The sequence below is a fragment of the Myripristis murdjan genome, chromosome 4 (genome assembly GCF_902150065.1).
Source record: "Myripristis murdjan chromosome 4, fMyrMur1.1, whole genome shotgun sequence".
NCBI lineage: Eukaryota > Metazoa > Chordata > Actinopteri > Holocentriformes > Holocentridae > Myripristis > Myripristis murdjan.
In genome coordinates, this window is record NC_043983.1 from 21,175,703 (window position 1) to 21,247,791 (window position 72,089).

Here is a 72,089-nt window from a genome sequence, read left to right on the forward strand (position 1 = left end):
ACTGAACCAGGGATTCGTCCCATCAAATTTACATCCACATTTTGAGAGTAACAGATCAAAGGTCCTATTAGTATAAAACAAAATGTTTGCCCAAATTGATCTCTTCATAGTGCAGTATAGGCTTGCCTTTGACATTACACATGTTCAGTAAGAGGAGAATACCATAGACGATTTGCATGCTGTAACATACAAACATTGTATTAAGACATTTTGAATAATCAAGCAACAAAAGCATTTTTTTAAAAAGAGAGAAGGTAAAATAACACAGTAACTGTTCTCTACACATATGTACAGGTGGAAATAAATAAAGTCTAAAATCTGGCTCAGTTAATCTCTTTTTGTCGTTTTTCTTTTCTTTAAAACAATAGAAAAAATTGATTGAAAATAGCATAAGACGCATCCATTTTTGTAACAGCAGATTGTTTTGCGTTTGTCTGCAGTCCTTGCACCTCTCGGGAATATGGGAGAAAAATTGTGGTTTTTGCATACCCAGGCCTTACTGATGGCAGAGGAGAAAAGGAGGGAAGGAGAAGCGTTTAAGGAGGAGAGAACCATGGGCCATGCTTTCCATACATGTGTCAGGATTTCAGGAGATGACTGGAGGTTGGGGTCACCATACATGTCCTGCATGCAGGGTTGCAAAATAGGGTTGGGGAAACTAGACTTGCAATATTCAAAGATCTCTTCTCTGCATCACAGACCGTCTCTCTGTCAAAACAGTCCATTCAAGATGCTTTCTGGAGCGAAGAGAGAGGGAGTATTGCTTTTTCTGATTCTGTTTCAGTCCAATCTAATTAAAAAAAGAAAAAAAAAAAGAAAAAATCATTCATCTCCCAGGTTTAAGACAAAAACACCCCTCTCTCTGAATTAAGACAATCATTCTAATTGTCAAATTGGTTCAGTAAGACTTCAGTTGCTGATCAGGTTTCCTTGTTTTGATGCATCAGAGAAAAGTCTTTCGATTTGACCAAGTACGCTTAGTGATCCCATGTGTCCAGATCAGAGGTCTTTGTGTAGGCTTACAGAAGTTTAGCCAAAATATCTTTAAGACTTATCATGCGCACAAGGATTACTTATGTGCGCAACGAATGCTTATTTGTTTACACATGAAGCACTGTTAAGTATGTGTTTTTTATTATACAATGTATAGTCTTTTCTTGAGGGAATAACTGTAAACAAAATACAAACTGAGAGAGAAATATAAATAATAGTTAAAAGGAAGTTTGGGGTGGGTGACTAGGTGGGGATGTAATTAAGAGTCTATGCAACAAATCATTAGTCTCTCACATGAAGAACTCATTGTTGGCCTGTTTCCCGTGGTTGCCAGTGGACGGATCTCTTGTGTTTGCGGGTCCACCAGCATTGTAGGTCCGGCTGGCCAGCTTCTCGTACTTTTCCTTGTAAAGATCCCTCTCCTTGGCGAGCCGAGCCACGTCCTGCTTCAACTGCTCCACTTGACTTTGCAGGGTGCACTTCTCGGTCTCAAGCATGTGCCTCTGCTGCACACGCTTATAGCGGCAGGACTGCGCATAACCCCTGTTCTTCAAGGTGCGCCTCTTCTGCTTCAAACGGATGACCTCCTCTTTGCTGAAGCCCCGCAGCTGCCGGTTCAGCTCCCGCACTGTCATACTGACCAGCTGCTCGTCCGAGAAGCGGTCCTCCAGGCGGGCGTGGTGGCCGTGGTGGTGGTGGTGGTGGTGGTGATGGGCCTGGTGGTGGTGAGCCGCTGAAGCCGTGGACAGATCCTCCCCCACGTACTGCTGCCCGCGGAAGCTCTCATAGGCCTGGTGATGATGGTGATGGTGGTGCGCGTTACCGATGAGGGCCTCCACGGCGTCCTCCGGGGTCAGATTGAGCGCCTCTGGGTTGATGTGGTGCTGGTAGCTGGGGATCCAATACAGGTCCTCCAGCTGGGGCTTGCCCGTGGTGTTCTGATTGTTGTTGCCGCTGCTGTTGTTGCTGCTGCCGTTGACCCCGCTGGGGAGGCTCTGGTTCGGCTGGGCGCCCGGGCTCGGGGCGCAGAAGCTCGGCGACGAAGGCACGGAGGAGCAGGGTGTGCTGATCGGAGTGGAGGACAGGGAACCCGGCGGGAGGCGGTGGCAGTATCGGTCAGCCTCGGGGGGCTCCTTCTTCACCTCAAACTTCATCAGGTCGAAGTCGTTGACGTACTCGATGGCCAGGGGGCTGTTGGGCAGCTCTGCGCTCATGGCGAGGTCGGTGGCCATGTCAGTCCATGCGACGACTCCTGCCCTCACAGCCAAACCGACAGCGGGCAGCCCTCTCGGATACAGATTGCGAAGGGAAATAATCGTCTGTATGGTGTGTATATATAGACACACGCACACGCCTGGTGCGTGGAGCTGCTGCAAGGCCGGTCGTGTGGGTGGAGAAACTTATTAGGGCTGCTAGTCCCTAAAACAACTTCTATATATAGTGGCGTGAATATACGTATGCATGTAAATGAACTTGTACACCTGCCAGTTTGCCTCCGTTTGCTCCTCTTGTTGACAACTTATCCCAGGTCAAATGCACGCTTTAATACCAGGAGCCCCCGGGGCCGGCTGAAACTCGAGCCTGGTGAATTTGGAGACACCAACCTGTCTTGTCCTCGCGTCACCTCTGATGTTCAGTTGCCTCCGCGTGATTTACTGTCCTTGGGCTGCTTGATCAAGCAAGATGAAAGATTTGCTCGCTGCGTGTCCTCCAGTCGTGTGTTATAAATATTTTCCAAGCACCCTTCTTCGCTTCCACTGTTTACAACTTGATCATGAAGTCCCAGGGAACAAGCTGAAGTTACTGCAGCGTCTCCCGCACAGCACCGGATTAAAACTTTCCCACACAGTGAGATCAAGATAGTGTCTGACAGTCACAGGACACTAGACAGGCGTGCGTAAAGGTGTGCCAAAAGTCCCAGATTTTGAACAAGGAATCCAAAATGGAATGGCACGCAGTGGTCAAAAAAAAAAGAAAAGAAAAAAAAAGTTTTCAAAGTTGAAATAAATAAACAGTTCGGAAGTCAAGCAGACACTTCCCTTTGCTGGAGGGACTGGAGAGTATGGTCCCTTGTTGGAGTGGCCGGTCCAGATAATTCTTTATTCAAGTAGCAGTTTACTTACTGATTCGGTCCTGACGGTCCTCTCCCCCCTCAACAGGGGCGCGCTGTTAACTTGACGTGTTGTGTATATATATTTGTACAAGAGGTGATAAATTCCAGTTGGATTTCTCTCTATGATGGACCAGGACGGTTGCAGTTTTCTGAAAACTATGCGATGCAACCACGCAGTGTCACTGAGGCACTCTGTAAGGCAATCTGCACTTATAAAGACAGCGTGGCCCTCGACCCTCCCACTCAGAGGTGTGACGGGCCAATGGGAGGAGATGACAGCGGCGAATTTGCATTCGCCTATAGCAGCCTCTCGCTGGGACAGCCGGCAGTTGTCGGGGCCGAGCAGAGCCGAACAGAGCCGAGCGCAGCCGAAGGGGGGAAGGGAGAACAGGTGCAGCAGATCCCCCCTCTAGTGACGGAGCAGAGGCAACTGCACGGACTAAACGAGAGTGTAAGGTGATCGCCCCGCTAGTTTTTCCACAGAAAAATATTTACTCGGAATTGGGTAAACTTCTCTTCACCGTTTGAAAACCACGTTACGTAAGTTATGTGGTGGAGCTGCTCTCATTTGTACTCTATTTAGATTTTACATATATAGGCTATGGCAGCTCTCAAGGAACATTGTTACTTAATGAGTTTACACCACACTTTATGGTATGGTCACTCAAAAATGAATTTACAGTGCCTTATACTGTTTTTTCTCCCAATGGTATCATTATTATACACACAGAGGGAGTTAGTTTTTCTGTGATATCATCATAAAATCATACGTTTACATTTGGCTTATGTGGTGCAGGAACACCACCATCACCACAACCAACAACAACAACAACAACAACAACAACAATAATAATAATAATAATAATAATAATAATAAATGCTCTCACGTGACCCGAGGCAACTTAACAAAGACTTACTATGATGAAAAAGAGGATAGGCCTACGTGAACACCAATTTTTATAATAAATGATTAATACAGTGTACTATGCATCAAGTTTTTATCGTAATTGTCCTATTTTCAAAATACCCAAACAATATCAAAAAGTACTTTGCAGTTATTCTGCAGAGTAGGCCAAGATGGTCTTTTTGGGAGATTTTCAGGATGTCTCTTAGACCACTGGCCACCCCAGCCACTACTCTGTCAATCAGTGACTGATTTAAGGCCACGCGCCCCTCCACCCAAAAAAATCAATCCGCATTTCCGTGGGGCTGTAGGCCACACGATGGGTGCGCGTGGGTTAATTATGATGGTCTATTCCTTGTGGTGGTCTGCGGGGTTTTCATTCGCAATTAACCACAAATTGCATCCCAACTCATCTCCGCGGATCGACGTATAATTAAGCCCCGTGCGCCACGTGTACCTCCATTCTGGACCCATATGTCTTTTTCCAGAGAGATATGCCGGGCAAAGCAAATCAAAGCGGAAGGCTGAGCAGGATGTCGATACCAGTGATAAGCATCTTGGGAGCGGGACTTCAGGCAGATGGATACCAGGACTCTGTTGCGCCTGACCCATTTAGCCTTTTTACGCAGAGGCTGCACTTGGGGCCCCTAGTGTCCCATCAAACGAACAAATGATAGGTGTGAGATATATCCGAGAAATAGTGCCTATCTTTATGAAAAACAGGTGGCAGTAAGTTTAACTTGGTCATATGTGAACAGCAAAATCTTGCACAGCGCTGAGCTTAACTTCCAGTCCGAGCTGCCCATGAAATACGCGCCCTCCTTGGCTCAAATCTGCTGGCGAGGATGAAAAGAAGAGTGTGAGACGAGGGGACGGAAATCATATCAAGGTATTTTAAGTTTAGGTGCGCTAAGTCATTAGGAGGGGTTTTTTATCAAATAAGCAGGAGCAGGCCCGCAAACGCCAAGCTAAGCAGTATGCATTGAAATGCCACATTTAAGAAGATCTGCTGTGGTCCATTCATTGTCAGGGAAAGGGGAGTGTCTGTGGCCGAGGGCTTGAGACATAAATTTTTGAAGTCAGGGTTTTCATTGTGCTTTTGCATATTGGGAGTTCGCTGCTGGTGCAGTTCTACCGATTTAAGCAAAGTGGACATCAGCAAGGTGGAGATCGACAGCGGGCTTTGAGCTGGGCACAAGGCGAGCTTTGAGCCAAGGGAGCGCCCATCCAAACCAAAGCCCTCCTCTGGCTCTAGGAGGTGGCTGAAGGTTATCTGAGACCCGGAGGTTTTGTCACCGCTTTTAAGTCACTAATGCTGCTCTGGAGGAATCAGCTTTAATTGTTCAGGGATATGACACACACGCATGTGCACACACAGTGAAGTTAACAGCTCGGCTTACCTGAAAAATCAGGAATTTCACCGCATGTAGTAGGCCTCGCTTACATAGAAGTCATGTTTACCTACATCTGTATCAGAGTTCTTTGTTCATAAATCAGGAAAGAACATGCTGTGTGTGTGTGTGTGTGTGTGTGTGTGTGTGTGTGTGTGTGTGTGTGTGTGTGTGTGTGTGTGTGTGTGTGCAAAACTAATGAATTACAATTCAGAGAAAAATGTGCTCTTTATTGATGGAGGCCATGGGAATAGTTTGTGTTTATGCCTCTTCTTTAAGAAAAGAACACATGGACACATGCACATGCCCAAGGATATGCTTACACAAAACACTTCTTATCAAGTCTCTCTCTCTCTCTCACACACACACACACACACACTCTCACTCACACACACACACAGAGTGAAGAATCACAGTTGACCTTTCTTTTCGTCTTCCCAAGTCTCCATAGACAGATGATTTCTCTCTGTCTTCTGTCTTGTGCGCTTTTACTAAAAATTGAAATATTGATCTTAATTAGAGTTTGCCGAGCTCAGCAGCTCGCGTTGAGGGTTTTAGACAAGAGGCAGCAGACATCTGTCTAAGGCACTTACGTCTTCAGCGCACGAGAGAAGGAATGTGGGTGAGGAGGAGGGAAAAAAAGTGGTGAGAAGAGAAGAGTGATAGCTCCCTGTCTCCTACCTTTCTGAGAAACATGTCTAGCTCTCCATCTCTCTCGCTGCTGTCAATAGATCACGGAGAACCAAGTTGAATAGTTACACACACCCGCACATTTACACTCAACCTACCACCCACCCGCACATACATACACACACACACACATCCCATACCACACCATATTCAACATGATGTAAGGCAGAGTGCACCCTATATGCACCAAAGTTAAGTTTCCAAATTGCGCAAGGATGATGCAAAATCTTCAACCAAATGAACACTCCTCTGTTTCAGATGAGCTGCTTTAGGATGCACACACAAACTGCCCCTTTCAGGTGTGAAGAACGCACACACACACACTGTTTCTCCATCCTCTGCTGTGGATTCTTATCTTGTTAACACGGTGACAGGTCTCTGAGTGTGTGTGTGTGTGTGTGTCTGTGTGTGTGTGTGTGTGTGTGAGAGAGAGAGAGCTCCTCGCTGTGTATCAGTTTGTCGTGTTCCTGTGAGCACCGCTGAGTGAACATGCTCCCCAGGGTGTCGAGCAGCTTGTTTGTCACCGTGACGATGCCTCGGTTAAATAGCATATTAATGGTCTAAATATCAGAGGCCACACTCTCTCACACACACCCACCCACACAAACTCAAATGTACACACATGGTGTATTAATAGTTTTAATATCGGGGGGCTATGCTTGGCAAAGTAATGGATGGATTGCATGTCCCAACATCCTATCTGTGCCACTCTCCGCTGCCACACATTAATTACGTTACCCAGCCGGTGAGAAATCAAGGCAAGGGGAGGACTGGGGCAGACTGGAGGTAAAGCCTAAACGGTGTGATAGTTTTAACACCTCTGCTTCAAAGCATAAGAAAAGCAAATTGCTGTGTGCTTGCATTCAGTCACGCACGCACATGCTCTTACACACACAGCTTAGTGAGGCTGATGTCACCGCGTGGTCATGTGCGCCGCCTCCACGACTAAAACCAAGGGGCACTGCTGGCCCTGTCATCACCCTCCAGATGAAAGTGTCTGTCCCTTGGGACTCAGTAGTACTCGCATGCACACAATGATACCACCACACCAAAACAGAAACACACTAATAGCCTATAAACACACCACCGAACCCTTCCCTTACTTGTCTGAGGGGCCAAAAAGAGTCTGTTAAAAGGGACTTACGCAGCAACAGTTAAGATTTTATTTGTTTTAATCAAATTTTTACAAAACATTGACTGATAAAAGCTGTATTGTAAACATCCAAGCAGATATGTAAAATGAACTTCTACACGTAGAAGAGATATCTTCAGGCCCTGAGTTAAATAATTCAGAGAAAAGGGGCAGAGATAACTGCTGGGATGAACATAGCACTCAGAAATCACTCAGGAAAGAGACCGATCTTCCTAGTTCTTCAGAAGTGTCCAGGTGCCTCTAGCTTTTTAGCCCCCGGTGTGGGACTTTGTGGTTCTAAAGCCGTGGCTTGATCTGCAGCTTTTTCTCTGTAAAGGACAGACAGAAAAAGTAGTATATTAAAATGAAAGAGAGGCACAGTGACAGAAATAAAATGACAAAGAGATGGTGAGGCAGCTACGGGGGTGTTTTAACATGACAAGGTGTGCCTGAGTGTGTGTGTGTGTGTGTATGTGTGTGTACGTGTGAAGGCATTCGCTCATGTGTAACTGACTCTGATCTATGTTGAAACATTTGAATCTGGATCCCTGTCTTGTTGAAATGCTGAGTGATGGCATCTCAGCTGATGAGTAAATGAGGAAGTGAATGGGACAACAGGGATGGATGGAAATGTGTGTGTGTGCGTGCATGTGTTTATGTATGTGTTGTGTGTGTAAGGTTGCACTCTGGCAGTGATACATTGCGTCTGGGCTAATTTATGCAAAGCGAAGAGGAGCTTGTTTGGCGGTGTTCCACCCTTAATGAGGCATGGGTGTGTGGGGTGTGTTAGGGAGAAACAAGGTGCCATTAGTAATACTTAAGTGCACAAAGCAAAAGGACAACGTGGGTGAAGGGACGAGGAAACCACTGTGTATGTATGGGCATACATGTGTGTTACATGTGCTGTAACTAGACCAAAATAATAAAAGCGATTCCTCTATGCCCAGGTGCCCTATGCCGACCTGCTGCTGGGCATCAAAGCTTAGATTTTATTTCTGGAAATGAGCCACACAACTATCCACATAGCCATGCACAGTTGTATAAATGCACACACACACGCACACATGCACACACATACACATGCACACGCACACAAGCATGCACATTTGTGTCCATGAACACACACAGAAAAAAAAAAAAAAAAAAAAAAAAAAAAAAAAACATACAAAGACACAGACAAAACCAAAAGATACAAACACACTTAATGCCTTAATAGATGCATTAGGAATTCCGGCTGTGTGTGTGTGTGTGTGTGTGTGTGTGTGTCGGGTGGGGGTCAGGTCAGGTCAGAGGTCCTGCTTGTTTCCAAGCAGGGGAGACTAAATATAAAAACTAAGGAGGGAGGGGTTTCAAAAGAATGAGAATTAAAATGAACGAGGAAAATCCAAATTACAATGAATGATGTGTTTCTGTGCATAGTACAAGCTATCTTTATGCACAGATGTACTTACTTAGTAAATACTTACTAGGTACTAATCTGTTTACAGTTACAGCAACTGAGCAGCAATCAACATAGCATTAAATGTCTTATGTAAAACAAGGTAACTTTAGATGAAGCATGGCTGTAAATATATAATAAAATTAGGACAAACAAATGATACAAATGGAGGATGAAAAAAAATCAGATCACTGTTCAGCAACACACTATATGATAAGGTAGGCTGAAAGTGTGCGTTGTATTTATAAAGGATTAAATGTGTCACAGTATGAGTATGTGTGTGTGTGTATGTGTGCGTGCGTGTGTGTGTCCAGCAGGCAGGGGCAGGTGGGCAGTAGGGCCTGGTGAGAGGGGGAGGAGGAAGCAGCCGCCCTCCTAATCCTATCTGTCAAGTCTGTCAACAGAAAGCTCAGCTGTGCCTCCCTCCAGCCCAAAACCTAAATATTATTACCTCTGTCCCCTAAGCATTATTACACCTCCTCTAAGCATTATCACAAATGCTCTACAGCCCTGCTCCAATCATCATTATCTGTCTCCAGCTCAGACACCTATATAGAAACCCTCAATCCCCCTCTCTTTCACTGAGGAATTATCCTATGGCATTCACTAGCCTTCATAAAGCATGGCTCCCTCCCTCAAATCTGTCGTCAATATACATTGGATAGTCAGCAATTTTTCACCAAGTAAAGCATGATTAGTCCTCTTAAGTGGGAAAGTGTACTTCAAAGGCCAATCTAGATAACTTTCTCCACTTTTTCATCTTCACTACGGTGGTCTCAGAGTGGTTTTCTGCTTTCTTTGTCTGTTAGCTGGAGGTCATCTCAGGTGTTTTCCTAAGGTGCTCTACTTTGTTGGGCTATTTATTATCTAAGCTATACCCTTCATTGGTGTTCTTACCTTTAACTTGCAGGGTCTTGGCTGGCAGTGTGTCTGGTGCATCTGCCTCCTCTGGGGAGCTGGACAGGGAGATGAAGGAGGGCAGTTTCAGGGGATCCGAGGTAGGTGTCCCTGGGACTGCTTCAGAGCCAGGGGCCTGCTCAGGTGGTATGATGACAGACAGGCGGGGCCTGGGAAAAGGATATAAACAGGAGTAGCCATTAATTAACAAGACTGATATTTTATCTGTCAAACAGACTTAGATGTGTGGCACTCTTCACATGCCAGCTACAACTGTGCACATTCACATTACTTGTGACATTTAGAAAAATCCAACGAGGGTTGTCTTCAAAATGATCTCTGCATTAAGCACGTTTCATAATCACATACGATGGAAAGCATGAATGTTAAGAACGCTGCGAAGCTTACACTGACGTTTTGATATTTCTGTGTTATGTGTCTTCCTGAATTCAAATACAACAGATATCCCCCTATAATCAAACAATCAGAATACACAACCTTAAGGAGACCTTATGTGAGGTTGTGACTCTGGAGCAGGTAGGCAATGCCGACACGGAAATCCTTTTCAACCCCAAATATATGTCAGTGTGCATGCAGAGATACCATTTTCAGTAAAGTATAAAATCTGCTGTACATGATCTTCTGCTCTGACCTCTTGTTGGACTCCTTGGTACGGCCTTTCTTAGCTGGGGTGGGGGTTGCGGGGGTGCTTCGTTTGGAGTTCTGGCGGTGCTGCAGCTTACACCGGGGGCCCCGGGGACAGGAGCCGGTCTTGGAGAACTCTGGACACACCAGCGTGTGTTTCTTCTTACACTGGTGGTTGGATGGAGGAAAATAATAGAACACAACCACACGTCTGAATTTGAACAGCATGCTTGAAGAATTTAAGATGTTGTACTACATCAAAAATGTAATCTGGGTGGATAAGATTCTGGTCTCCATTAAAAAAATCTGACACCAAGAAAGTGATTTTACTTATGTCTATGTTAATGCCATATATGAGAGGCCAAACAGGTAAGGCGTATTAAGTTGAAAACCATTTTTGGAATATGTTGTGTTTAAAAGGTCAGGCAATCACCAGTTTTGTATGCGATCAACATGAGGCAACACAAAGCATTTTAAAGAGGCTAGTCAGTGGCTTAACTGCATGTGCACTGGTCAAAAAAAAAAAAAAAAAAAAAAAAAAAGGTTTTCACTGTTATTGCTATGTTTTTGTTCTGTTATGAAGATTAAGTCAGGAAGTGTTGTCCTGTTTGTTGTAGACTTGTGGGCATTGTAAGCCCTTTGAGACAGTAAACAGGTATACATACAAAGACACAGACACAACCAAAAGATACAAACACACTTAGTGTGTTTGTATCTTAATTAAACTTGAACTTGCGCACAGGCAGGGAGAGATGGAGACTTAGTAGAATCATCTGTAAATCCAAAACTACAGCATTTAACCGAACTGAATCAAATCAAAACCTCTGTGACTTTCAGCAAACAAATGTAAATTATGCAGTTCACACAAGTGGCATTTATTGCAGAACTGTAATTTATAAACTACTTATAGTCAGTGATGCAGCGAGAGAGATGCATGCAATGCACCTGGTATAAGGAACACAAAAACTGGACCATGGAGCGGCAGGAAAAAAAAATGATATGGTTTGATTGAGTCGTCCTTTCATCCTTTTTGGTACATCCTGACAGAGAGAAAATGTGCCTTCAATCCACTGCTTAATATGGTGGTGGACTTGTAATTGTGCGAGAAGCATCTTGTGGGAGTCATAAGGTCCACTGATCGCTCTGCATGGTTGTATAAGGGTTGAGGAATATGAGGCAATTATACAGTGCCAGGTGTATCCTATAGAGCAAGCATTGCTTGGTCATGATATTCCCATATTCCAAGCTGACAATATGCACACACATACAGCTTAAAATATATTGTTAGAGACACCAGGACAAAGTCAAACACCTTTTACAGCCTTCCCAAACATTAGATCTCTAAGCATCATGGAATCTTCATGGGCCACTCGAGTGCAGAGCAAAGTAGATTTTGATCGCCTTTACACCATAAAAATATGGAGACTTTCTGTCTTGGTATAATCTCACCCTTCTATCTGTCCTTTCATTTTCCCATTGAATGGCCTGATATCTCACTAAGAACTTTTATGAAAGCATCACATGGACTGAAGCCATTGTGAAGGGTGGCTCTACTCCTCATTAGATACTTTACATAACATCAGGATTTTCTGTTATTTTGTCCGCTCCTTATATATCACAGCTTCTGATATTTTCAAAGTTTCATACTTTCCTTTAATCTCTCATACGCAAGCTGTGTAAACGGGTTATTGTAATGAGTAATTTTGGGATCATTGTGCATGAGAGAATGAGCGTTCAATGTGTGTGTATGCAATTGAGAGTGTGTATGACAGTGTAATATGGGCGTAAATTGGTAGCTTCATTCTCCACGAGATCCGATCCCTCCCACCTGTCAGAAAAGCTAATTATATTCACTCTGGGGTGCGGGGTGTGAGGAGTGTGTGTGTAGGGGAGAGAGAGGGAGAGAGAGAGAGAGAGAGAGAGAGAGAGGGAGGGAGAGGGTGTGCATGTGTGTGGAGGGGTGAGGAGCGCGGGACTGGGAAGCAGATTGGTCCAGAAATAGAGTGTGGATTGGAAGACGTGTGTGTGCGTGTGTGTGCGTGTGTGTGTGTGTTGGGTGGGGAGAGGGGGATCTTGAGATCAAATTTCCAGGAACAGCATGGACTCTTGGTCAACTTGCACTAGGGCCAGCCAGCCTTAACTCTAGCAGGGCGACTGAGCTCTGATGAAGCACATAACCCTTACACACCTTGTCTGTGTCCACCACTGTCATTAGAGCCCTTTTCACTACCCTCACACCCATGTTCTTGCACCCCAGAGGCTAAGACAACCCAGGATCATCTCACCACCAAATGTCTCTGTGTATCACCTCATAGGATTGCCATTTCAAGTCACAACAAAACAGCGGCAACAGGTTGCCACCGGTGGCGACGACTTACATTGTTTTGCATTTGGTGTATAACATCATTAGTGACCACACCGCCATCAGCTCCGACCTAAACACTTTCCTCTCATGGGTACATCAGCAGAAACTGTCATTGGTTATTGAAAACAGAATTTTTTATTCACCCACAGGTGGCTTAGAGCGCTGGCACTGAGACAAATGTTATGGGAAATGAGGAGTTAACACCACAAAAGCACTTTACCCGTGTGAAATACAGAAAGTAAAGGAAAAACTGACTGTAAAAGCAAAGTCCTCTGCCACCCACACATCCTCATTTTCATAAAAAGTCTCAAGACACAGAGTGAAAGTGAGAGAGAGACAGAGAGAGAGAGCGCACTGGGAAATGGGAGGAAAAAGCAAAAGTGGACAGAACATCTTTATCCCACACCAAGTTAACAATTTTCCACTTGATTTAAGGAATGCTAGGATGTCTCTGGGGCCTATTAGAGAGCTCTCTGCTGGGCCAAAACCAGGAGGAGTCAGCACATTTACAGAGAGAGAGACAGAGAGAGGAAGCAAAAGAGAGAGGAAGCCATAAAAAGAGAGAGACAAAGAGAGAGAAAGATAGATAGAGAGAGAGAGAGAGAGAGCGAGAGAGAGAGAGAGAGAGAAATAGGAGATGTAAGACAGTATTAGACAGTATTATTATTATTAGATAGTATTAAAAAGAGAGACATCCATAGGCATTTACATTTCTGGTATTTAGCTGACACTCTTATCTAGAGCAACTTTCACTGAGTAGAATGGGGCAATAAAATAAGCCTAAATTGTAAGGATATTAACATTAGGAAAAAGCAATATTCAGAAGCATAAAAAGATTCACAGTGACAGTGCTCTGACATCAGATGTAACAAATAATGTACCAAGAGTAAACATATATGATAAAACAAAAGGTGAAAAGCAATGAAATAAAAAGGAGAAAACATTGCTTTTCTTTATTTTTTTCTTTATTTTTTTTTTTTTTAAAGAAAACTATAGATTTTATACTGGACAAAGCCAGCGGCTATATGTGAAGCACTGAGAGAAAAACACCAGAGTGAAAGAGGGAAATTAAGACAATAAAAATAGAATAAATAAAATAAATTAAAATAAAATAAAATTAAATTAAATTAAATAAATGAGGAAAGGGAAGGGATGATTAGAAAGGCACAGAGAGAGCTTGTAAGGTGGAGAGTGACTGTGAGACAAAGCCAGGATGGTAGCAAATCTGAGAGGAGGAGGAGGATGGAGGCGAGGAGCGGACTTAACCCCTGAGCTGCTGGAGTGTCTGCCTGCCTGGCCCATAGTGCCATCCTCAGCACTTTTCCCATCTATAATTACTGCCTGCTATCCATCATAGAGCCGCCAGACCCTCACAGTGCAGCGCTCCATAAACACACACATACATGCACACACACAAACACACATGCACGGGCGTGTGCATGCGTGCACGCACACACATAGACACGCACACACAGCAAAATCACAGACCTAAGCACTTCAGCTAATAGAATAAATATTAATATCCCTTTTGTTTTCTATATTCTCATTTCCCCATGCACTATTTAAATGAGCTCTGACAGTGTGAAAAAGCATCTGTTTCACACTCACAAACAACCACTGAGAGGAGGCGAGGGATAGCAAAGGGGAAACAAAGGGAGAGAAAGAGGGGAGAAAATAAACAGGAGGTGCAGGGCAGAGGGAGGAAGGCCAGGGCAGAGAGAAAGTGAGTCTGTTTGAGGTGGATGTGAGGACAGTGCATGAGGGCCTTGCATGTCTAAGGTCATGTGTAGCCGCTCTCCGTTACCCATCAGGTCCTCAAAGTGTCACTCAGTCACTAGAGTAATGCCACTATGGACCACCACCCTGTGCAGCTGTTGCTGCCTGTGTGTGTGTATGTGTGTGTGTGGAAACTGGTTGCCAAACCAGTTGTTTACCTTAATTAAACTCCAGTGGAGCTAAATGTTAATACTGCACAATATAATCTCAGGTTCAAATGATGAACACTCCCCTCATGCAACATTAGTTTTAATGGGGGGTATATTACAATCAAGTAATTGCCTCAATGCAGAGAAAAATGTATTGACGCCAAACATATCTGAGCTGTGGATATAGCCACAACAAGGTATGATCACTAACACATGAAGTAAGGCAAAATATGTGAAGTCAGTTATCGGTGTGAAGCTGGAATTGCATAATGAATGTGGACCACTAAAAACATTTAGACTGCAAATTAGACTAAAGCTTTGGCTTTACCGAATGCCCGTGTCAAAGTTTTGACAATTTCAATCAAATCATCAAAACTCTGACTTTCAATCGGCTATCTTCAAATCTGGGGCTGCTGAATAAAAGGGGGGTTCAGTGATACAGTCATGAAGACAATCTCATTCAAACTCTGGGAGATTTGAAGCACTGCCTAAGACTGTGTGTGTATGCATCCGTGTCTGTATGTGTGTTTGTGTGTGTGTGTGTGCGTGCGTGTGTGAGTGTGTGAGTGTGGTACCTTCTCTCCCTGAGGGCAGTAGCCCTTGATGAAGTCCTGACACACGTCAGCTTTGCGAGACACATAGACATGACTGTAAGGACAGCTACTGTTGTTACAGATTCCCTTCAGGAAGTACGAGCACACCGGCATCTAGAGAGAAAGAGAGAGAGAGGGAGAGGGGGAGAGAGGGAGGAATGGAGTGAGATAAAGCGTTGGCAGAGAATGCAGTGATAAAAGGGCAAGATTACATGAATATGTCAACAGACAACACCACCAATGGGCACACATGGGCCAACGTGTACAATAATTCAGATGTGTCCCGTCTGCCAGGCAATCTGTCACACACCGAGCAGCTAAATGACTTTAATTGCAGTTGACAGCAGAAGAGTGAGAGTCAATGTGTGTCTTGACAGCATGTGTGCAAGGGTCTGTGTTTATGTGAGTGTGGTGGTATCTACTGTTTGACGTGTGGGTGAGCTTAGAGGAGGCTGCTCTAAATACACCTCTGAGGGGTTCAGAGAGAGAGGTGAAGAGAGGGCTGCACAGGGAGGGGTGGGAGAGTTGGGGGGGAATGTGAGACGGAGTCCATCTAGTTGGGATGGGATCAGTTCTACCTAATTAACTGCTACAGAAATATTTATCCAGGCTGCAGCTTGTCCAGCTATCATGATGTGTTTATGTGCTGGATGTGTGCATGGTCGCTACGACTTGGCCAATCGTAAGGGGGGTGGGGGGTGCGGAGGGTCCCTGGGTGCAGTGCTGGGGGAGTAAGGTTGGGGTCTCTGGTTTCGAGTTATTTGTGAGGGGAAGGGGGGTGGGGGAGCAGAATTTGGGCTTGCCTATCCACACTACAGCCCAGATCGGTTTTGGCTAGTTGGTTGCCTACCCTAACCCTAACCCTGAACCCCTCCTCTCTCTTCCACTCCCCAAGACCCCATTCAGGTCTGTTTAAGGGGTCCATGCGAAATGGGAGCAGTTTTTCTCAAGTAGTATCCTGTGGTGGAGAGCCAAGGAGGGAGGCAGGGATGAACGGTGGAGGGTGGGGAAATGAGTGGGGGCAGGTGGGGCTCTTGGAGAGGTGGCATTACAAACAGACAGCTGGGCTCTCAGCACTTAGGGGCCGCAGTATGACAACTGACACAGGTGCAGGGCATTGTGTGTGTGTGTGTGTGTGTGTGTGTGTGTGTGTGTGTGTGTGTGAGAGTGTGTGTGCATGTTTGCACACATATGCATGCGCTTTGGAGGGAGAGGCTTGGCACCTGTTCTGGGGTTGTTTGTCTCAACGAAACAAAAAAGGAAAAAGAAAACAACAGCTTTCCCTTTTGAGTGTCTATACTTTCCCTTGTACAGGCAAGACTATTTTCTTCATCAGATGATACTTTCCTGCAGACACACACACACACAGATGCCAAAAAGCGCCAGAAATTGTCATTGTTAAATGTGCATCTGAATTTCTCTGTGTCAGTTATAGTATGCCATGCCCATATCTACACTATAGGAAGCCTCTAATCATCCTCCAAATGCTATACCTGATGTTGCAGGGACCAAACAGAGGCAAAGACTCATTTTGACCCAAGACCTCTGATCATTCTCTTTACCCTGTGAATTTCCTTCGGGATGAATAAAGTATCTATCTATCTATCTATCTATCTATCTATCTATCTATCTATCTATCTATCTATCTATCTATCAGTTTAACTGTAAAACTTTAAAACCAAAGCTGTAGCCTTTTTTGCTACTGTAAGTCAGTCAAGTGTAGGTTTTGGGGTGCTTAATAGAGCCTGCTTCCAAAACAGAGAGCACACTGACAAGTGTAATAGTGTGCACAAGTGTGTCATACTATGACAAGTATATGGCATTATGGTACAAAATACGCAAAGCAAAAAAAGATGCATCATGCAAAAATTAGATGCATCAGGCCTTCTCACAAATACTGAAAGTAAAACTAAAAGGTGAAGTAACTATGAGAGTGCAACATGTGAAGGCACTGACACAAATATAGGTTCAGATATTACTTTTTTGAGGTTTAATGAATTGTTGCTGCTCTCTGAGATCTAATAAGGTGTGTATCCATAGGTATGAAGTGAACATAGCGTTCCTCTTTTCAGTACGTGCAAACCAGGACAAAGTGCGTTCCAAACACGACACCCCAGCATTCAGCCATAAGTATCTCACTCACCCATCTGCCGCCCTCCCATCCATTCCCTGGCCACCCCAGTCTGAATCCCAAACCCCCAAATCAGGTCATGTCTTCTGCACTCTGCCCTCACGGAAACAGGGCATGTGCCAAGAACATGAATACGATCCACGATGACTGCACCCAACAGCGTATCATCATACACCTACATACCCCGACGCTGGCCCCTTTAATCTTCTGAGAAAACCAATAAAACACTATGCTGTCAGAGATACATGTGAGTGTGAGTGTGTGTGTGTACATGTGTTTCCAATGTTACCTTTTCCTTGGCCACCTTATGGGAGAATGGGCAAGTCCCGTCTGCCTGTTTACAAGTCCCGCGCAGAAACCTGCAGGAATTAATGGACTGAAGCCTCAGAAAGTAAAAGCTATGAATGTGTACATGGTTTGGGGTATACTAATTGATGGAGGAGGATTTTCTGTCTTTACTACATTGTGTCAGAACAGTCCCAAAGCTGTACATACAGTTTTGAGGATCAGGGCATTCCCATTCTGGTCGAGGAGGATGGCTCATTTCAGAGAGAAGTTAAAGGGACAATCTATGTCAAAAGGGAACAATCCTCTCAAAACCAGGTTGGGGAGGAGGTTTATAATGTCGCACATCTGCTGCTTACAATGCTCTCACCTCATCACTATCTCTACAGTTTCCTGGACATGCCCCTCTGACTCAGTCTAGAGAAAGAAGTGCATAAGGGGAGGAAGGAGCAGTCACTTTCCAGGACACTGCTTATCCCACCCCCTTAACCAAGGCCAGAGGGGAGGGGGATTTCCCTGGGAGTGATGTCACCCTGCTCGAAGGCGCCAAAACGAGTGCCTCCTGAGCAGGTGTCCCCAGACAGACTCAAATCAGAAGAGGCACAGTTTCCCACGAGGATGAACTCAGGGATTTCCCTACCCTTTGATTAGTAATGAAGAAGCTGTTTTGATGAACAGCAAAACTCTGTCTAGCCAAAACAGAAGCCCACTGAATAGACCAAATTTTCTCCTGGATACCCCACACCCACACATCTCCAAAGAGTCCGGTCCATTGCATCATCCCTGCAGCTGTCATGCTGGGTCCAAACTGTTAGTGTGTATCAGATCCAAAAATGCCAAGTTGGTATTTGTGTCTTGGTGGAGAGCATTTTTCCAAAGGAGTAGAGAATGAAGTTCTCAAGAACGCGAGTACAGAGAGGAATCATTATAGTTTGAGATGGATAATATGTTTCACCAGTGAGCTTAATCAATTAAGATGCAAAGGTGTTCATTTTCTGAACTGTTTGAACCAGCTCTGCATTACAGACTTGGACGTAATGTGTAATTTTTTCAGTAAATCATGAGGCTTCGCTGTCTTCAGCTAAGTCACCATCAAATGAAACCTCAATGCACTGTCACAATGTCAGCATGACTGCTATACAGATAAAATGGCCAATGTATAGAAACTGATCTAAATTAATCTCTAGGATTGTGCCTACTGTGTGAATCGTGTCATGTCTGTCATATGGTAATGCGTAGACGACCAGACAGTAGCACTTAATCCAACCTCGCAGAACCTCCCATTGTGAAAATTAAAGTGAAGTTTACAATTCCATAATTGGTTCCAAATTTGCTTGCATATTAAGACATTGGGACTTTTCTGTTCACAACATAGCTGCTCTACCCACAGGGCCACCCTGCTTGCCATTACCCTGAGTCTGCAAGCATGGATAATGGGATGTGCTTGTGTGAGCATTACCTGGTGCAGACAGCCACCTTGTCAGGGTCATGGATGTAGGGACAGGTGCTGCCACGGTTACACTTGCCAAAGCGATTGTAGTACATGCAGTACTGCTTCTGCTGCTTCTTCTGACGAGCATGTCTGATGATGGCAAGACTCCGCTGGACTGCACGACTTTGGTTGGAGAAAACACAAAACATACACACACACAGGAATCCATGAGCAAACATTAACAGGTTGTTGTCCTGGATCCCTCAATGGACTGAGTACCAACACTGCCAGAATTAGGGGTTTGACTCTGACCAGGGCCACCCATGCTAATAACGCATGCACTCATGGCACAAGGAGCTTTTGGGCAAAGAAATCCAACATATGTAAATTTTATTTTTTAATTTCTGAGGGAGAGACAGTGATGACATGCACAAATATTAAACCCAAAATGCTGCAGTTCAATGTTATGAGCCTTAATCATTATAAATTTTGGAAAATAAACTACTGCATGACTTGCACATGAGCATTTTTCCCTAGTTGAATGTTTGGTGCTCTGAAAAGCCTACCTGGCCACATGACGAGTGTTGGAGGGCCGGCCCGATGGCATACTCATCAGGGAGACCTGCTGAGGACTTAACCACCTTCCTACATATGGAGAAAAGGGACAAATAAGGACAGAGAAAACTACACGTACAGTGATGTAAGATTTTCAGTAAAGCCTACAATTTTCTCAGTGGGCCAAAAGATGAAGTAGAGAGGTAAACTTAATCTGCTAAACTTAAGCTAAACTTAACTAATCTGCTCATTCCCCACTGAGTTTTATTGTTGCTCCATGTATTTAGGAGAGTCTATGTTTTAGGATCCACACAAAATTCCTTCTTTATAACTCCTTACATCCAGGCTAAATCAGCCCCGTCCACTCCAATGATGGGTGCATAATGCAAATGGTGGAGGAGGAGCAGCTAGCCCTACTGCCAAAAGACTCAAGTATGCCTCCTAAATTGCATTTGACAGAAGAAAGAAGACAAGAATACACATTGGTATTGATATTGAGAGTGGAAGCCTACGTTAGAAAGACCAAAAGGAATTAAATAAGCTAAGTTTGTGACTCTTAACATTATTTAACATTTGTTAAATAATGACAATTGCTATCAGAAAAAAAGCAGTCAAGCTCTACTAACTAGATCTACTAGGCCTATCTTTTCTAAATCCTCATTGCTATGCATAGCAATGAGGATTTAGTTTGTTCATTCATTCCCTTACTAGGCTAACATTATATTTATTTCTATGCTGCACTACTGTACTGCCAGGACACTATCAACAGTACAAGCTATTTCTGTTATGCAGTCTGTGGCTAAGTTAAGCCAACCAATTCACTATGAATCAAAGACGTAAATGTGGTTGATTTAGACTTTGTTTTTGTTGTACTTTGTATTCTGAAACTGTATTCATGCAGAGCAGAGTTACCTAACACAGCATGTAATGTTATTGCGCATCAGCTATCATAGATAACTCAACTAAATTTAGGATATTCACTTGTGCCCTGTTGCATAAAGCATCAGCTCTGGCAGGGCTGCAAATAGATATAAAGGTAGCTACAACGTGGCTACCATTTTTTCAGTGGCGTGTTACTGCTCTATTCTCAATTGACCTGTGTTGCAACATTGCTGATGTAGCTAAATTAACAGCTTGATTAGCTATGTCTTACTTGGTTTATAAACATTTTCTGGTTAAAAACAATCAGTGTTAGAGGCCATCATTCATTATGTGGGCTAGAGCTGAAGTCCATGTTTTCCAGATAGTCTTTACTGTATCCCAATAACAGCAGCAGTTCACACACAGTGTGAACCATGGCAAAACTCTACAATGGTTTGTGTTTTGGACAAGCTAAGTAACTGTTCAAGGTACCTGAAGTATTCTTCCTTATTTCCACCACTAAGGATCTTTATGCAATGGATAACAGACTTTAGGAATTTCCTTTCTGCACTAAGATGCACTTCAGTATTAAACCTTATTTACTTAGGCATATTTTCTAACTACATAGCTGTGTTGCAATTTGTGTTGCATAGATGTGTTGCAATTTGTGCAACACATCTAAGCATCTAAGCAAACTGCAAACTGCTAAGGCAAATATTTTACAAAGATGCTTCATGCAACTAGGCAATGGCCATTTGACAAAGGCCCAGCTTACACACATGCATGATTAACTGACATGGACTGTACTGATGTACCATAGCAAAAAATTATGAATCTTGGTAGTAATAATCTACAGCTCACAAGTCCGAGATAGCAAACCAGCAGATCTTCAACTATTACTGTTTCACTTTTAGTGCTGTGCTGTATTTTGTAGCATGTCTCATGTCAAATTATGATACAATTAATACAACATTACATGGCCATGAGTTATTTCAGCAGGTCCTATGTACTGCATACACTATTCCTAATGGAGTATAAGAAGCTACCACAGTGATAGTGCATGTATGCAGTGCTATTTGGAAAGGGGGTGGAGGCAGGTTTTGTCTTTCTTTTGATTTAGAGTTGGTATTCATCTTGCACCTGCAGGGGGTGTTACTTTACATAAATCTTATTTGGTAAATCTTTAACTATTCACAGCAGATGAACTAGAATTCAAGCTGCGTGTGTGCCCACTGCCCACCCAGATGCTGTAACAACTTGATATCTGTCTGGTTATTTATAGTGTGGTGGTTTGACACATTGGTGCCAAATCCAAACGTGACATGCAGCACTGTCTGAGAACATCATAAACACTATGTACCCAACGCACTCGCCAAACACAAGAGGAATAGGAGCCGGGATGTTTGTGGGGCCTGGGGGCTGCTGGAGGACAGGGGAGCATGGAGGAGAGGAGAGGAGAGGAGAGGAGAGGAAGAGAGAAGAAAGAAGAGAGAAGAGAAGAGAAGAAAAGAGAAGAGAAGAAAAGAGGAGAGGAGAAGAGAAAAGAGGAGAAAAGAGAAGAGAAAAGAGAAGAGAAGGGTGGGGTTGAAGATGGCATGTGATCTTGTCCAGGCCTCTAATTTTGGAACATTTCTGGCTGTAAGGCATACACTCCTCATCAAGTGTATGCTCCGGTATGATTTAAGCAGAGCAGGATTACAGGCTTGTGGCACCGGACCAAGAACAAATGTAAAGATGAATCTAAGCTTGCTGAGGAGATGTGGAATCACAGCTCCTGTTGCAGGATACTTGAGGTGTTTTTGGAGTGTGCTTGAATGCATGTATGTGTATTGGGATGCTGGTCACGAGTTCAACAGAACGGAGCTCTTCAATTTCACCCACAGGTTTAGTTGTTTGAGAATGTGTATATATTGTGTGTGTATGTGTGTGTGTGAGAGAGAGAGAGAGAGAGAGAGAGAGAGACAGAGGAAGAGAGAGGCATGAAGGAGAGAGGTAGAGGCTGATCCAGGCTTTAATCTGCGTCGTCCAGTCCTGCAGGCCCTCCCCCTTGGTTCTCTGACAGATGACAACTTTATTATTTCAGATGGCAAATCCAGCCGGCTCCCCTAGTCTATTACAGTGCTTTTGGACAGGGCTACAGCCACAAACATGAATAAACACTGCTGTATCACCTGATAGCTCACACTTACTCACTGCTCTGTACTTACAATCCATGTTCTGAATATACCAACTTAGTCTTTAAGTGTGTGGAACCCTATGGCCCCTCACATGTTCTTCTCTTTAATGTGGCACTAACAGCAAGTGGCTGTGGGCGTCAACTGGCAAAGACAGGGCAATACGGGCCCAGACTTGCTCATTTATACCTGTCCATGTTCTCTATCAAACTTTTTGACCAAATCAAGTCTGTTTATTGTTGATAAGTATCTATTTAAAATTATGCCAGTTAAAATTGTGTTTTTTTTTTCTCCCCCAATTTTAGATAGCAACTAGAAAACATGCTTAATAACGCACAGGCCAAGGAGGCAGATCTGGTATTTGCTGTCACCCAATAGAGTTGCACATCTCCATTCTATCAGCTGGTCAGCTTTGATACGCATGCATTAAAGAAAGGTGCACCACCTACACTGGTTGCATTACATATGCAGCAACTACACAGATATAAAACGGTTTATAAAACACACTGCTGATGGAGAAAGTCAGAGCACACACACAGGAGAAAAACACTGTAAAAGTGCCTGAGGCGAATGTAAGCACTGTGTATGTGTATAATGTGTGTGTGTGTGGGTGTGTGTCTGTGTGTGAGAGAGAGAGTGAGTGAGTGAGTGAGTGAGTGAGTGAGTGAGTGAGTGAGAGAGCGAAAGAGTGTGAGAGAGAGAGACCTTAGTAGTATTAATTTTGATATTTATATTTGTGCTCTTTTTGAAACACAGTTTCTGAAAGTCATATGACTTCTGCAGCCAAAAAGGACTCATAAGCCATAGGTTCCTAACCAGTGGTATAATGTGTATAATAAAGTAAAACTGAAGCAAGGCAGGGCTCACATACAGAGAAAGGAAAGGATTTAGACTGAAGGTGGATGCAATAAAGTAAAACAAATACATAGAGAAAAAGAAAACATTAAACTCGAGATGCTTTGGGAGTTTTACAGCATATTTTTACACTATACTGTATAATATTTGAGTGCAGTAATTTAAATTGTCATTTGAAAAGCGTTTGACAACACAATTGGCTGCCTATAATCTGGAAAAGGAGAGATACCCCTGGCAAAGGTCTGCACCCTACTGAGTGCACTCTTCTAGTTATCACATCTGTTGTCACATCTTAACTGTGAATTTTCACAGTTTCAGAATTCTCTTATATTATATACATATTCAAAAAGAACTTAGCACACACAAAAGAGAGATGGGAGTACAAGAAATCTGCACTTGTTTTTGTCACAGCTAAGTTAAGTTTGCAGGGTAATAACAGGAATGACAGACAGACTTTAAAAACAGTGAGGAAACTGACATAATATTATGGCTAACTTTGTCTCTGTGGTTAGCGTTTTTAATTTTTTTAAAATTTATTTATTCATTTATTTGTTAATTCCTTTGTTTGCTTGTTCAGTCATTCATTTTTGCATCAACAAATCGATTGGGATCAATAATAAAGTAAAAACATGTTTACTTCTTGAATTACTAGTTACCACAAAGAAGTAATCTAAAATCTCCAAACATATTGTAACCCCAAGACTGGCTTTTCATGCCCAATACAGCAACAGTCAGTGTACCTGTTCGGTTGATTGACATGCTGGTTGCCACGGTGCGGGATAGCTTATTGGCTGACACCCTGTACAAGGACCCACCAATCCAGCGCATGCTTCTCTTCCCTCTCCAGTGCTGGGGTGGCATGTGTCTTTCCTGGGGAGCCCTCATACGGCTTTGGAGCAAAGTCCTGACGAAGAATGGAAGAGAGGGAGAGATAGAGAGAGAGAGATGAAATGAGGGCGGGCTAAGATAGAACTTAAATCCTTAACATTCAGATGGCCCGCTAGTGGGCCCTGCAAACATGCCGTTTTTTTATCTGAATGAAAATGGGTTCTATGTGTACCCACAGGTTTTCCCTTTTCAGACATGCCCACCTGATGCTAATCCAATCCAATTTGGAGCAAAAACCATGCAGCTGTTTGCATGCAGTACAAATGTGTTTTTTTCACCTATTTTGCCTTTCTGCACACTGGGACCTAAACAGTCTTGGACCTGCATAAATTGGGTTTGACTGGAAAGCTGAGACTCTTGCAGATTCAACAAGCCCGATTTTATTTATATGTGATGCTGTTAGCCATTTCATTGTAGTAACATCACTTTTTGAAACTTGGCATCACTGAATAAAATGACCTCTTGTGGCCTCTGGGATAATCACAGCCTCATGAAACTTTACAACCACAAACTAGAGACAGTGCTGTGATATGACAACCCTATGGCCCTATGGGAAAAACACAGCACAAATTCTTCTATGGTGTTGCTCAAGGTCTTGATGTCTCAGTGTGGTATTTTGGTGGGATTCCTGCTGTTTTTTTTTTTTTTTTTTTTTTTTTTTTTTAACAAACTCTCGAGTGGTCAAAAATTTACTCCCCTCCCAATCGTGTCACCGAGTGGTATCAGCCCAAAAATTGCTGCAACAACTTATGACATATAATTGAGCATAGGAATGGCTATCATATCTTCCCATCATAATGTTCTAACCCCTATACAGTCTAAATAAAAAAGTAAACAGGTGCCTAATTTATTGCTGTGATAACTTGACACACAGTGCTGAGCTGCATCTTAAATGAATCTTCAGGTTCCCAGCTTTCAGATGAGGTATACCACTTTTATGTGACATCTACTATTGACCATCACATCCCTTGGTAGGGGGTTAACACGGAGGTTATTAATATAAAAGATGGTAAAATACATATATGATTCATTCGCAAACTATGTGTTGAAACTTACAGTCATTCCTCTGAATATGAATACCACACTGTGAGTTAGAATGATTCTAGTCGTAAGAACTGGCTCATTCCTTTCTCAGCACCATTCCTCCTGTGCCTGTCTTCCATCCAACTCTTCCACTATATCTCCTCTTCTCTCCTCACTTTATGTTTCCCATCCTCCAGACCCCCCCATCCTTCCCTCCCTCCCTCCCTCCCTCCCATGTCACAGCACTCTGTTAAATTGCTCCTCTAATGGAAAGGACGGCAGTGTGGAAATGGAGAGAATTGAAAAGAGGAGAGGAGGAAATCAATGAGATAATAGGCAGGGCAGGGGGCCAGAGCAGGAGGTTGGCCCCAACATTGGAGTGTAGAGAGCGTCGGCACACACACACACACACACACACACACACACACACACACACACACACACACACACACACACACGCATCTACACACACAGGATCATAACACACTACCATACTACAATACCTCCAGTACACACAAACACAGGCATCTACACACATATGCTCAGAAAACAACATCCAGAAGTCACTCACTTGGCTGGAGAATGTGTGCGGGACTGTGGGTGCGGTAAGTGTGAGTTCATGGTGTGTATAGGATGTGGGAGGGTAGGGGGCGGAGGGGGGTAGAGGCGGGTGGAGGAGTACAGGGGTTATGGCGATAAATTGTGCTGTCCTGTCACTTCTATTTGGGGCGGATTGGGGCTGGTGTGCAGGGCGCCGCTGGAGGTAATTTGCTGCCGTATTTCAGATGGGCTGGAAATGGGTTTAGAGCGAGAGTTCATGCCTCCCATTATAGAGAAAGAGAGGGTTACCCCAAACACACACTGCACACCCGCGCACAAAACAACTCACACACACACACACACACACACACTTACATGCAGCAGTGGAGCGGTTTTGTAGTGCTGAAAACAAGAAAAAACAGAGCAAATATCAGCCATCACTGGCTATCACATACACAGTCCTCCTGACTGTGTGCCATAACTCAACACTAGAGACAGTCAGTTTTACAGATACAAGATCAGTGGCTGCCCTACACAGGGCAACTGCAGCCAGGGGAGCTGTAATGGAGGCTAATGTTGGAACGCTCACTGCCACCCGGGGAGGCTTTAACAGGGACCAGGCGGCCTGGGGATCCACAATGGAGGTTAATGGGGATATGACATGAACAGTTAACACAGACAGCAGTTGACCCTGACACAGGGCCACAGGCAGGGGGGTGATGGGGTGTAGCAGTGGGACAGGTAGTATCCAAGTATCTTAACCTGTGGGAATGAGCTCGTCAGTGTTTGGTGGGTGGATACGCGAGGCTGTAGCACCAATCTGTGCATAAATTAAAGTCTACGACAAACTGTGTGTGATCATATGTGCTTGCACAGATGAGCACACACGCTCAAATGATTGTGCTAATGTGAGACATACAGTTGTGTGAATGAGTTCCACCCACAGGCACAACACCATTAGTGAACAACAGTCTCGGTGGGAGCAGATTGCCTATGCAACACCAAAGAGGAAATCTGCCTGCTAATGAGAGAGGAGGAGGCGGGAAGAAGGAACAGCAACAGGGAATCTGAGAGTCATACTATGTGCAACACAATCAGACAGCAGTAAAATCATTTAGAGGAGACTGGAGAAGAGCGGCTTTCCTCTATCTTCACTTTCTCCTTGACATGTTCCCCATGACGCCCTTGACCTCCAGGGGGATATCCTTTATCAGAGATCCTCCAGGCCCGTGCACCACACAAATCCTGCACTGCGGGACAGCTGGCTTCTTTAAGGGAGGAGCCCTCAAAGTTGCACATTGCACAGATATACCACTACCTTTCGTCTTCATTGAGGCCTGGGGGACATGTCCTCACACTTATCATCTCAAAACGCCAAGGTGATTTTTTTAACTGGACCAACAAAGCACAGTGTATTTGCAGAACTGAGATTCAGAGTGAGGTAAATGTATATGTCGAGTGAGGGAAAGAGAATGACTAAAGGTTAGAATAAGAGTATATTAATTCCACAGAGAATGGTAAAAAAGAGAGGGAAAAAGGAAGAGATGGAGGATGGAGAAAGGGTATATAGTAACTCCCTTGTGAGTAGTCTGCACACATACATGTGTCTATGTGCACACGCAAGTGTGTGTATGTGTGTGTTTGCATGCACGTGCATGCATTGCTCTGACCATGCGATGCACAGATGAAGGAGAGAGCAATTCAGCACTACTAGCGCAGTTGATGAATGATCCGACTTTTGTTTTGGTGACAGGGAAGAATTTGGAGGGTCGCGCGGCTGCTCAGAATAATGCTGCCCTTGTCTATTTGTCTGCAACCCAAGCATTAGTAAGCTCATATTGGGAAACAGTTACCCTTGAAACAGAGCACAGCAAAAAACAGTCATCTGGCTAATTCCAACACTGAAGACTGCTGCTCTGCTTTAGGCAGTGCACTTAGAGCGAATCTAAGCACTGTCATTATGCATCACAATACTATCAAATCCAACTTAAAGGGACCTGGGTGTAATGAACAAAATCTTCTTTTAAGGCAGATAGCAACATTAAGAGTGGACAAGGCATTCTTGAGGGTATTTGTGAACAATAAGGATCATGTGTGAGAGGCAGCAAAAGGGGAACACCATGTAGGTGACAGTGAGATGACTCGTGATAAGTAAAGAGTACATGAATGGACTGCTGTATAAGAAGGGATGAATGGAGGAGTGAAAATGGGTAAAGAAGACAGAAATAAAGAAGAGAGAGCACTGCTTCACTTTATTGCCCAGTCTCTTACATCCTGTACTGATCAATACAGGAGCACTAAACAAGATGAAGGAATGTGTGTGTGTGTGTGTGTGTGTGTGTGTGTGTATTTGAGTGTATGTTGTGTCTGTCTTTGTGTGCACAGATATGTACACTCAAAAATAGCAAACTTATTTGGAGTCAAGGTGTCCTGCATTTAGGGGGCTATAACATCTCCACCAGAGAAGTGAGAGAAAAACAAGGAGGGAAGTGGAAGATTTGTAATTAGGATAACAATTAGATACCCAGACAGACAACCAGACAAACACAGTCACTTTGAGGAGATTCACACTTTTTTTATATGTAGGCGGGAGACAGAAACCAGTTGAGATTAATCTGAAAAATTACAGAGAGAGAACACAAAGAAGAGAAAAGGAAGAGAACACAGGGATACAGAAAAAATAAAGAAGGGAGGGGGAAGAGAAAAAAGAGGGAGGGTGTGACAGAAAGATGAAGGGAAGGCCGAGCTGTAATTTATCCTTGAGCGTGCATGCTTTACGGCTTTCTTAATTCAACTCCTGCTACTATTAATGGAGTTAATGTTGAGATTATATCTATTTTCTGGTGGCGGCGGCTGAAATACTGCAGCCGATTTCCCCTCCTCCCCAGACCCCCACCCCCCCACCAGCACTCAATCACCAATGATGCCCATTACCGCTGACACCATGGAAGCGCATGGCATGCTGGGTATGGATCATCTCACTTCCTCTGGGTCTGGGAGCAGGGGAAACTTTGGGAACAGCAGGGTGAGAGGGTTTAGCTAGATAGTGTGGTTAGTTAAAGGCGAAACTGTGCAAACAATTAAACAATTAGTTGGGCAGATAATGAAATGCAGTGAATCTAAAGGCAAAACATGTTAGGTCATTTGTCCTTTTAAACACTGTCAACTGCTCTGCAAATAGAACTAAAATGGTGGCAACTCAGCTTGTTCTGTAAGGGTTGAGTAAGATTTATCCTTAGCTAACATGGGGGTTAGAGCCCAACTGGGGGGTCAAAATGGGCTCCCTTGAAAAATACCATATCCAATAAAATGAACTGAAATAAAAAATACTGCTTGGGCCTGTTTTTGCCCTACAGGTCTGATGGGTCAAACCCCTGGGGAGAGAGAAAAAAAAAGTTAGAAGCCTCTGGCCTATCATGTGAGACGAGATCTAGAGTCTTTGCCTAAGATCCCAAAGGCCCTTTACCACTGTACAAGAAACATGACCTAGCTAAAAATGGGAACAAACAGGAACTTTTATTAGGTCTGATTCTAGCTATGGTTTGTGTTTCAAGTAACCTCGACCGAAAGCAGTGGTTGTAGTGTAGTGAAAAATAAATGCAAATATAATTTTACTCAGCATTGATCACGCCTCCATCTGATTGTAACTTGTGTATCCAGAACACCTATTGTCTTATTTGGCTGCTGTCTGCAATGATTGAATAAGTTTAGCAGTTGACCACAATATTGTCAATTCAAAATACCACAGATGATCAAGAAAAGCGATGGTACGGATACGTCAGAGGAATTTTAACAAAGAATAAATGTGCCAAACGCAATCGGAAAACTGAGGTATGATGATCTGGAGGACACCTTAGACGAACAAGGGCAGTATTCTAAGCAGTACCAGAAAACAATCATGAAAACACTAATAAGGTTATTTGTGACAATTTTAAAAAATAATTTAAAAATAGAGGTGAGCCCTCTGAAATTTACAGGAGCCGCTGCTTTGGACCAAAGTGCAACAATAAGAAAGCCAAACCATGGGGAAGGTTTTCAAAGCATGTAAAAAAATATGTAAGAATATATACACACACAGAAACAAGCTGACAGACTATATAAATGAGTAAGCAAAGACAGTACATCAAGCTCATTAAAGCTTCTCAGGGTGATGAAAAGCAACCCTAGAAGGTGCTCAACAAGGTCAAACGCAATGCTAGAAATGCCAGCAATGATTTTGACAGCGCTGATCTTGCTAACAGTTTCAACAATCATTTTATCTCCTTGCCCCAGTGTCCTGTTGGTTCTTGTGAGTCCCACATTAAGAGCAGGGACCAAAAAAAAAAATCTATTGGAACTGGACCCTTGGCAAGGTTCCAGTTTTTGTTAGTGCCACAGAAGTGCCAAAAGGTTTGGTACCGTTGCAGCAGAAAAGGGCCCTAAGATGCATGGGACTGAGAGACAAATAAATGAGGGAGTTCATCAGTAGAAAGTGGTTTAGGTATGGGCAGGCAAGAGAGATAAGGATGAGGACAGATGGGGAAAGGAAACTCTGGGTCTGATGGGCCAAAGATGAAATGCCTCACTCAGCAGTTAATAGGGGAGAATATGAGCTCATCCTACACTAAACAGGTTAAAACTGATAAAACAAAAAAGTGGTGGGCTTTTGGAGACAAATAGATAAGTAAGCATGTGGGAGAGGGGTTCTGAGGAGGAGGGGGGGTCCACTCTCTCTGGGGACTCAACCTGTCCCCCTCCCTATCTCCCCTCACTTCTACACACTTGGTGATATTTCACAAGATGTCGTGGGGCTCAAATTGAAAATCCCTTGATGAATCAATATTTACTGCAGCAGCTAAATGAATAGTAATAAGTCACTAGAGGCTGAGTCCAGTCACCGCTCAGGCCCCTCTGTCTCACCAAATCTGAATTACACAAATGAACCCCCACACCCCCCCACCCGCACACACACACACACACACAAACAAACACAAATGCACATTTAGACTCACAAATGTGCATATACACAAAAAATTAAGTGTTGTCTAAATATACAGAAAAACAAAAAAAAACACAATTTAATCAGTCTTGAAAATGTAATAATTCTCACTATTATTGCCAAGTGTAACCATAATCAAACTGTCATCATTTTTGTTTGCATGCACAATATGTGTGCTTATGCATGAACAAATTTGTGTGTGTGTGTGTGTGTGTGTGTGAAAAGAAAGGATATTCAACATCTGCAGACACACTGTAGATGCCCAGGATGAAGACAAAACACACCTGCACATGCAACCATGTGCTGCACTCAGTCCTGTGTATTCTGGTAACACGGGTTCATTTTCTGAGGGTATCTCACGTCATGTGTGCATCTTAGTCATAACACAGCCAGTTTCAAGGGTGTTGAAACAGATTTAACAGATCTTTAAAAGCAATCACAACAATCTCTGAGATGTTTTAACCAAAGACTAGCTACATATATACCTACCGCATTCCAAAAAAATGTAATATTGCCTGGTTAACAATCCTCATAATAAAAATCAACTAAGTGTCTATTTTGTGGCAATGAAGCCATGAATAACACATTAACTTTACATCTGTCGCCCAATAATGACCTCATCGTAAACATTAATTAACTGTCCACCCTCAGTGATGACCCCATCTTCTACACCATCTCATCACACAAAAAGATCCTCTCTTATGGAGCCAAATATTGTGCCCCGTCCGATGACCAAATAATTTAACCGAGACCACATTACCTCATTTACAAGTAATGTATTTACAACAAAACTAAACCTCACTGGTGATTTCATACCTCAAATGACAAAAAAAAAGACTGATAGACCTATGAATACTGAGACAGTGAGAAGGAGCAAAAGTTAGATAAATGAAGAAAGAAAAAAAGGAGAGATGGGGGTTGTAATGACATTAAGAAAAAGACTCCCCCCTCCCATTCCTCCCTCTCTCTGTGTCTGTTCCGGGTGAGATCCTATTCCCGCTGGTGTAAATTAATGTGGGGAGCACACCGGTGTAAATGTTTTATTCTCTGGGTTATCTACTGTGTAAAAATGAGCACCATAAATTTCCAACCCCTCCACTCATGCTACACATGACTGTGACACAATAGACAGGGCTGTGCTCTGTGCTGAAGGATATTAGCCTGTGAGACACATTACACCAAGACCTGCATGTGTAGAGTGTGGTGTATGTGTATTTGTCTTGGTTAGTATGCACACTGATGAGTGTCTGTACACAATAGCATACATGCAACTGCAGACATGGTATATTACCTGGCAGACTGGATCCTCTTAGCTCTCCAGGACAGAGAGGGGCTGTAGTGGAGAGTGTGTGCAGTGCCAGCACCCAGGCGGGTCACCATCTTATAGCGTGTCCTCAACACCCTCTGGGAAGTGGGGCTACGGTGCGAAGGACAGGTGATACCTAAAAAAAAAAAAAAATACAAGGTGAAATGGCAGATCGGGAAACTGCTACATAAAGTATGAGAATCTGACCACAGAAAAACTTCAGAGAGTATGCATCCAGACAGTGTGCAGTGCAAATTCATACATATGCACAAAAGTCGTGCACGCACAGATACACACACCCACACATGTTTGTCAGAGAACTCTGGCAGGTGTGCTCTTTAATAAGCTTCACATATAAAAATGAGAGGGAATAACAAACGCAGAATTTTTATGAGCCTAATAAATCATATCCTCTGTCTCTTTCCTCCCTGCCTTCATCCCTCCTAGCCGGCCTCCCTCCCTCCCTTGCTCTCTCTTTAAGTCTCATTCGTTATATCATTTCGCAGATCCATCAGAGAAGAGGCATAAGAGTGGAGAAGGGGAGAAAAAAAAGAGGACAAAGTGTTTTTATTTATTTATTTTGGTGTGTATCCATCATGTTGCTTTATGATGGTCTGGCTTGGCTGATGCTCCCACACTCTTCTTGGGTAAACGATGGGATTTGCATTGTGGATCGGGAGGTTCCACTTTGCACCGATTTACCAAGCTCAAAGAGTACATGAGCCAGGACCTTCAATACATGGATGCTGTAGGTGGTGCAGGAAAATTGTCAACTGGTGCGGACTGCGTCACCTTGGACAGCCTGCCCCCATACAATCTTCGCAAACATGGACTCAGAGCTCTTTGGGAATGTTACTGTGATCTGTTTGTTTGTCATTGTGACAAAATGTTGTAAAAATGCCTTTTTTTTTAATTTCCCAAATTGCGTGAAGGTTTAAGAAATCTTAAAAACCACTGCGCTGGTACTGTCTGAATCCGCCGAAACCGATGCAACACCAATCAACTGCACACCATACTTTAATTTGGATACATTCCACACAATAAATAAATAAATAAATCTCTTGCACTTCACTATTCCCATCTTTTCCCTCTTACACCAAACATTGTTCACTGTGGTGGTCAGTGACAATACTCTGTCTTCTTAATGAGTGAAGAAAATAGAGAGAGAGAGAGAGACAGAGAGAGAGAGAGAGAGAGAGAGAGAGAAGTGTAAGAGAGGGATAAGGAATGAGATTCTGTACCTAATGAGGAGCTCATTTCGTATCACCTTTTCACACGTCCATAATTGCCAATTGTCATGATTGTTGCCATTTTAATTAGCATCCACTAACAAACCATGACCACAAAAGCCAGAATGACAAACAATAAAATGATTCAATTTCCACTTCTCTTCTCTCGCCACCCTTTTTTCCTTCCTTCCTCCCTTCCTTCCCTTCACTCCTCTCCCCTCTCTCGTCTTCCTTCCTGAGGCACTTGTTTCATTTGTCAGCCGGGATGCAGGCCTGGATCAGCTGGAGAATTCATCTCAGACAAACATTTACCGATGAACAAATCACTGCAAGCTGGGGACCTGCCTAAACACCACATGCTTAGGACACCCACCCACCCACACACACACACACACACACACATATTCCCTTCACACATGTGCACTCAAGCAGATGCACACACGCTGTTTGGTGTATGAATGTTCTATGGGTGTAATGGTGTGTGTGGTGGTTTATGAAAAAGACCAAAGGAAAAAAAGAGAGATAAAGAGAGGGAGTAAGGGAGAGCATGATAGAGAGAGAAAGACAGGAGGGGGGCTTGTACAGGATTAGTTGCCGGGCTTGTAGTCACTTTTTCTCCTATAAGCCATCTGTATTGTAGTCAGAGCTATTTGGGCGTCCTGGCAGATGACAAATAGGGCTTGTCAAAGGCGCTGCCATGGCTCACACCCCTCAGCCTCTTTCACCCCTCCCCCTCTAGCATTCGTAACCTGCACCTCAATCTCTCTCTAAGCCCTTGTTCCAAATTTCACGACAGCCACCATGTCCCAAACACTGTCACAAAGCTGTTCCACCTTAGCTGCTGTTTAATGACATCTATAGTGAGCTGTTGGTGTGTATCCGTGTGTGTCCATATGTGTGCGCGCGTGTGTGTGTCAACAGGGGATGGATGGATGGCATTGCTCTGATTGTAAACCACTGCAGGTTGTGTTGGTTGAGTGGCTCTAGGAGCAATGGGGTCTCAATCTTCCACTACAGGACCATGACCAATGAGTGTGTGAACACACACACCAACATAAAAACGCACACTTTCTCACACCCGTACACCTGGGGTCTCAATCTTCCCTTAATAGACCTTTGACAGTGGCCTGACTTGCAATGTGGGGGAGCAAGCGAAGTGGCGCCTTGCTCTGTAAAGACACCGTTTGAAAACACATGCACCACACACGTCGTCCATCCATCTCTTGCTGACTCTGTGCTGTGAATCCGCAGATAATCTACTCTAGTCGCTCTACACTGTGCCTGTCCCTCTGTGAATCACTCCCTCCACAAGTAGCTTGTCCTCAGGTCATATAGCCATAAGAGAACGAAACAGCTTTTTTTTTTTTTTTTTTTTTTTCCCAATTGATCCTCTCTGATCCTCCTATGAGTTCAACTGAAGAAGCCACTAAAACTCATGACAAATTAATCACATAGTGGCTGCTTTATCAACATTAGGAGGCAGATGTGCTGCTATATAAGTGGATCTGGAGTGAACTAGACCCCCATCCCTGAGATGACTAAGCCTCGTCTAAGCAGTGTGGACTAGACTTGAGTAGAGTGGAATGGTGTTGTCTGAAACTCCAGATCCATCGTACTTCCACTCTATCTCTCTATCCGCAGCCCTCTGACTGGGGGTACTGACAGGCCATTCCCCAGCACCTCTCCTCTCCCATCCTCTTAGGGATCCCCCCGGCGATCCCCTCTCCATACCTGACGGCTAATTCCAGTGAACAGCGGTCTCTGTCTGCCCCCTTCCTGAGACAACCCGATGGATAATAAATCTTAGTATTGACAGCGCCTGTTCCTCCTGCCATCCGATGTTCCAGTCCCCTGGGGCTCATCTTCTGACTCCCACTGCTCCGGCGCTCTTATGGAGACAGCAATGCCATGCTAACATCAGACTTACCAAGGGAGTTACCGAGATTTTAATAACCCACTCTAAGCCAACATGGTTATGCTAATGTGATCTGTGCGAGTCTGACACCCAGTGATAGATCCTGACAGGCTACCCAGAGATGGAGACCAAGTCTGTTGCTCCACCCTGCCAAAAAAAAAAAAAAAAAAAAAAGCCACGGTCTTAAGAAAGTACCATGTCCTAGAACTCATTGGCGCATACTGACATGTGCAGGCACATGTGTGTTGAGCTTTGTCCGTGGCAGAGCAGGTATGTGGAGTCATGCGCTTGGATGGTGAGGATGACGGTGTCATATGAATGCTTGTCTACAAGGAGCATGTCTAGCATGTGCACAAAGCAAGAGACAGTGCATGTGAGCAAGTTTTAAGCGTGCAACATCTTAGGGAAAGGTAAAGGGAGACCAGTGGGCCCCTAGATCAGTACCCACATGCTTCCATACCACTTACCACTGATACTGTAAGCTCATCCCCATTCCCAAAGTTTCATCATGCAGCTCTTTTTTTTTTTCTTCCAAAGATGATAGACAGGCATGCTGGGTATATTGCTTGATGATGTGGATCTACTCTTGACCCCCAACTTGTTGTCAGGGTGCAGATTTTGTGAGTGTGTGTGTGTGTTTAACAGGAAAATGGCATGTGTAGCTTGATATATATGAAGCTACTGTACATCTACTACGCCATGTATCTGTAGTGAGCGTCCATGCTTTGTATTCTAAACTTGTATGTTATTGAGTGCTGTTCATCTATATACGTAGATAAAGCATTCATATGTGTGCGTGTGTGTATGTGTGTGTGTGTGTGTGTGTGTGTGTATTCTTGTGACATTGATGCATTCTCAAGGACTAAAAATGGCACCGCCTTTTGAGAATTGGGCACTGAGAGTGATGACGGACAAGCGGCTAAACATTAACCCATGGCTCTCCAGATCTGTACTGTCTCTCAAGCAAATTAAGACTTCAGTTTCAAGTAACATGCAGAACAGGAGACAATACTATATTTAAGAAAACGTTCATGAATGATAAACCTGCTACAGTCTTTTTAGAGGGGAATGCTCTAGGGTCCATTAATGCATTGGGTTCAAGAGGTACGCTGACACGGACTGACAGGCTGATGGTTGGGTAGGGTTCTATACTGACACTGGTACATGCCATAGCCATCTACTGTTGGCTTGTGTGGTGACGTCATCACTGGAGTGGCGCACGTTAAGGGACAGGCGTGCTTTTGGGAGGGACTGAGATTGTGTTTGTAGTTGTGGGTTGTGGTAATGGTGATGGTAATGGTGAGAGGGGGAGAATGGGGGGTTAAGCTACTGGCTACTGGCGTCGTCTATCATCGCCATGAAACCATCAGCTGTAACATACACCGACTGACCCAGGACCCTCATGCTGACCAGAGGAGGGGGAATTCTTCCACTCAGCCTCACGCACATGCCCACTGCCCATACTGGTAGCTGTTTAAGATTATGGAATAGGCTATAGTCTAGTGGTAATAATAATAATTTTACATGGCACTTTTCAAAAAAAAAAAAAAAAAAAAAAAAAAGTTTTATGTCAAAGAAAATACATTTTAAAAAAATCACATAAAAAAACACAAGATAGCAAAGACAAAAATATAAGAATACAAGGTAATAATGATATAGTCATGCATAATGCAATATATGTGACTGAATACCTTGATTTTATAGGAGTATTGGTGCTTTCATGAGATATTTTGTACACAAGGGAGGTAATGTGGCTAGATGAACAAGATATTGAAGGAAAGAACACAACAGCTAGAGTCTAGTAAGTTCAGAAAATATTTTTTTTTCTGGAATCCAGACTTGAAATACCAGGAGCCAAAGCGATATCATATTATGATATCCAAGATCACAGATGATGTTATGTCTCCAAGTATTGCTATAATACTGAGAAACGCCGGGCTCTGAGGATACATCTATGAGTCTATAAAGAAAGAAAACCATAAAACTGTAAGTGTTTAAAAAATACAAATTTTCTTCACCTAAGATCCTCAGACAAATTGTTCCATAGCCAAGGAGACATGATGGCAAAAGCCTGGCCACCTTTAGATTAAAACACAGAACAGACAGAAGAATCACAGCCTTAGGATCTGAGCTCCACACTGGCTCATAGTCAGTAATACAGATGTGATCAGATCAGCCTATTTCCAAGAAATGCTTGATCTGTAATTAATTTTATGGCATCAGCATGAAGCTTATGTCATTACATTATGGGACTTCATTTTCAAGGGATTAAACAACTGTGCTCTATAGATTCAACAGAAAATCTCCACACAACATGCAGAACACATGGCTTAGCATCTTCTGCTCTTTCCTAATGTTGATTCATATTCAAGAGGACTTGACAATATCCTTGATGAATAATTGAATAATAACAGTCCCCACATGTACTTTTCAGAGTAGCCATAGGCCCCTGTACCCATAAAGAGCATCAATATGTAAACAGAGAGAAAAAACACATTCCCTGTGACCTCAGGCTTGACCCTGACCCCAACCCCAAGAGATGACAAAATCTGTAGTGATGATTGGGACTCCTTCAGTTTCTAATGTCTGCGTCACATGCATTTCATACGTGTCTCATGTCATATTTGTCACGCACAGTGTTGCTCTGGTCAAAGGGATGACTACTGCTGTCGATCAGCAGATCCCATTAGCAGCATCAAAAGGAAGAGCCCGGGGCTTTGTCCACTTAGGAATTGGTCATTATTTGTGTACTTCTGGAGCCTGTGCGTTCATGTGAGACAGAGTGAAAGGGTGGATGGTAGCATGTGTCATAAAGCCTTTTCCAAGTGGGGCACTTGAAGGTTAAGTGAGTGGATCCCTAAAGGGCAACAGAAGATTCCACAAGGGATGTGAACCCCTGCCCCAACTGATACATGTCAAGACCCCCAAGCAACTAAGCAGTCCCAGAGGACGGCAAAAAGGGGATTGTGTGTGTGTCTGTGCGTCACTCAGGGAGTAAGCGACAAAAAAGGGGAAAAATAGACAGTGGCCGGCAGAAGAGCAGGTGTACAAGTGTAGACCAATGTTCAGCTGAGTGTTTATTTCATCATAGTGAGTGATGGGTTGGAGACACATGCAAGATCCTGTGGTATTGTCAATCACCACACATTCATACAATCGCACACCCACAAGGGCCACGCCTGCCTCAGGGGTGTAGATTTAAAGCAAGAGTGAGGTTCTGGTTGCAGATGCCAACCTAGTACACATCCATCATGCTGGTGATTCTTTTGGGCCAGTGAGTGATTGAGCTCAGCCAGCCGGTCGGCCACTAGCCCTGAACTTTTCTGTTTCAGCTGCTGAGTGAGAGACACAGAGGTGACTTACAACCCCGTCGGGAGACACACAAGCATCATGAATGTGTCAAAGTGTTAAGAGAGAAGGGGGCAGAGCTGGGGCCTGACGAAAGGCAGGAGAGGGGGATGGGGTGTCAAAGAGAGAGTGAGATAGGCAGGAGGATGAGGCTGTTCCTATGGCATACTTTGGCCTTCTTTACACTGTAACTTTAAGCAGGGGTACACCTTTCAGGGGATCAAGATTGGGCTGAGATACAGCTGCACTCCTTCACTCCTTCAAGGTCAGGGGAACAAAACATGAGCAGCAGTTCGCCATTTATCCCACAGTATCACGCAATCAAGATAATTTTTCTTTCACATATTAGTATGTTCCTTCAATTCATTGAAGTGGAGATGACATGATCCTTTTTTTTTTTTTTTTTTTTTTTTTTTTTAAGTGTGGTGTAAAATGAACACTTTGTGTTAAATTCACAAAGGAGGAGCAGGGAGAAAAATACCAGGTTACAAGTGCTTAGCATACATGACTACTGATGCATATACGCATTTTGCATAAATACATAGTGTAAAGTGCAAGTTGGTGGTGATGAATGATACACTGTTTCTTTTTCTTTTTTTCAAAAAGCCACCTGAAATTTTCTCATGCCATTTTTCCTATTCAATCATACTTATATCATCCCTTTGTCTATCATTGATTTTTTTTTGTTCCTTCTATACTTCATACTTTGTACTGTCACTGCTATGCTATAACAGAGGCAAAATGAAAAAGTAAAACATAATAAATTAAATACTATTTAAATAAAAGTAAATAAAAGTTTTATTCATACTGACAAAATGACTGTTGTAGGGCTATGTTATGTTGGACTTCAAACTCTTTCTAGAACTAGATCTGGAGCTAAACACTAAGCTGAGGTTGATCCTATAGCCCTGTGTCCATCAAACATTATGTTACTGAGCTGAACAGCCAAAACTCTGTTACATTTTAATTACTTAGCAGTTTCTATTCATTGGTTAAACTGTTGCAGAGGTGACAACTACTTACTCTGTGCTTTTTCATTCAATTGTGGTTGCAAATACTGTGTAATGTCCATCTTATGTTTTGTCTCTGTCTATGCAACCAGTTCTAGCATCGGTGCAGAGAAGGAACTGCTCACTATCATGAATGGGTGGTGTGTTGATGGGAGCTTTGCACTTTTAAGACAATAACACAACCAGTCTTTAGATTTAGGCAAAAGACAAAACGAGTTTGAAAATCAGAGAGCATGATAAGGAACTGGGCTTGGGCATACTAGCCCATGTAACTATGCAAAAACACTCCAAGGGAGGTGTGTAGATGCTATTTCATATTTAAAGAAGCAGGTAAGCAGAATTTACATGCATTTAGTCTCTAACAGATCCCAACTTCTTCCCAAGACAGTGTAAATGTACTATATATAAAGAGGACAGAATAATAACAAGAAAGTGGCCTCCTTATGTTACTGTAAAAGTCGGTATGACCAAAGTTGAGTATAGATTTACAGGTGACCCTTGGCATTGACTCTGATATTTGACCCTTGAGTCTCAATGCAATGCAGAGGTCCTGCTGGACTAATGAACTGCTGTCTGACCGTTCACTCTGGCCCCACGCCATGGTAATCTCAGTAACAGGGGAGTCCGAGCTCTTGATAATGCACTATATTTTCTGGGGTGAAAGGTGAGGGTGAAGGGGCCATGGGTCGGAGGGAGAAAGGGGGATAGTATGATGAGGGACAGTCAAGCCTCTTGTCGGCTCGGGTGCTAATTTGGTGGCGGCAGAGGGCCAGGGGGCTGACGCTCTCTCCTTTCTGAGCCTTTTGAAGACCAGCAGGTGTTCTGAAGAAACAAGCCTTCAAATAAACACTCTTCCCCTCTAACTTCCTTCCACCTTTCTCTCCTTCGCTGACTGCTCTTGAGTAATCGGTCACTTTCTGCACTCACTGAGCTCCCTCCATCTTTTCATCAGTGTCTTAATTCACGACCTACACCCTAATAACTCGTATTGCTTGTCATGTCCACATGTTTCCTTAAGCCTATATGCCCTTCTCTTATGTTCCATCCTCACCCACCCACAGGACCCTCATTCCATGGTGGCAGTCTGGGTGCAGCTGCCAGGCTCTAATTGGTCCCTTTGGGCCAGGGAGAGCTGGCAGCAGCCTGCGAAAATGCTGATCACAAACAGGAGCGGGCATCTGCTTGGAGCGGACACCGCTGCTGAACCGCTGGCATAGTCCACTCACAAATATACACAGAGGCAAATGTACTAATAAAAGGTCTTTCAAAGTCACAGCAGACTGTAGGATTACACATAAAAGCATCATTTCAGTGATACTACGGCCGCCTAAACATAGTCTCTTCACTCCACAGAGTAAAAGATACAGCATGCTCACTTTATTGTCATACTGTCATATGTCACTTCTAGGGATTGTCTCTCAATGACATCATAGATAATAAATGTGGGAAAATATTTGTAAAAATAAATACAACGTTGTAAAATTAGTTTAAAATTTGTCAAACAAACGAGCAAATGTGTACACCAAGCAAGTTAAGATGCATTGTATGCTCCCAAGCATTTTTTTTACAAGTTTGCAAATTGTGTTCACAACTGCATAATCTATTACAAATTTGCAGACTGTGTCACATCCTTACTATAAATGGTGCACATCTACGCAATTTACTGCTCATCTTTATGGACTGTTGTGGGGGTTCTGTAAGCAAGGGACATAAAGCAGAGGGCCCAAGGTGGAATAAATCCCTGGTCACTGCAATAAGGACTAGCTTTAATGGTATGTGGTACCCAATCTACCAAGCACGCCACTGGACCCCCATTTTCTTTGTTTTACTGGACAAATATGCAGTTATTTTCACTGATTGACTCAATCATTCATTCAAATGTTCATTTATTTATTTATTTTGCTGCTGTATGGAAGACACACCAAACTATTAACCAAAATGAAGGTGAATACTGTGAATTTATAAATGTCACTAGCATTGGTTGTAAGTTTGGTATTATGGTTTTGGAGAGACTGGGATAACACCATTTTAATTCTGGTGCTGGGTGTATTTTTCCATTCATCTTTCTTGAAGCTGGTCAGTGTGCATTAGGGAAACAATCTCCATTGCTGTCACAATTCCAAAAGCATTGCATCAAATTGGTTAAGCCAAGAATACCCTGTCAGACCAGCCGTGGTGACAGAGACAGGACGAGGGAGGCTAAGTGAGGAAAAGGCTGCATGATAATCTCGTCAAAAATAGATGAGGGGGCATGAACTCTACATACATAGTCTTATACTATAAATGAGCATAAAGAGAGATGCAATGGCGTGGGGCTGGCCACACACACACAGACACACACACAAATACACTCACACACACACACACATACACACACACACATACGTGCACACACTTTCTTTCAGATTTAAGATGAGTTGTCATACACAGGATGTTTCTCAGTGAGAGGCAGGGCTCTATCAACACATAGTGCATCCAGTGACCAAGCAGAACACTGAGAGGACCCTCTGTAACCTACTGTACCGTCACCGTCAACCTTTTCTCATGTTCACATGCTAAAAAGTTTAATATAAAGAGTTTATTGCTACTGCAATGGACGAGCTGCAACTAATGATTTTCATTATCAATTAATCTGTTGATTACTTTTTTGATTGGTGGTTTGGTCCATAAAATGTAAGAAAATAATAAAAAATGCCAGTCACAATTTCCTGCAGACCAAGGTGACATTCTCAAATGTTTTGTTTGGTCCCAACCAACAGTCCACAACTCAAAGATATTTAGTTTACTGTCATAGAGGTCTAAAGAAACCACATTTTAGAAGCTGGAGTCATAGAATTTGGATATTTCCTTCTTAAAAATGACTCAAAACGATTAACCGATTATCAAAATTGTTGGTGATTAATTAAATTTTTTGCGACTAATCGATTATTCTACTAATTGTTTGCAGCTAACTCAGTTCCAGTGTAGCAGTGAAATTAATGAAGAGCATCCATTTGTCTTCACACCAAAAGATTCCAAATGCAACTTTGATCAAAAGTTGTGCCAGACTAACGTCAAAATATTCGCTCTTATTCTTAAACCTAACTTCAACACTTATCCCTAAATCCAATCGTAATCTTTGTCTCAACCCAAGCCATCTCAATCCAATTTACACCAATCATGCTTCCTTGGAACTCTGTGCATCCAGTACAAAGATAGTGACAGTCTGTATGCTAACTAAAACTATTTGAAAAAAAAAAGAAAAGAAAAGAAAGAAAGAAAAAAAAGATTCTCACTTCCTCAGATTTTTACCAACAAGAGTTCATATTGTTAATGACGACTATAGGGCAATCAGTCTAGCATTACTGTCATTGAACAAGAGGATCAATGATATCAGTGTGTGTCTCCACAGAGACAGAGTGAGGTATTTAACAGCTAAGCCCCCCCCCCAAGATATAAGACAAATTGACCGCACACACCACAGGCATGTACACACACATGGTGCACACACACCAAGACGCCTCCTGGATAGGAGACAAATTAACCACTTCACACTGAGCAATTCACAAGGGAGCTGGGGACAGTAAACGGCAAATGATCAATACTGCCTTCTTCAGGCAAGCCCACACAATATTAGCCCCACACATGCACCACAAAAAGTGTGCATGTGTGTTTGTTTGTGGATGTGCATTTGCACGCACACACGTCAACACACACACACACACACACACACACACACACACACACACACACACACACACACACAAGCAGTATATCAATCCCTTGCATAAGCATCACATTCAGAGACCAAATGGGTGTAGCATTCTCCTTGATCGTAGAGCTCCCCTGTGACTGTGGGAGTCCCTGTGGTTGTGATGCTCTTGTCTCAGTGAGACAAGTGGCTTTCTTCCCCCTCCTCTTTTTTCCTCTTTAACTCTGAAGCTACAATGACAGGAGACAAACTAGCTATTTCCCCCAGAGCAACTCACCGGGGACAGCAGAAAATGAACTGCCCCAGATCAATACTGTACTCTCTCTCAGAGTCAGTCTCTCCTCCCCTCCCCTCCTCACACATGCAGGGGCACACAGCAATGTGTGGGGCATCAGGAGAAAGACATTTATTTTAGGAGTCATAATTGTTAATGGTGAAACAGAACAGCGTGTTTGTTTGTATGAGCCGGCATGCATGTTTGTCAGAAAGAACCACTGTCTCAATGTGTTCAGGTATTTAACAAATGCCCACCTTCAGGACCACAAATGAGAATTATAGACACTGATGAAGACACATCTATTCCATTCATAATTGTCACTGGATATTTTTTAAAGGCATGGAGCACTTAAGTTGCTGGTTGGTACTCTGATTATTCTGAATGCCAAGAATTAAACAGGAGTAAACTAGGCACCTCTAATGATTTCTCATAAATAGAAAAGCTTTGGTTTTACACAGGTTTTAAAAAAAAAAAACAGGCTGTTTGACTAACCAGACGAAGATCACAAATGTAGACACAAGCACTAGCGATGTAATTAAAGTTAGTGTCATGAAATTTCAATGACATAAAATTTTGATGATGTGCATCATGGACCTCAAAAAAGGTTTGTGATTTTGGTTTCCGTCTGCCATCAAAGAAAGGGTCTTGTTTTTTTTTCCTTTTGTGCTGTTTGAAAACAAGAAAACACAAGACTAACAACTGTTTCTCTTTGCACAAATGTACTAAAGAGAAATTTTCCTTGTGCAGATGTACATATATTACATAGATTTTTTTTTTTTTTTTTTTTTTTTTGTCTTTCAGGATTATCTGGGGGTAAATTTGGTAAAATTGGTTAAATCTCTTATAAACTTTTGTCAAAGCATAGCTTTTACATTTAACTGTTGTCATCCTTTGTTTATGGTTTGCATTTTACTTTTGTTTTATCTCAGAAAAATGGACTGTTTCTCCTTTTAGATCTGCTCAAATGTTGACATCAGAGTGTAAATGTGTTATGTTTCAGGTGTTGCTATATTCCTAATAATCTGTGATAGAGATGGATCAAAAGGGTGAAATGATATACAAAAATGACAAAAGCACATAAAGGAAGGCTTCTGCAAAACTGGAAACTTTAAAAAAAGCACTTAGCTGCAAGTTGTTTCAGACCTTTAGAAAAGCATTCTGTATGAAAACATTTGCATGGATTTATAAAAAAAAAAATCTTTCTTGGAATTTGGGACAAAGTGATGGTCTACCTCAACTCGGTTCTAATCAAGGTCAGAGGTTCAACACTTGCCCAAGTTGCTGAGCCAGCAGTATACATGTGCAGAGCCCCCTCTGCAGCTCACTCGCAGGAATGCAAGTAGTGTGATCTCCTTGCACATGTGTGCACGCGTATATGAGTTCTGAATCTGGCTGTACATCCTGAACCAGTCCAAAGTGTGTATAAATAGTAGTGACCCCTGATTTGAGGTCTCTGACCAGGTCTAAGCCAGCACAATCTTGTTCCCCCTTAAGACCTGATGGAATAGAGACCAGTGGCCTCCTCTGACCACTCAGCGTTGACACGCTATAAATTACTGTCAGTGATTGCAGGACCACAGTTGAACCATTACAAGTGCTAACAGATGCTAAGAACTGCTGATAAAAATCACCAAGCCGGGCTACAAATTTAGAGAACAGGATGAAGTGATACAACATTTAACTGGGACACTGTATTTATATGTTGACCTGTGCTCACTTTTCAGGGTTGAATGAAACTCCATGCAACAGTATGAGTGGACAGTCATTGAAAATCTGATTTGTGCAAACGGAAGCGTGGGTTATGAGGAGTCGATATGTTGTATTGAAAGGCCAGTGCTGAGGCAACTCTGGAAATTGTGAGTCGGGTAAAGTTCTAATCCAATTGACATTAAGCTACCCGTAGGATATCAGCAGCAGTTCAATTTGCACAAAAAATACACAGAAACAATTAATTACAACATATTGATCTGTGTCAATGTACCACAGAACAATGACAGTTGCCTTATTATGACTCAGTATCATGACTATATCATGACTACAATTTATCTATTTATTCTGTTACAATTTAGGGTCAAAGTGTTAAAGTTATATTACCACACCAACGACTGCAAACAAACCTATCATCATTGTTTTGGCCTGTAATATTAATACCACAACCAGTGCTTCCAGCCTAAGATGAACGCCTATCATTACTTAAGTCCTTCCTGCCACCCATGCCAATCTTGCCCACCGTGCTGGAATGACCACAACTGGCAAGCAACATAGCTTCCAGTGCCAATGTTGCCATACCGAAAGCAGTAACAGCACCACTACCTCAAATGCCAACTCCACTAATACCAACACACTGCCAGTCGCATCAAAGCCACAGCACTGTGCTCCAAATCGCACGTGCCGTTTCACTCAAATGTGCAAGACAGAGTGAGCCACTTGATGCTTCAATCACCATGCACAGTGTGCTGACACCAACTGCATGACACACATCTGTGTGAATACACACAGATAAACACAAACACTCATCTGCACTGGCCGCCCCCCGCCCAGCCACACACCATACACACACAGGGTTGAAGACTCAATTACTCTGCTTCTGTTCAGAGCAAATCTCACTAATTAAATAGGTTAAGCATTAATTATTCAGCCAGAGAGAGACCCTCCATGAGAGAGGAGAAGAGCAGGATACTGAAGGAACATGGGGAGGAGGGTGGGGTGTGTGTGCGTGTGTGTGTGTGGAGGGTGTTCTGCTTGGGCTGTATAACAATTCCCACCTAGCGCAGCTAATCAATACAGTCCTGCTGGAATTAGCAGTTATCTTAAAGCCATTTAACAAGAGCACGCTGACTGACAAACACAAACAATCATCCATTATTAAGTACCACACACAACTGAGTCTGTAGGACAGGAGAGAGGGTTGGAGGAAAATGTTGTTGGTATATTTGTGTGTGGTGTGGTGTTGGAGGTTGGCATGGGGAGGGCTCAGGGTTGGGGGTTGTGAGTGTAGAGGGAAGGAGGGATGGAGGGAACTTAAGTGAGACTGAAGAAAGGGCAGTAACATGCTTGAATGAAATGATGAGATGGGAAAAATGAAAGACAAACAGAGAGAGGTTGACAGCACCAATCTATCATTCAGCTTACACCTGTCCATCATTTCCCCATATTGGTTCCCAGCACTGACAACATTATTCCTGGGGGTTAAATATGGGGCCCACCTGTAGAAAGGGATGGCAACAAGAACATTTTGGTGGGTTTAGCAGGGCTAATCTAGTCACGAAAGTCTAATAGAACTTTGCAGAGCAGGGAAGTTAAGAGCTTAGGGGAAAGTCGGGTTGTTGAGCTGGAGGTTTTGCATACCAATCATGGCTGGAAGCACACAGTCAAATAGCTGGGGGCCCCTAGAGATGGGACAAAACTTAACTGCCTCTATGGGAGGGACACAGAGGCTTGGGGAGGTGGTGACGAGGACAGCCAAGGAGGCACTTAGGTGGGTGGGGAGTAGTAGTGAACGATAAGGGGGAAGAGGGGGGTGGCAGGGTGTCACTGAATAACTCTACAAGACCAGAATAGACTTGGGGTTCGGGTGTCTAGGCTGGTACGACTGAAATGGAAAGTTGGAAAGGCTGAAAAACATGTCAAGGAGATTTGGGGTCAGGTTTCCCCTCGGCCTGGGGCCTTGACCTGGAGCTTGGCTCTGAGGTCGAGACAGAGGGCCAGGGGAGCATGCAGGATGGGGAGGGCAGAAGACTGAGAAAGTGTGAGAGAAAGTGTGAGTGAGACTGAGAGAGAGAGAGAGAGAGAGAGAGAGAGAGAGAGAGAGAGAGAGAGAGAGAGAGAGAGAGAGAGAGAGAGAGAGAGAGAGATCTGGGCATATCCTCACTTATACTCATAAAACCTCAACAGCTAGAATGGCTGATCAGGTCACCATACAAACTTCACAAACATTATGACTATGGGCCTTGGCTCCACCAGCCTATCAAGACTTGCAGCCAACCCATCAATTAAGAGAATATATTCACTCCCTCTGGATAGGAAGAAATAGGTAAGCAGAGGGTGAAGGGGTGGGTAAGGGATTGCAAAATTTGATTATGCTGATAAAAAGACCAGAAAAAGGAATACTGTAGAGAAAGTAAGGATGTTGTTGAGTCCGTGTGCCTTTGTGTGGTCAGTGTAGATGGCCATGACTTCTGTATAAATGACATAACACCGCAAGCCCCTGACCATCCCACTAATGGTACAACATACCTTGTCTCACATCCCTGTAGATGAACCGTGGTACCCAAGGACCTCAACTCTGGTCCTTGGGGTCCAGAATACTGTTTGTTTTGTATTTTTTCCAGGTTGTTAACTGCATTCATCTGTCAACCTAGGTCTTAACCAAACCCCAATCAGATGGCTTGAGGAAAACAAAGCAGTGCTCTGGACCATGAAAAACAGATTGTGGAATGTTGCTTTAGATAAATCCATAGATACAAATAACCCTGCTAAATGAAGCTAAATAAGGTTCTCATTGCAGTACATCAAGAGGAAGAGTGTTTACCATGATGAGAGTAGGCACTGCAATTTCTCAGTGTCCCAAAGATCTTAACATGACCCTGAAGCTCTATAAAATCACCCCTATGTCACCAGTCCTCAATTCCATGTTAAGTGCCCATCTAACCCAGCCCTGGCCAGGATGACCCATCCAGTGACCAACCCTCAAATCAGTCATGCAATCCCCACTGGAGCATGTGTCCATGCATGTGGGGAGGGAGGCACCATAATTAACATGCCAGGCACTCCTCAGACTCTTTGCTCCTCTTCCCATGTAAATGCCAAACCCCTATGATTATTATGGTAACACATCAGTGTGTGCAGACATATGGATGAGAGCTGGGGGGGATAGAGTTACTGTCATAAGGTAGGGGGTACAGCAGGGTGTGGGGTTGTGAGGCGGTGCCAGCATGCTCTCTGACTGACAAAAGGTGAAGATTTATGGAGTAGACCTCCTAAAGACCCCTGACTGTCCCCTCTCTCTTACCATCATAGTCATAGCTTTACATAATGCAACAAGACCCCAAAACACTGGATTGACTGACAATCAGCAGCTAACAAAAGTACCAAAACAATTCAAGACTGATTGGTGCGAGCAGAGTTCAGAATATATTAAATATCAAATCCTGAAAAAAATGCCAAACAAAAACGGCCATTAAAAGAAAGTGGACAACTAATTAGTTTCACTCTCTGGGCAAGCTACAGCCTATTACAATTTATTGGTCTCAAGAAGAAATTATGAAGAATGTGGTATGTGATTGTTCAGATATTAGTAACATACATTTTTTTTTTTACATTTCGGGTGCACAATTAATTTAGAACTGAATATGAGCTACTTAAATTACTAAATTGCGAGAAATCTCTCCCGAATGGACTTCTGGCGCTGATCCCAGTATCTGGTCTATAAATTAAATATCACATCATAACAAAAAAAATATTAATAACAATCATAACTGTATTCAAACAAGACTAATATTAAATCAACAAAATGGCCATTTTCATTTTTTAAATATTTCTTGGCAGCTGAAAAATCATTATTATTGACAAATCAATTTACTATATTCAAATTCATACTCCAATATTCAGCAAAATAAACACAATATTATTAATCCGTTTCTAGATTAGATTCAGTGGCCATGGTCTATAGCTAAACATGGCAACACCACTTCCCTGAGCCAGGCCAGTTTACCTCTCAATGACACCCACCTTCCTTGCCATATGTTCTCAAATAATTAGTAGGTCTCCGCCTGTGTCCTGTTAGGTTTCTGATTTATTTACACATCCTGGCACATGGGCCACCACTCTGGATACCAAGAAAACATTTACCCCTTAACTGGGAAGGAGTCACAGCAATTTCAGGCTAAAGTTTCTGGACCCAATAGTATTGATTACACATTTCAACACGTCTCTCAACCCCGTCACAGATACACAGGATAAGAACACTCGTGATGTGATGACGGCATACAGCACACACTGATCTCATCTTAAAGGTTACACAACAAAGCACTGATCCACTGGTATGATAATAAGACACTGCAGGACATCTAGACCAATCCAAAATTATGAAAATAAAAAACTTTAAAAAAGTGTTTTTTCCCCAATAGTAAAGCACTCAGAGGACTTTCTGAAATGCTTTCAAACATTGTTATCCAATCACTTGATCAGGGTCAGCAAATTTGAGTATCAGAAGCGATCCATCTTCTCTGTGTCCTCATCAAGGCCTGGGAGGTATATCTGCATCTTGATCCCTCCCAAGTCATGTCGATCAGCGTTTTAATTATGGCCAGCTGACAGTTTGATGAGTGTCCAGAGAAGGAGGGGTCTCAGCACACACACACAGTGGCGGAGTACTAATATGGAGATAGGTAAAAAGGTTTTAACACTAGCATGTGTGTTCTCGGGGTCCTATGAGGTTAATCAAAATGCCAAAAGTTACTGTGGCCTGAGGCAGACACTTGTACTGAACCAGTCCTATACAGAACACAATCTCACTGGGCAACCAAGCTATTCATGCAACCTCATAATGGCAGATAATCAGACAGATACATAGGTAGAAATTTAGGAATTGAAAGCATTTTAACATATCTGTTAATCGACTCAAAATCCTTTCAAATCTCTTATTGAACCTTTTGACATAATTTCGTGGGCAAAAAAAGGAAAAAAAAAAAAAAAAAAAAAACAGTGCATTCATGTGACGCTGTGTTAAATGTTTAATTCATTGCACTTGTGCATCTCCTCTTAGTCAAGAGCACTGTGCTGCAAATTCTGCATTTCACCATATTTTCAAGAAGTTTTGAAAAACATGACCATGTTTTTGAATGCTTGTGTCAGTCTGCCATCAAATACATTTGACTGTGGGATTAGCAAATGGAGTTAATCTGCTAAATCAGAGCTGGTTCCAAAACTGAACCAGGTAGCAAAACGCAATCCAATCAGTAATCATTTTATAAATGTTAACAGTCCTTGGGGAAATCATTATGGCAATGCAAAAATGTTTGGATTTTGGGATGTTTGTGTATGTATGTGTGTGTATGAGTGTGTGTGTGTGTGTGTGTATAAATTGCCTTGTAAAGCATGTGCACATGAGACAGATGGAGACAGATATAAAAAGAAAGGAAGAGTGAGAAAGACAGAGAAAGAGAACACAGTGGTCCACCTGTTTGACACAGAGAGCCTGAGAAAGTGCAAAGGAATGAGCAGAATGCCAGCGTGTGTTTATGTGTGTGTGTGAGTGAGTGTGTGTGTACACTGAGATAGGATCCACACAGGCTGAGTGAATGTGAAAATGGACAGTGTGTGTGGTATCCAACTGATAATACTATGGGAGCAACGGGGAATGGCATTTAGAGAACGGTATTTAGAAAAGCAGCTGATGTGAGAAACACATACACCAATAACTGTGCGCGCACACACACACACACACACACACACACACACACACACACACAGACACACACACACACACCAAACTATTAAAATCATTTGTGACCAATAAAAGCTATGCAGAAAGATCAGTATACACAAATGGGATATAGTGTGACGCATACAGTTTGCACATGGCAACACCAACTGTGTACTCTGACATCCAAACAAACAGTGATTTACGGGACTGTTCATGCCCACTCTAAGTTGGATGTGTCTGTCTGTGCTGTGCAAGTGGCAGAATGTGGGAAAGTGAGTCACTGAGAACGTGTAACAAGGCAGAGGAGGACAAGTGTTTGTAGTGTGAAGGAAAAGCGGGAGAAACTGGAGCAAGTGTGAACCAGTGAGTGATGCAAATAAACAAAAATAAACAAACATGCTTTGCACCAAGCCTCAGCCAAAAAAGGCCATACTGGGTTCAGAGTGTAGTTGCACATCGTTCTTATCATATGAAAACCTCTTATTTGTGTTTTTTTTTTTTTTTTTTTTTTTTTTTGTCTTTTTTAAATTTTCACTGCAGCTGCAGGATTAAAAGGGACACTATGGACTGAATAAGTTATCAGACGTACAGGACTCTCTGAAACCCTTTCAAAATGCAGAGGACAATGTCAAAACTTCATTTCATCAACCTAAAATCAAAGCTGTTTTTCTTGATTGCTGAAATACTCCCATTTTTATATTTTTTTTCATTTGAATTCAATAAAATATGGGTGTGTAGGTTTCAAAAGGTTTCTAATATGTCACTGACTACTTCTGAGTTTTAACTGTTTCTTAGCTGGTATAGGGTGGTATGTGATTTGATTAGCTTTGGCACACTTGGAAGACAGGTGATCGCCTGTAGCGTCAGTTCAACTAAATGGTCATGCATATGTATGTAACATATTAGGGGCAACTTCAGTAAGTTACCAGATGTTTAATTGATAGACTACAGTAATCTCCACTAGCACATTTTTTGTGTAGGTGATTTTAAGGACAGCGGGGTTGCTTAGTCTGCCATTCCAAATTTTCCTAAGGGATCAATAGAGTATGATGATATTATTACACCAGATCAGTAGGCGACTTGTTTGGTCACTGTATCCCTGACTGTGTTTGCATGCATGTGCGTGTATGCATATATGTGGTGTAACACCACTGGAGAAAGTGGAAAATGTCAGTCAGAGCAGGGCCTTGACGGACAGCGTAGCCGTGATTTATGAGTGAAATAAATGGGCTCATCGTCAGCACGGTAACAGGATCCCCAAGGGAGGGGACTAGGGGTAAGGACTCTCTCATGGTGGTAATGGGCTCCTTGGTGGTGGTGCGAGAGTGGGTGGGGGGCCAGGGTGATGTGGGGGTGGGTTTTAGTAAACTGATGCTGAGAGAGGGAAGAGGGCAGAGTTACCACTGCTGGACTGTGAACCACTCCTGCACCAAGGCACAAACAGGTCAAAACTCTATCCTCTGTGGTGTCTGTGTGTGTGTGTGTGTGTGTGTGTGTGTGTGTGTGTGTGTGTGTGTGTGTGTGTCTGCCAGTTAAAGGATTTGGTTCAGGATGATTTACATAAACGGGGCTGGGGACCAACTGACAACAGAAATGGCCATAAAACACAAGACCACGGACACATGCAGGGAGTAGTAAGAGTAACTCTATCTGTCACAAGTGTGTGTGTTGTTGCTGTACAAATATACTAAATAAAGCCACACAAACGGTCCTTTCTGCTAATTAATCCACCATATGCGAGACCTGAAAAACTTTTATACAAGGTAACAGATACAACGTAAACCTCTATCTGCTACTGACTCCACTCTGACACCGTAGTTTTTGGAACAGGATACTACCCAAGCAAGCATGCACATGTATACACTTCCAGCGTAAACTGTTCTTCACCATGAATCACCTTTATCCTCTATATTGTTGTTCAGTAACCCAAGCAGAGACACTTAATCATAATCTCCCTTCAGTCTTATTAATGCAACCATTTAAGACTCCTTCATTTTCCTTCAACTGCTATGGATTCCTGTAGATTTTCTCTTCTGCGTGATGTAATAACCATTTTCATTCATTATTCCTGTCTTACTGCTGATTTGCTTTGATGTAAATGTGTATTTATACTGTGATGTGATATCCAATACATGGCAAATATTTGAAATGGTTGTTGATGCTATTTGGTTTAGTCTTGTTCCTTTTATATTATCACTTATCAAAATTGTTTAGAAAGCACTTTGGGAATAAAGATTCATTCTCATTACATTATGGGAAGATTCAGAACCTAAAAAGATTATCTTGGCAACGCAGACTGGAGTCTGCAAAGTAATATATTGCACAGAAAAAATAACCAGTGGAACGGTGAAGACAGCCACGCAGTAGAAATAGACTCGTAGAGAGACTGGACAAGAGATGGTGGGGGAGAGAAAAAGTGAGTTAGATAGAGACCTTCACCACTCCAAAAGCTTGTCACATGGGGCCTGAAGCCGCATGGCTCAGCACTCTTCTACTTTGTGTTCTGTCCGTTCCTGACGTTTATCTGCTTTATTAGGTTATCTGGGCTCCACGGCTGTCTCTAGGTGCATGCAAGCACACACGCGTACACATACATACGCACACACACACATATACCTCTCGATTCATTACGGCCCTAACTACTCACTTAGGTTTATGCCCTCTTTAAATTAAACCGCAGATAACCGAGTGCCTAAAAAAATACCCTCACCAACATGGAGAGTGGAAGGGAAAGCTGGTCATTGAAGAGGAAATTAAGAAACATTGTTTGTGAGTATATTATCATGCATGTGTGAGTTTGAGTGCGTGTGTGTGGTCATAAGGTTGGTCTTTAACAGGCTCATCTGTAGGACTCTGCTTCCCATCATTAGTAATTCAATTTGCTCTTTATTAGCAGCTCTTATCTGAAGCACAGACGGCTACTAGCTGCTTTTCTCACTCCATCTTCGTCTCCCTTCCTCCACACTTCCTCCTGCTCTTCCTTTCCTCTGTCTCTGACACCGACTACCCACTTTTTATTTGGAGGAAATTCAAGCATTCTTTCTGTAGAGCATTAAGGCTAATCACATGTGTACACCTGACATGAATAAGAGGGGAAAATGATGAGGAGGGAAGGGGAAATCAAAGCTGATCGAACAAAAAAAAAAAAAAGAAAAAGAAAAACACAGAGGAAGCATAAGGCAGAGAATTGAATCAGAGAAAGAGAAAAGAAGTGAAAAGCTGATGGGTAGACTGATAGACTGATAGACACAGAGCTAAGGGGATGAATAAAGCCTAATGTTAATAGCGATGGCTTTTCTAATGCCTTCTGACTCCATTGACTATGGGAGATTACACCAAGATGGGCATGAAGCGTGTAGGGTACACACAGAATGACCGGAGGGTTGGGGGGGCAAGGGGAGCGGAGGATGAGCAGGAGGGAGTGGGGTTGTAAAAACACTGATTGCTTTCCATCAGGTTAGGCCTATATTCTACACTTCGTTAAAACAATCCAATTTGCAAAAGGATAATTATGCATTAGCTCCTTTTTATCTACTGGGGGAAGAGTAGTGCCAGGGCTTGATAGCAGCGGCACTGCCTGCCTCCACCTCTGCAAATTACCCACTATCGGCACTTGTTCACCATCACGGCTGAATTGGGCAATCAATTAACCTCCCCCCCTCCGCCTCTTATAGCAACCCCATAGGCCTCTCCAGTGACAGTCAGCCACACAAAGAGCCTATGAGAGGTACACAAATATGAGCTGTTGCCCTCTGCTGGAGATGGCTGTAATAGCTATTGTCATTAGCTGTGGTGATAGACCTGTCTACTAAAAGCACTACACCACGAAAGAGCCATATCACAACTAGCTGCCAGATTAGGTATATGTCATCCTCTAACCATGTAATGTTATTTTCCCATGGAGGGCCATGTGGTTAACAGCTCATTAGAGCAATTAGTCATAGCACAGACTGATAACGGAGCAACTCTGCAGAACAAATGCTCTCTGTGAAACCAAGCGGGAAAATAATAAGCAGTAGTCATCATTTATTTGTGTCTCTACAGGTCTGTAACTTGCAGCATAATACTGCCAGTCAGTCATTTAAAATAAAATTTACAAAAAGTTAAATTGGGTTTAAACGTCATTCCTTTGTGGTGTGCAAGTTATACTAAAAGTGTGGGGTGAGTTTGTACTCCTTACCTGTCCTAAAATAAGTGGGGGAGAGTCGTCGCAGCTTATGTCGACCAAAAGAAACAAGCTCCTTGGATGGAGTCTTCCTCACAGATGTAGGGCTCCTAGCCAAGGTATGTATCCGCCTACGGAGGGTATACTTGCTGCTTACCATCACTGCTGGTGGACTGGTCACCCTCTCTGATACAGTTTCACTGTGGTCACAGGATAATGTGCAAAAGAGTAGAGGAATATTAATTACAGGCTACATTTGTCATTAGATTGTAAACATTGTCTATTTAACTTGTGAATAAATTTGACCATAATGCACCTTGCCATTAGCTTACTTTCAAAGAATATCACATCATAAGTCATACTTTGCTGCCACCTACTGACAAAAGACAGTGATGCTCCAACCTGTGAGCAACAACATAAAGTGCCCCAGAACAGAAGAAAAAATCTGATTCAGAAAAAACAAATCCAATCCTGCATTTCTGTTCCCCTTCCTCACCTGCTAGCAGCCCGCCGGATGATTTTCATCCTGCTGCGGAGCTTGAACCCACCAGGGGAGGGTGACGGCTGGACAGAGGCACGCTGGGGTGTAGACGGAGAAACACCAAACCCTCCTTTCACGCTTTTATTGTTTTTTTCTGAGGTCCAGTGGAAGGCAGACCCACGACGAGCCACTGTTACCCCTCCTGCCACTGCCCCAGAGGCACTATGCCCACCTGCCTTCCAGCGATAACGGCTACTAAGAGAGCTGCTGGTGGAGCAGGAGGAGGAAGCTGCTATTCCCTTTCTCATTTTGGTGGACTGAGCTGAGGCAGGTCTGAACTTCTTGGTGGCATCTCCTTTCTCCAAAGCTCTCTGAGTAACCGCTAGGGATCTGGGTGATAGCGGTTTTCGAGAGAGCTTCGCTTGGCCTCCAGCAGTGGAAGAAACCCACGTATACTTGGAGGTCCTGGGGGCTCCTATGACTAAACTAAGCCGTCGAGGTAACTTCTTGACAGGGGTTCTCCTACTGGTGATGGATGAGGGGGAGCTTCCACCAGCAACTCCAGCATTTGAAAGTGATGTTGAGGCAGCACTCACACTTTTGCCTGAGGCCTGAGTAACAAATCTATCCTGTGTGGATCCTGCTGCTCCTGTATTCTGGTTCTTCACCCAGGTGAACTTGGACTGTTTCAGGGTAGATGTGCTCACTTGGGCTGGGCTGGTGTAAGACTTGAGGTTACAGGAGAATGTCTGCGATGCATTCGACAGAGCAGAGACAGGTGGGGTGGCACTACTACCTGTGACATTTGCAGTGGTTGTTATGACAACCCTTGGTTTACTCTCAGTGTTGGTTTTCCCTGGAATACAAGGCTTGACTTGTAATTGGGAGCTGCTCTGCACACTCATAGAAGCACTGGTTGTGACTGAGGATGGCAATGATGCACTGTTTTTCTTTGCCAGCAGGACTACATTCCTCCCTTCAGCCTTCTGCTGAAAAGCCGGAGTTTGTATGACAGGACCTTCTTGTCGCACATTACTGCCAGTCAAGCTTGAACCTCTTCTTCCATCTTCACGCCCAGACTCAGGTGCCCCTTTCCCTGTTTTTCCCAGAATATCTGTGGAAGCCCTACCCGTTGCAACAATCCTGATATTACTCAAACGCTCCTCTTTCTCTCCTGGAGCAATCTGTGATGATAAAGTGGCAGTTTTGGTTTTATTAGCTTCCCCTCTCTGGCTGTCACTGGGCAGTGAAGTGCTGTGAGATACGCCTCTTGCCTTTACGGGACTAGGTAAAGCCACAGATGAGGAGGTAGAGGCTGAGGGCTGTCCAATAGTGGGTTGTGGGGTAGTGTTACTGAGAGAGTAGGTCTTCCTCCAGTTTCCATGGGGATGAGGAGCACACAGTCTTCCCCTGGAGCTGTGTGGATGAAAGAAAGTCGTGTTTTGACCCCTGCCTCTGGCCAAAACTGGTCTTGCTGGATGCGGATGATCAGTTCTAGTAAAAGGGGTGTTGCCATGGACACTCTTGTGGTTATTGATGAGATCTGTGGATTAACAAAAAGAAGTTGCACAGTATATCGGAAGTGAAGAAGAAGTAAAACTACAACGATAAGACACCCGGTCATACGTTAGTTAGTCAGACAAACAGCTTTGCTAACATTTATTTAGCTAGCCAGTCATGCTGTTCTCATGACAGACAAGAGGTTAGTAAAGCAGTTAATTTCCAGACACTCAGTTTGTAAGCTACCTTCTACCTCTACCATCCCGTCGATGATTTACGCCAGCGACTTACTTTGAAGAAGTTCAATTTGCCTTTTCAGTGCCTCTTTCTCCTCCATGTTTACGTTTGTAGCGTGGTCGTCATCAAACAGCGCAAAAGGACAGGCATTCGTGGATGACGAAATTATACTGTCCAATCAGAGTCAGAGACGAGTGAGCGTCCCGCCCCTCGGTGCTGTGTTTTCACCGTCTGTCAAAAAGCTGGGTGCGCTCGTTTAACTATATCCGGTACCCCGTTTCACAGGACTATTGAACATTTAGAGTCCATATTTGTTTGTAGATTGATAGCCTTCGATTAAAAGGAAACAGACTTTTCTATCATAATACAATGATAAACTAATTAATTCAATCCTCAGTCCAGTTACATTATTGTTTATGAAAAAGCTTTATTCCCTACTATAAACAAAAGATGCACTTTTTGTGAGGGGGAAACTATTGAATAATATGGCAATGGCTTGATTGTTTTCATAGTACTTGTTTTTGTTTGATTTGAAGAATAATATGCAATACTCACATATTTCGGCAGATGAATCTTCCACAATTAATTTCAATATTATTTTGGCTAAATATTGTATTCTTAAAATAATTTGACTTAAAAGTTACCCTCCTTTAAAATTTTTAAAGATTAAAATAAAAATAAAATACTACTCAAAAAAAAATCATTAGCATAAAATCGACAAAAACTATTAAATTACTCGGACATTCATTGTTGGTCATTGTAATTTATTTTAGTATTTTCTTTTCTTTTCTTTTATTTATTTATTTATTTATTTATTTTTTAAATTCTGAAGTATATTTACAGAATCTTTTCTTATTAAAAATGTATGTATCATGTACACTTAATGTACTTGACCTGAATTTAATCAAACAAAGGACAAGGGAGAAGGGAATCACTCTTCTAGTCCAGTCATTTTATGAAAAAACCTAGGACAAATTGCAAGAGAAGCAAACTCAACTGATTTTGTATCCTCAGTTTGTCCTGAGTGAGGGAAAAAAAAGTCCCAAGAAATCCCATTGGTGGAAAGTTTTGAAAATCACCTATTTATGACAACAAATTACCAAAAACACTGTTTTTAACACACAGGGGAAAGGGGTTCAAAATTTACTTTCAGATATCACTATAAAAATTCACAAGGTGATTACACACACAAAGACAAGAAAAAAAGTCAATTACAAGTTCTTTGAATTATTCTGTTTACACATACATATCACACATTATCTGATTTGATATGCGCTAATTGGAATATAAGGAATAAATGCCAGAAGGGACATTTAAACAGTGAATTAAAAGGTTACTATATATATAGTAACCTTGAATTAAAAGGTTACTACATAACAGTGAATTAAAAGGTTACTGTATATATAGTAACCTTTTAATTCACTGTTTAAATATCTGTTCTGGCATTTATTCCTCATATTCCTTATTAGCGCATATCCAATCAGATAATGTGTGATATGCATGTGTAAACAGAATAATTCAAAGAACTTGTAATTGACTTTTTTTCTTGTCTTTGTGTGTGTAATCAACTTGTGAATTTTTATAGTGATATCTGAAAGTAAATTTTGAACCCCTTTCCCCTGTGTGTTAAAAACAGTGTTTTTTGGTAATATATGGTCATAAATAGGTGATTTTTCAAAACTTTCCACCAATGGGATTTCCTGGGACTTTTTTCCCCTCACTCAGGACAAACTGAGGATACAAAATCAGTTGAGTTTGCTTCTCTTGCAATTTGTCCTAGGTTGACCCCAATTTTGGCCTAAAATTACTGGACTATTCACCTTGTGTGTGAGTCTGGGTTGTTTTGCAACCGGATTGTTACACCGCGCCTGGTTCCCGCCCGCTGTGTATCCGGAGGGTTAACCGGAAACCTTAAACAAGCGCACCACATTAAACGCCGATGTGGGTTAGCAGTTAAGCAGGGACACAGACCTCACCAGCCAAAGTTGTGTTTGTTTTCACCGCAAGATAGCCAAAAAAGTTATCGTGTCATTAGTACAAAGGTGAATCACTGACACTCGGTTCATTTCTGGGTGTCGTTTGAGTCCCCGGAGGATAAATGAGCCGCTGACGCTGATGGCTTTTCTCTGAAATGAAAGGGGAAGTGAAACTTAACAGGAAAGCTGGCCAGTCGAAGAAAAACCAAGAAGAGCCAACTCAGACAGATTCAAGTTTAACTTTCCCCAACTAGTTCAGGTAACGTTTGCCTAAACGTACCTGGGATTGTAAGAAAACATTAATGTTGACTGATTGTCTGACCCGTGTTGCTGTCTGAGTCGTTTTACTTTCATGTTCAGCGGTACAGACGCCTACGTTAGTTGGCGTTGCTGTGATTGTCAGCCTGTGTGTTGTTAGGAGCTGTGGTCAGGATTATATAAAGCCCTAATCTCATTGCCTACATGTGGATATATAACTGTTGTGTATGCGCTTGCATTTCTGCCTAACAACCTGCTAACTTTACATCTCGTTGTCTCAGCAAAATGGACCGATCCACCAACAACATGTACTTCATCATAACAGCACAGCCTAAGTACCATGGATATATCCACGCAGGCCGCATATGTCACATCGCAGAGTCTAGATACACATTGGAGCTCAGCAAAGAATCCCTCACAAAGTTGCCAGTCATCTGCATGGGTTCATATACGGATACAAAACTGGATGTGAGTGACATGGACCATGTGAGCGCAGAGGAGGCTGGACTGCTGCTGGCCCTGGAGGATGACTCCGAGAGGCTGAAGTGGTTCAGAGAGAGGGAGACTCTCAGGACAGCTCTGAGCCTCACGACGAATACCCCAGTTACTGTGGATGAAGGGAAACAGAAGCTGAGGGGCATCATCCGCTTCATTGGAAGGCTGTCAGAACCAAAATATCTCGATCCCCTGTCAGGAGTGTTCTTTGGGATTGAACTGCAGGCAGGACTTTGAATTTTTCTTTTGTTGGTTTATTTAAAACAGCGACTGTACAATAAATGTGTATTTAAGTATTTGTAGGGATGAAGTAAACTGACTTTGCTTGTAATCAAAAGATTTAACAAAGGTCAGTAAGTTGTATTTTTTGACAATACTGCAGTAGAGATAGGAGGTAGGACTTTTTTTTTTCTTTTTTTTTTTGTCCAATGTCCAGAATCCTTGATTTCTGAGTAAGGTGAAGATAGGGCTTGTTGTTGATAGTTTACTGTAAGTTATTTATATTTCCTTGTGGATGAATTGAGGATGAATTTAGGTGTTACTGTGTTTCTTTCCCTTCAGGGTCCTGATAAAGGAAAAGGGCACACAGATGGGACCTTCAGGTCGAGAACATTTTTCCGCTGCAAAAAAGACTGTGGCATTTTTGCCCCATTCTCCAGAGTGAGACCTGTGGTGCCTAGTTCCTTGACATCCTCAGCCCACCAGCCCACCCTGCAGGCACAAACAGACAAACTATCCATAGGTGATAGAGTCACGTATTTTGTGGATGAGAAATGTAGCCACGGAACAGTGGTGGACCTTAATGGGAATAATGAACACCAGATGGTTCGCATCTCCACAGTGAGTAATCACTTGCCATATGTTTTTTTTTTTTGTTTTTTTTTTTCAGTTTAGTGTGATTAATGCTAAAGAGTCAGAAATCTGTTTATTGTTGTGCTTACACTATGCGTAAAAACTCACTCACAAAACTCAGTGTTTCACCCATCTGTCATATCATCTACAGTCCAACCTCTACTCAGCCATTTTTTTCATAGTTTCTCACTTTAATAATCCATCCTTGTGCTAAAACATGCATGTACATTTGCTGACACCACCATCAGTGCTCATCAGTGGCAGCAGTCATCCTTTGTTAGAATCTAAAAGATTGCTTACAATTTTGCTTGCTGATTGCTTGCTTATAACTCTGTTTGCAAAGAGGTTCCTTGATAATGTTATTCCTAAGGTCTTTGATACTACTCTTTCAAAGTCAGCAGTCCACAATGCATTCATTTATGTATTTATTTACTTGATGTTTACAGGACACAGATGAGAATGGACAGGCAGGGGATGAAGTTGAAGTTCCACTGGACTGTGTTTTTAAGGGGGAGGTGCTGCCTGCAGGTTTGAGCTCTTGACATAATGAGGCCGATTCCTCACACTTTGAAGTCGATTCAAAACTTCTCTGTCTGCTTTCATTCAGAAATTTCATTTCATTCAGAAACAGAGAAAATGGACGTTGATACACCTGTGGTGGAACCAGATGCTAACTACGGAGGTCTGGGTGTGAATTCCATGGTAGAAGTGGACTTTGCTGCTGGCAAGTCCTATGGAACTATCCGCTGGATTGGTTATTTGCCTGGTCGAGACGAGATCACGGCTGGAGTTGAGCTGGTAATCACTGAAATCTTCCTGTTTACATTCAGAACTATATGGTGCTTGCCTGGCTCTAAATTCAATGTATTATTGAACTACAATGTATAATTGAAGCCAACATCTATAGGAAACTCTAAAATGTCAAAGCATAATGAAACTTTAGTCATTATATAATGTCTATCTATCTTCCGTCCCTGTTTGGTAGTCAGTTGAACTGATCTAGGCTGTGGTTACCAGCTCAAAAGAAAATTTATTGTTTGTTCACTTTCTGTGAGTTGGTGACACTTACATTTGCAAATGATTGCCACTCAAGTCATTTTTCTTACCAAAACTACAAATGGTCTTACATTTGGAAGTGACAAATAAGCTGATTCTGATTCTTATTCTGGTTCTGATCTTTATATTTCTGTCCTCAGGAGGATAACAGTGGAGTGAGTGATGGTACTTTCAAAGGTGTCCGCTTCTTCAATTGCCCTCCTGGAAGAGCTATTTTCCTCAAGCTGCTCACATGTCATCCCGACTCACGCTTTCAGAGTGAATCAACCAATCACAGAGAGAAGACTCCAAAAAATGAAGTTCCAGGTTAGAGTATGAGTGGCCCATGTAATTTTCACTAGCCTAGAGCAATCAATTGTTCACAGCTGAAAATGTCTATACCTTAAAGTAAGCTGGGAATCTCTTATAGGGGATCAATTTTGACTGAGAGGCTATGCACTGCCCCCTTGTGGATAGTGTTGATAGTGGCAGTGGCAAGATGGACACGGGAAAAATCCAACAGTTTTCTTTTTTTGTTTGTTTCTCTGGATTCATGGGTTATATTTTATTTACTGTGATATAGTACAGTATCCAACATAATTTCACACTAGATTACTACTTTAATCTATCCCATCATTTTAAATTACATATAAAGAGCAATATAGAGTGTTCATATAGTATGCACATGTTTGTCTTCTGCTCTCACATACCTTTTTATATGTAAAGTATTTTTGTTTTTAAAAACTGTAGCTGTCTGCTCATAGAGAAACTTGTGTCACATTGGAGATGAAGCACATAGAATGAGACACATTCAGCTGTGATAAAGTCATCACTGTTTACATATTGTGTTATCACCTTTGCCTTGTATGTGACTGTGCCATTCTTTGTGTGTGTGTGTGTGTGTGTGTGTGTGTGTGTGTGTGTGTGTGTGTGTGTGTGTGTGTGTGTGTGTGTGTATGTGTATGTCACTTCAGAAAGCGAGACAGAGCACTGCACAGGGAGGATTGAGACTGTTGCTCCTATCAGTACTGAGGAAGTTAGCCAGGTTCTGATAGGACGAATGAAGGGGATCCAAGGCCACTGTAACTCCTGCTACATGGATGCTGCCCTCTTCAGGTTAGGATGATGACCTTTCTAACATAATAAGGCTTTGAGTGAGGATTGTGGAAGCAGAAGTTATTTCAGAGCTCAAAATGGCTCTGCCTCCCTCCTGCCTCTGTGGCTACCTGTTAATTATATGTTCAAAAATTCTTACCAAAATAAATTTCCTGAACGATTATTAGCCTCATCATCTGGTTCCACAATTGTATATAAGCTGTGGGGATGTTTCATGTTATAGCTCCGTTTCCTTCTGTCTCCAGCTTATTTTCTTGCTCCTCTGTACTGGACTCCATCCTGTTTAAATCAACAAAGCCTCAAGATGCCCCAATTCAGAAAACCCTACTGCGTGACATTGTCAACCCCCTCCGCAGGTGTGTCACCCTGTGTGTTGTGTGACAATGCAGTGGAGATTTCATTTATTTAGAAATACTGCTTATGTCCTAATATACTTGTGTACTATGACCTGTATCCAGTAAGGGCTTTGTAGAGGGGCGCCACATTATGAAACTTAGACAGCAGCTGGAGAAACACGGCTACAGCCACTCCTTCACTACTGACGAAAAAGGTAAATTTAATCTACAGTAAATCTACAGTAGAAGCCTTGCTGGAGATATTTTTTTGATTTGTTTATAGGTTGTAAATGTATGTGACTGTTGTCTTTCAGATCCTGAGGAGTTTCTCATTGTCATCATGCACCATATTCTTGCCCTGGAGCCTCTTCTCAAACTGTACTGTTATCATTGTTCTTGTATCATTTCATAGATTCTATATTTTGTCAAATAAATAGGATAAATGCTGTCTGAACATGCTAGTGATGTTTATTTTTGCCTGTACATCACATAATTGGTTTATTATGCATTTTTATAGTCTGATTGCCCCATTTGGAAAGGTTGTTTCATGTACCCTCAGTTCTTAAAAAAAATCACATTTTTTGTTTTCCCCTTTCAGCTCAGCAGGTGGTAAAGTTCAGGAGAGTTATTGTTACCAGATCTTCTTGGACCAGAACCATAACCTGGTGCTGCCTACGGTCCAGCAGCTACTGGAGCACTCCTTCCACAGTGCAGGACTCAAACTGGCTGAGGTGGGATCATTTGATTGCTGTTACTTTTCATGTACTGTATTGCTAAAGTTGATGAAAATGTCCTCATCATAGCACTTGAAAAATGAAAAAGAGGTGGAATAAAGCTCTAAAACAAGTTAATGCACTTGAGATTTACATTTTAAATGGACTTAACTGAAGGTATTTTTTTATTTATTCATTTATTTATTTATTTTTGGTGTTGCGTTCCCTGTAGATGGTGCTGTTGGATAATTTTTTTCATACAGCTCATACTATCTCCTCCTGAAATTATGTGTATTTTTTTGTACTCTGTTACACAACTTGTCTTATCATTTCAGGTGCCTTCCTGCCTCATCCTCCAGATGCCTCGCTTTGGGAAGAAATTCAAAATGTTTGACAAGATCATTCCCTCTTTAGAGCTGGATATTACTGATCTTCTTTCTGAAGGTAGTATAAACAAACACACATGTACCCAATCACACACGAATGAATTCGGTGAATACAATATGTTGCGTGTGTTTTAGGTCCCCAGCAGTGCATGATGTGTGGGGACCTGGCCCATGAAGAGTGCACAGACTGTTTTAAAGATCCCATTTTCAGCCAGACAGGATTCAAGCTCTTCTGCAAGAAGTGCTCCTTTCAGGTGTTTCTTTTTTTATGTATGTGGAAACTCAAGTCATTTCGTAAATCCTTGGCATACCTCAACAGCAACAGCGTGTATTTCTCTCCAGGTGCACTCTAATCCCCAGCGACAATCCCATCGACCAACCATCCTGGAGATCCCTGAAGGTTTCTTTGAGCATGGCACACCTCACGTCCTGGCCAGAGACAAACTGGAGCTGTTTGCCGTGCTCTGCATCGAGACAAGCCACTATGTTTCCTTCATCAAATACGGGCCAAAGAGCCAAGACTGGATCTTCTTCGACAGCATGGCTGACAGACAAGGCAAGTAGCTTGCATTTGCACCTTGTTTTGCTTACATGCATGTGGTTCCTCTTTTTTCAAATGCATAGTCTTTTGCTCACTTTTCCACTGTCTGCATGTTTGTCAGGGGAGAGAGATGGCTTCAACATCCCTGAGGTGCAGGCCTGTCCTGAAGTGGGCATGTACCTGGAAATGTCCCCTGCAGAGCTGGCCAATCAGGTGCCTCGGGACATGAAAGGTGTAGCCAAACGTCTCTTCTGTGATGCGTACATGTACCTGTACCAGAGCAGCAGCATGTGTCTGTATCGCTGAGGGAGCCTGGCATTACTGTGGAAATCCCACCGCTTATTGATTGTACAATCTGACAATAAGAAAATACATTAAAATATATTATACTGATTATAATATATAGCAGCTTATGTTTACTTTTGCTATTCATGTAAATGTCTTTTGCCCTGTCCTATTGCTACTCTTGCAACAATGTGTGAAACTACACACATGAACGCTGGAAAATGTGTACATAATTGCTTTGCCTTAGTGTCGGGAAATTAAAATTAGATTTGAATAATTTATACAAACTTTATACAAAAGATAGGAGATGACAAACTGACATCAGTGGCACAACTGACATAGATTGCTCATTCATTTTGAATCGTAATATGTAGAGAGGAAATTCACAATCACTGAGATGCCATTTGTGAAGATAAATGATATTTTGCACTATAATATTAAGACTTTGTGGAATTCCCTCCTTATGTATTATATATACAAGGAAATGTAATGAGTATTTTCTAGGGCTGTATCCAACTCGCAATTTCCAGAGTCGACTCAGAATCGGCCTTTCAAAAAGACGAATCGACTCGCACTGCCTACGACAGTAATTCTGTATGTGTGACCATGGTTTTCAGTACTGTCCTCCGCAAGTTAATTAATCCTGTTAATTGCATCTACCAGTTGTGAAATGGTATACTATTTTCCCACTCCCTATATTTCCATTGAATTGTTTAGAGACCTTGTCCAATGTTATTGTCGCATTGCAATGCCCAGTAAGTATCCTGGAAAAAAAAAAAAGAAAGAAATTTTCGACTACACCTTCTGAGTCAGTTTGCGAGGAGGCTCGGAGGCATCATGAGTATTTTAACTTCTTGTGACGGCAAATGAGGTTATCATGCAAACATTAGGTAAAAGAAACAGATTTAGCTGTTCAACAGTAATCATTGGTGTGTGATCTGTTCTGATATAAGCCTCTATATTGTTAAATTTACACTATATTGTAAATTGATAGATAAAATTATCTTTGCACCTTCTATGTTTTCTGACTAATAGGGGTTTAGGATGGTAGCTGGACCAGATATTTCATATTACAGTTTCAATTCAGATTGTTCAGATTATTTTGTCGTTTATTTTGAAACATTTGATTCGAACTTTGCCTCAGGGAAACATATGACACCTGTTATCATGGGTATTCCTTTTTGGTAGATGTCTGTCCACTTCTTAACTAATAGTTCTTCATTTTTGGCCAATGTTTGTAAAATTGCACTTGAATGGGTACTCTGCAAAGAATGTAATCCTGTGCTAAGTCTGTGGCCTCCTATATATTTGTTTGTTTCTATGGTTTATGCATTGCACTGAACACAACAAACAAAAAATAAAATATATCTACAAACCCATGCCATAGTTGTTTTTTCATCAAATTCAAAGAGTAGGAGACACATTTCTAGCATATCTTGTTGTAGAGATATTGTTTTAATGTAACTGAAAAATGCAAAAATCTACAAACTGGGTTCGTATTGGTGCTGGAAATCCTGGAAAACACTTGAATTTTAATGTGGTATTTTCAAGGTTTGAAAAGTGCTTGGATTATGAATACAGTGCTTTAAACTGCTTGTAATTGCATTACTTTCATGGTGAATGGCTGGTGACATATTTTGAAAGTTGAAACTTTGTTGTATTTTCATTGTAAGTTGTCTCCCTTCTATAGAATGCCCTCACAAAACAATTTTGGTTGTTAATAGTGCAATAACATCTGATTTAATGTGATGAAGAAGTGAATAATCAAAAAAGAGAAGTGCTTGAATTTGATTTAAGAAAAGGTGAAGGAAGCCTGTGCAAAAAAGAATCAGGTAATTGTGTTACCTTTAAACAAACACAATTGAGGAATGCTTGCTGGTTAGAGTAACAACAACACAAATTTATTTTTTTCATAGTCAAAGAGTCTGAGCTTAACCAATTTCACAAACTGAGAAGAAGAATGATTTTACTGTGACAGAATGAGGTTGAGGAGGCAGCAGGATGAAGTGGAAATTGGGGAACGTGGGGCAGAAGCCTGGACACAAGCAGATGGACGTGATCAGATTATTGTGTCCCCTGTTTTTGTTGTGCTAATGTTATACAGTCTTTCCCGTCAGTGAAGAAAGACGGTCAGACAATGGCATCGAAAGCATCATCTAGAGTGATGAGGAAACGAAACAGCAAGACAGTACAGGTAATTTTAAAAAGGTGGAATAACGCAGTGCTCATGCATAAAAGATCATTGTGGGTGTTGGGTTTGCTGGACAGAGAAATGTCATGTTGGTTTAATGGCAGCACAAAAGGGCTCACTGGCTGCAAAGGGGCCACGGGTGGGAACTTTTGTGCATGCGTGTCTGTGTGTGTGTGTCTGCGTGCACTGCTTGAAACAACTGTCCATTAGGAGCACATCAAATGGCATGCATATTCATGACTCACACAATGTGTTACAGGATTTATCCATCTAAAAATATGCAGTGAAGAATTGTCAGGGTATTTGACCATCTTTCCTTTAGAATATCAAGCTAAGGAGTGGCTATAATCATCTCCTCCATCACTATGGAGTAATTAGCTATCCGCTTACCACTGGCTGCTTACACAAGTTATACTTTCACTGCAAAATGAAGTTAACTGTACACAATACAATGATAAACCACGGAAATGTACAGGAACATACGGCATCTGCACCCTAAAACAGCTAAGAAAAGAAATGGGGACAATAGGACCTATTTCATTCAAAGTAATCAACTAAGTAGACTTAATGCTACTTTTAAGCCATAGACAAACACTAATTAATTTAATGCTACTTTTAAGCCATAGACAAACACTAATTTTATTTTGCTGAATTTTCTTTTTCGTATTGGGTTTGTCATCAGGTGAGTGAAACAAAAACTTGCTGCTTTCACTGATAACTAATGTTATATTTGTGTGTGCTAAAAATGCATGCAGTCCATGTACATCAAAGAGCATTCTGACTGTTTCTGTTCTCACAACAGATGGAAGATGAAGCAGGGCTCAGACTCAGATAATGTGATGATAGGGAGGGGAGATATGAATTCAGTCACAGACCAAATATGTGACTGAATATTGCTTAACTTTACCAAATTGCTTTAGTTCCCTAACCTTAACCCTATCCTTAACCCTCACCTTAACCAAACAGTTTTCGTAAAGTAAACACTAACTTGAGAAGGGGTTAAGTTGAAACTGTGCTCATGTAAAAAAAAAAAAAAAAAGAGCAGGATTCAAGGGCAACTTTACACTACTCTATTTTCCCCTCCTGTGGCTTTTTGAGAATGACATGTTGGGTTCAGTCTCTATGCCACATTACCCCAACTAGTCCACAGCCCCCTTCATATCTCCATATTGGTATAATGTATATTACATGGGCTGATATGAATAACGTGACCTTTCCACATGAGAACTTCCCTCTTGTCATTCAAACATCAGCCATAATTCTCCTGTGTAATGCCCTGGTTTAATTTTCTACAATAGTGCTGTGGGACTGCACCATATCAAGACTTGTAAGACAAAGTAGTAACGGTGTTCATCATGTGGAGAAGTTTGTGTATTCATATCAGACATAATGAGGATATGTGTGACAGAATACTCTGAACCAGTAGTTTAGGGGTGAAATTTAAGTGAACTATTCCTTTAAAAAAAAAAAAAAAAAAAAAAAAAAAAGGATTTATGCAGGAACACCTGTAGGCTAGTGGTGCATCACCAATAGAGACAGTTAGCAGCAATGGTGCAATCATTTTTTTATCATGCAAATGCAGCTAATGTGGAACAGGTGTAAGATTCATTACCTTGATTATTATTTTTTTCAGGGTGCCAATGTGTCTATTATTCATAACAAAATATGTTTGTCTACCTTGATTATGTGCCTCTGATGCCAACCTTAACTTTGTCAGTGGGGCATCACATATGCTAGGATGCACCTGACCTCAATAACCTCCAAGGATTCAAGAAATGTAGCCTCCCTGTCTCTCTTTTCTCTCTCTCTCTCTCCCTCCCTCCATCTCATCTTCTTTTAAAAGGATGACTTGTTGGATATTTGTCTTTATTCTTAATGCTTTTGATCCTGCTGTCCACCATGTTTCCCCCTCCCCCCTTGCTGTGATCAGCTCTGTGAATGACCTCTACGCCTGTTAGAGTGATGTGGGGTGCTGTGCTGTGCTGTGCTGTGCTGTGCTGTGCATTGCAGTGCTCTGCTGTGCGAGGTTTGTGCACTGTGATGAGTGAGCAGTAACTAATGGTTCTTTCATATACCCGAGGGCATGATTGGCTACAGCGGGGAGCAGCCTTGAGCCTTAATACATATCCCTGCAACTCAACAAAGTAGCGCTCCTTTAATCCTGCATACAGCGCTCAGCATTTTCTAAACAGATGCATCATTATGCAAAAAAGTACAGTGTGTGTGTGTGTGTGTGTGTGTGTGTGTGTGTGTGCATACAAGGAGGGTTGTGTTTGTCTGTGTGATCAAGTTTGACTAGTCTCCAGATTGCTGAAAAAGGATAACGTCTGTGTAATAAAATAAATAACCTAGACAAGTATAGCCCACAAAGCAGAATGCTGTTCTGCAAAAGACAATTAAGGCCTTATGTGAAAAATGTGATTGATTTTTTTTATTAATATAAAAATTCTAAGAATAAAATCAAAATTCTGAGTCAGGATCTTCACTTCATTCTCTGAAGCTTTATTAGAGTACTTTAGCAAAACACACTAACACACTCCTATTTACGTGAAGTTAAAAATGAACCACCGCATACTGAAATAACTTTACTGTAACTCTATTAGGAGCAAATACTGCGTTTCGCCCATTGCTTATGCAGATTCACTTGAGAGCATGTCTTGTAAACCATGCTCACACAGATTTGTTAACCGAGAGCACAGATTTATACATGGCTCTTTTTTTTTTTCTCAGCTGACCCCAGGGGGCATCAATAGCTTTGACTACTGCTTTAATTCTTTCATGTATCTCAAATGCTTCAGTTACTTCAACAACTGTTTTAAAAACCTCATTTACTTTTCAACCTGAAGCAAACACACAAATTCTCCTCTAAAAATGTAATCCTTTCTAATTTTGAGGTTAATCTCAGTATTCCAAGAATTCAGAGTATTTGTCTCCCCTCACATCCTTTTTTTTAAAATACTAGTCCATGTCATCATGAAACTTCCTGTCTTGCAGCACCTTACAAATAAGAAGTGGAAATGTGATCAGTCAGCTGGTGTTATCAGTAAGACTAAATATTCTGCTGTACAGGGGGGAAAAAAGCAAAGCACTGATCTAATTTAGACATTCAGCCTGAGCATGCCTCTTTAAGCCCATGTACAGTAAATGTTTCATCACACAGGGTTAATCCCTGCGCTCACTGTAAGTCGCAAGACAACTCTTGAACTTCTCTCATTCTGTTTCATCCATTTTATAGAACTGCGGGGATTATATTATTGCGGTTCAAAAGGTGAAAAAAGAAAACTTCTCTCTGTGAATTTGTTGTCTTCATAGTCACATATTTCCCACAGGAATTCAAGGGCAGCATCTAGGGCAGCTATACATTTTATGTTTTTGTTTTTGTTTTTTTTTCATTGCTGCACAGTATTCTACATGTTTTTCTTTTATTTATTGACATAAAGGCTAAACAAAAATCTATGTGGACTGTGTTTTAATGGACATCCCATTTTTATCAATGCTCAAAGTTCAAGGTTCAAGGTTACTCTATTTGTACGTGTAGGTAGATTTTGTTTGCAGTGAGTGAGTCGGCCTCCTTTTCCACACACAAACAACAGACAAGACAAGACATGACAGATGAAAGTGACAACAGTGCTCAATACTAAAAGGGTAACCCTCAGTATAAAAACAAGAAGAAAATGAGAAAAATATGTCATTAATCAACAAAAACAAGTTAAGAACTTAAAAAAGAAGTTAAAAGTGCCATCTGTAAAAAAAAAAAAATAATAATAATAATACAAAATAAAGGAAAACAAGAAATGTGTAAAAGTCCATAAATAATCAATAAAGAACAGAGAATTTGCTTGTACAGTTATGACTTGTTGATCATACTGCTGGCTGCTGGGGCAAAGCTGTTTTTATATCACCTGGTTTTCATTTTCAGCAAGATTCGTAAAAGGTTCCTCATCTGAGAAGAACTCCTTGCTGGTTTTATTGCCTCCCCTATGAGATTTAAGACTTTCACTGGCCGTATGTTCTTTTAACAACATCATTAATAGCAATTATAAATGTGTCATTAAGTGAGCATTGTGTACGGTAATACTGTCTGTACAGGGTGTGCGATGCTTACATCCCAAGAGTCTTTCTGTATATTAGTTCACAACACTATGGCTGTGATTATTACTGTATGCTCTCTCTGTCATCAGCACCTAGGGGAGCAGGATCTATCCATCATGTGGAGAGAACTTAATAACTGGTCATGGGAAATATTCGCCAGGGACTGACTGAATTGCCAATCTTGTACAATTTAGCATTGTAAAGGTCAGATCTCTCATCTGCCGCCTCACAATGTCCTCCAAAGACTGCAGTGACATGATAACATGTCATGCTCGCTCTGCCACAGTAATCCATGCTCCCATGTTTTCCCTTACAATTCAGCCAAGCCCCACACTAGATCACACATGTGAAAAGGGTGAAACTATCTCAGAGTTTGTCTCTAGAGCTTTATCACATTGTCATGGTCTCAGTCTCCTTTGCT

At 42.3% G+C, this 72,089-nt stretch overlaps 3 protein-coding genes across 4 annotated transcripts; 1 reads left to right on the forward strand and 2 right to left on the reverse strand.

The window, feature by feature from the left end:
• Nucleotides 1–1,135: 1,135 nt before the first annotated feature.
• Nucleotides 1,136–2,225, reverse strand: mafaa (MAF bZIP transcription factor Aa). The gene has a single exon (XM_030049806.1). The coding sequence runs from the start codon at nucleotides 2,223–2,225 to the stop codon at nucleotides 1,284–1,286; it is 942 nt and encodes a 313-aa protein (XP_029905666.1). The 3' UTR covers nucleotides 1,136–1,283.
• A 5,006-nt stretch (nucleotides 2,226–7,231) lies between these two features.
• zc3h3 (zinc finger CCCH-type containing 3) lies at nucleotides 7,232–57,534 on the reverse strand. 2 transcript variants are annotated; one of them, XM_030050016.1, is made up of 13 exons: nucleotides 57,448–57,534; nucleotides 55,672–57,199; nucleotides 55,191–55,375; nucleotides 32,100–32,250; nucleotides 26,206–26,232; nucleotides 24,120–24,283; nucleotides 19,501–19,579; nucleotides 18,962–19,117; nucleotides 17,507–17,576; nucleotides 15,069–15,200; nucleotides 10,211–10,371; nucleotides 9,559–9,728; nucleotides 7,232–7,552 (listed from the first exon to the last, which is right to left on the reverse strand). In XM_030050016.1, the coding sequence occupies exons 1-13, from the start codon at nucleotides 57,491–57,493 to the stop codon at nucleotides 7,521–7,523; spliced, it is 2,901 nt and encodes a 966-aa protein (XP_029905876.1). In that variant the 5' UTR covers nucleotides 57,494–57,534; the 3' UTR covers nucleotides 7,232–7,520. The 2 variants fall into 2 exon arrangements, with proteins under 2 accessions (XP_029905876.1, XP_029905877.1); XM_030050017.1 differs by lacking the exon at nucleotides 26,206–26,232.
• A 1,801-nt stretch (nucleotides 57,535–59,335) lies between these two features.
• Nucleotides 59,336–66,217, forward strand: cyldl (cylindromatosis (turban tumor syndrome), like). Its single transcript, XM_030049926.1, has 15 exons — nucleotides 59,336–59,628; nucleotides 59,909–60,347; nucleotides 60,684–60,962; nucleotides 61,421–61,502; nucleotides 61,600–61,772; nucleotides 62,171–62,336; nucleotides 62,984–63,125; nucleotides 63,371–63,481; nucleotides 63,584–63,675; nucleotides 63,775–63,838; nucleotides 64,059–64,191; nucleotides 64,509–64,617; nucleotides 64,695–64,813; nucleotides 64,902–65,115; nucleotides 65,222–66,217. The coding sequence occupies exons 2-15, from the start codon at nucleotides 59,913–59,915 to the stop codon at nucleotides 65,404–65,406; spliced, it is 2,304 nt and encodes a 767-aa protein (XP_029905786.1). The 5' UTR covers nucleotides 59,336–59,628; nucleotides 59,909–59,912; the 3' UTR covers nucleotides 65,407–66,217.
• Nucleotides 66,218–72,089: the final 5,872 nt, after the last annotated feature.

Bases quoted from the DNA above. Each gene is read 5' to 3' on its own strand.
- mafaa (XM_030049806.1), bottom strand. From the start codon at position 2,225: ATGGCCACCGACCTCGCCATGAGCGCAGAGCTGCCCAACAGCCCCCTG.
- zc3h3 (XM_030050016.1), bottom strand. From the start codon at position 57,493: ATGGAGGAGAAAGAGGCACTGAAAAGGCAAATTGAACTTCTTCAAA. The intron at 55,376-55,671 runs GTGAGGAAGGGG...CTGTGACCACAG, and splicing joins ATCCGGCGGGCTGCTAGCAG to TGAAACTGTATCAGAGAGGG. The intron at 26,233-32,099 runs GTAATATACCAT...TCTTGTTTTCAG, and splicing joins AAGAGGATCCAGTCTGCCAG to CACTACAAAACCGCTCCACT.
- cyldl (XM_030049926.1), top strand. From the start codon at position 59,913: ATGGACCGATCCACCAACAACATGTACTTCATCATAACAGCACAGCCT. The intron at 63,482-63,583 runs GTGTGTCACCCT...ACCTGTATCCAG, and splicing joins ATTGTCAACCCCCTCCGCAG to TAAGGGCTTTGTAGAGGGGC. The intron at 65,116-65,221 runs GCAAGTAGCTTG...CATGTTTGTCAG, and splicing joins CAGCATGGCTGACAGACAAG to GGGAGAGAGATGGCTTCAAC.